Genomic DNA, 71,536 nt, shown 5'->3' with positions numbered 1-71,536 from the left:
AGCAAGGGGACAGGAAAAGATAAAATACATTTCCTACCTCAGAAGCATCACTGTCTTTTTTCAATATCTTTAAAGGCACATTTGAATGACCAAGCCAGGTGAACCTGTGGCCAGACTGGGAATAAATACAGCGGCAACCAGTGATCCTATGGGAGAAGAAAAGGGAAGGAAGGAAGAAAAGCAGCAGAACAGTGTTCCTTCTGGCCCAGAGGCAGGGGTAAAAGGTCTGCCTTTCTTAATACGGCCTGTGTCAAAAAAATGCAGATTTAAATGAGAGGAAGTGCAATAATAAGTTTCCCTTTGATGCTGACTCAGGTGGGTCTGAGCCGCTTCCAGCACCTTCAGAAATCTCCAGGTGTGCAGCTGTGTTGTGCCTGTTCAATACCACAGCTAGAAAATCACTACAGAACCAACCAGTGAATCTCTCTTACTGGACAGATTATGAACTTCCAGAGGTGCAACAGAGGAGCAGAGATGTCATCTGAGAGGTGACCAAAAGAGCATAAGATGACCAAAATAAAACGTTGTTCTCCCCATAACATCAAGAATCTTTCTTACTTCCAACAACATGAATCAGCATGTGCAGCCCAGATGGTTCAATATGGAGGGCTGCAATGCCTGAGAACAAATGAGAAAGGGAAGGAGGTATTTATCAGGAAGGAGGAAACCACAGCCTAGAAGATCCAAGGCTTGTTCTTGGTAAAAGAGCCATCCAACTCCCTGGCTAATGAGAACGGTCTTTCCCACTTCCTGGGAAGGTGCAGTTATTTTGGATTCTTAACAGAGCAAAATAAAACCACACAGCCACAAAATATTGCAAACAGAAATGTCTTTTCTGCATCAGGGTTTACTGATTTTTTACATTCCTACTAACTTAATAATTCCCAAGGGAAAAAAAAAAATGGAATCAAAGCAAAGCAAACTCTTCCTTTCCCAAAATAGGAGCTCTGTCTGGTGATGCAGTAGCTCATCTGCACGTTATTACTGCTAACAGCAAAATTAATGAGCAGATATGATGTACGAGAGACAAGTTAAACCAGCAAAAGCAGGAACGTTCATTCTACTTTACCCTGGTACTGAGAAGTAGAATGAGATTATGTCTAGCAGAAAAAAAAATGGTAGGAAAGAAATGGAAGAAAAGTTTTAATAAAGACTTTTTTGGGTCCTGTCCATTTTTTCAAGCTTGCCTGTGGTGAAAAGCATATTTTTCAAAGCTTCATGACACAATACTGCAAAGTGTGCCTGCTTTGCACTCTGTCTACAAGGCACCATCCTAGCCTCCAATGCTCTCACAGCAGGATAGGGTAAACCAGTGCCTCAGCCACTCAGGCATTTGAAATAATACTCAGGTCATCACAGAGCACATCTCCCTGTAGAGCTTTGCAATCACTTGAAGATCTTAGGAAAAAATAAAATAATAACATAAACCAGCTGGCCTGTTTCTGGGTCAGCACATATTCCTTGCTCCACCTTTTACCTGAACATCCTGTGCCCCTTCTGAAAGTTCCTTAATCGACCCTTACTTTATCTTACAACTATCAAATGTAACTTATAGTCATGTGGGGTCATCTTTCCAAGGTTACACTGCATGGCATCCACCTGCTCCTGCCTGTCAGAATTAAATCTGGAGAGTGCTGAGTTGCTCCATAATCTGTGTCATTTGAAGATACAGCTTTTCACCTATACTGCAAAGTGCAACCTTAATTTGGGCTTTATGATGGGAGCAACGAAGTCCCAGGAGGGAAATACTCTCTTTACAAATTTTTTTTTTTAATTTAGGGTGGAAAATAGGATGAATATCCATTTTGCTGGTTTATAGCCTTTCTTAACTCGCCTTTTTTTTACACATGGTGGGTTTATTTTAAAACAGCTTTCAATAATAAGGAACAGGATTCCCTTAGCTGACCTTAGACATATGCAGCCTCACAGATGGGAAGGAAGGGTGCTTTAGGCTAAATAAGCAAGTGATGTATAGGGTATAAACCGAGGAGAATTCTTCTCCTGTTCTCCGGTAGCTCAGCTGTGAGTGGTAGCAGAGAGCGAGTTACCAGCACACAGCAGCATCGCTGCTCTGGGAGGGAGGTTTGATCCCCCTGGAATCACTGCACACAGCAGACACAGCCATCCACATGTAAAGCATTTTCAAACCCATTAGAATTAGGCTGCTGATTCCATTGGAATAGATATGCCTTCTGTTTGCTTGGGAAAACTCCGAGGGCTAAATTTGCTGTTTGGAAATAGTGAAATTTGAGGCAGCGGCAAGTTTTTATTAACTGACTTCTTAGCCAGGAACCATTAAACAGATTCAGTGTTTTTACACAATGGTAGATGGAGTAAACTGTATTTACACCGTCACCCCAACAGTAATCACCGTCAACAATTGAGGAAAATAAATACTTTAGAGTGAATAATTTTAGTAAATATGACATTTCCCAGTATAAAATTTTACCCTTTGGGTCTGCAAAAAAATATATTTACAATGAAATTGCTTTATATCTTCTCTTTCACCCTATTCAAGTTTTTAAACTTCTTTTTTATCAACTATAAAATATAAAAGAAGGAACAAGAAAGAGAAAACAAAAAACAGTGGAAAAGGCTTAAAAGAAATCCCGTAATTTCAAAGATCTTATAATTGTATTTTGTTTTCTACTTCCAGAACAACTTCTCTGTTAAAAAACAAGTACCCAATATCTTGTAAACTGTCTTGCAGTATTCCCATAAGACACGTCCCTACATATAACAATTTTATAAGCTGCAACACTAACACAGAGTTTTTAAGACTTCAAGAATCATCCAGTAAATCTGTGCCAATGGGCTACATAAATCAATGTTTCCCAAAGTCCTCGATGCCATCTATCTTAGAATCCTAGAATGTTTTGGGTTGGAAGGGACCTTAAATGTCATGTAGTTCCAATCCCTCTGCCATGGCAGGGACACTTTCCACAACACCAGGTTGTTCAGAGCCCCTTCCAACCTGGCCTTATCTTGTACATGTGATCTATATTAATCTGAATAATAATTATTCATCCTAACCTGTAAAATCAGCTATTTTAGCCTATTAGCTCATTATAATATTCAATATTAAAGGTATTTTGATTACTTCTTCCAGGTGACATTCTTAATGAAGGTGAAGTTGCTTAAACTTTTTCTATCAAAATAAAAAGGTAAGAAGAATATATTGAGGAGAGTACTTGTAAGAACTACTTGAAGTCATGCCAGTCAAACCTCAAAACGACCCAAAATAGTGCAATTTCTACACCATAATAACTTCCCTGGTCCTTCCAACACACATCCACATAGCAAGTATGTACTCCTTCAGTCACACTGGTAACACTTCATTTGACCTCAGGAAAACTGAGCAATATTGGAACAGGTACTAGTTTCTGCTGCTCCCTAACAGCTCCTGATTGGAATGGAAGTTGTTTTTAGTAGGTAGATTAATACACTTGTTGGCCAGAAATGAGGCATTCAGTGAATCCACCGAGGCAAAAGACATCTGAGTGTATGGCATTTTTACTTTTCCATTGTTTTTTTAAGACTGCTTATCTGGCTGAATTCAGCTACTGGTATATGTTCATATAACTAGTTACCAGTAAATACTTTGTAAATAAAACAAAATTGTTAAAAAGGCCAGTATGCACACACACACACACACACTCAGATGCATACACAAAAATAAAGGATAATACATTTTTGTACTTTGGGTTACACCAACACCACATGTAACAGGATCTGGAGAAGATAAACTTCCTTAAATCGGGGTACAACAAGAGTTATTTTAAGAAAGACAGGATGTCTAGAGGGGTCAGGCCTTGGACATGACAAAGAGATCCTTTCTGCTTCTTTTCTTAGTGAAGAGGAGACAAATTGGCTAGATTAAAAAAACTATGTCCTGTTGCAAGCTTGAAGATGGCTCATAGCTCATGCCTCAGTTTCCAGCAAGGCGCTACTGATAACACTTCTGTGGGGCATGGTGTGCTGTGTCTTTCCACCAAGGCCCTTTGCTGAGCAGAATCACACTCATTATGCTCCATGTCCTGGGCATTACACCACTAATAGGTGTTACTAGCTCATTTGAGTGAGTGTAGGTTGATCAACTCATTGGAAATGTGACCATTTACATCATTTGGGGATGTAATTGGGTGCTGCAATCAAGTTATTGGCATATTAATATTACTCCTGTCCCCATTCTCACCACAAAAATTGAAAATCCTGTAGATTGCAGTATTGGGAAGGGCACCCTTCTTAGACCTCTCTGACACTTCCCATCTGGGTGGTATTTCACTGATAAAAGCAGTCATGAACTGTCAGGGCAGCTGTTGCAGTAGAACTGTAATGAAATAATGTTTGGTATTTCATGACTAAATCTTTATTCTGTGCATCTTGGACAGCTTCTAAACAATTGCAGCTCTGCCCATCTTTATCAAACACTGGTATTGAGGAGGAAGGGGTAGGAATTTAGGCCCTACTACTCTGACTAGAAGATCCAAATCTTCATTTCTCTGTTAGGAACTTCTTTCTGTTTTACTATGCATTTAGTGCAATGATGGCATTGTTCTTTAGTTTAAGTATTTCCTTCCCTCCCTGGCCTCTGTACACTTGAGACATTACTAGAAAGCAATTCATTTTGCTGGGCAAAGTAATGTATTTTTAATATGTTCTAAAACATCATTGATGTCATGGCAATTGTCTTTTCTGCAAGTATTATAGTGTGAGTTCATAAGACTTGATTATGTGTGGCCATGACAACAACTCTTCTGGAGAGGTCTCACCAGTGCCTTGCGGAGGGGTGTGTAGAGTGGAATGTACCCCTGTGGAGCTAATCCCTGTATGTAAATCTCTGCTGGAAGTGAACTATTTGATGTATTTTGGTGTCCTAAGTGACTTCTTTTCTCCATTATGACTATAGATCCTTCTGACTATTTTTTTTAATCTGTAATTTTCAACAGATGAACTCCTGTCATATTGCGAGAAAGTGGTGTTATTCTTCCCTAAACACAAGTTAGCACTTCATAGTGTTAAATCTAATCCTATTTCTATTATTTATTTATCACAGTCATCCCTTTTTCTTCTCGTAGGAACCCTCTCTGTCCTAAAAAACATGTTATCAGCAAATTCCATTAGCAAACAAGTACTCTCTGTGACAAGGTCATTAACAAACACATAAAAGAGGACTGGCACCAGAGCTACAATCACGACCTCTTCCTAGTCTGACAGGGACCCTTCCAATACCATCCAGAGTTGTCTCCCTGTAGCTGGTCCTTCAGCCCTTTTCTCCAGCTCAAACAACTTCTCCTGTGGTCCTGTTCCAAAGGCATCAGTGCAGGCAGTAGAACCCTATTTAGCCAAGGTTATCAAAGGTAGATATCTGGCTAAATTTCTCCATGCCTCTCATACTGAATTTTAAACCTTTAGAATTTGCTTTCCTCTCTTTATTTAAAGGCTCCCTTCAAAATGTCTTTTAAATCCTTGCATATTCTGAAGTCAGAGTAGCATGCCCAGAGCAATCTAGGAGAGATTTATGAAAGAAAAAGTGTGGGGTTTCTGCTGGACTGGGGCTGCAGCCCCTTTGCAGCCCCATTTCAAAGAGACCTTTTACCTAGAGTAAAGGCTTCAGCTGTTTTCCAGTGACTTGGTGGAAAAACTGCCTGGACAGATTTATCAAACCTGCCTCATGGCTGCAACTACCATCTCAAGCATCTTGTGACTAGAAAAGTCACTTCCTGCCCTGGGGCAGGGAGCTCAGTGGTGCTCCTTGTGCCCTTTCTCCCTACGCTTCAGAAGGGCTAACATGGCACAGGTCCTCCCAAAGCTTCTTCTCAAGTCCACTGTTGCTGTAATGAAATTCCAAGTCTCCTCCATGCTAAAGTCTCTGAGTTCCTTTCCCCAGCTGATATCAAGGCTTGTTGGCTCTGTCATGTCCTCATTACTCACTGAAAACAAATACAAAAACAGCATTCGTTTTTTTAGATCAAAGTCATATTGGTGAATAACACTGACATTCCATAAAAACTAAACCTTGTCATTGCTAGTAATGTGTCCTCTGGTCCATAGCACAGAAGTTAAAGCTTTCAATCATGATTCCCAAAAAATCTGTATCTGCTATCATATTAGACAGCTCCTCATAAACACCAAGGTCAGAGTAACCGCTCTGTAGTTACCCAGATTTTTTCTGTGTTCCTCCAACTGCCCCCAGGACTACAGCAACTACTTCTCACATCCCTTCTATAGTCCTTCATCTTCTGTCATTTAGATTGGTGCAGTATTCCCAAACTTAAAGAGCCAACATTTATCAAATTGTGGTTCAACTATGTGTACAGTACACCAAGCTGCAAGCACTGCCTGAAGAGCTGAATGCCTCTTCTAGTACATCATAAAGGAAAACATTGGAGCTGCTGCTGTTGTCACCATCACTACTCCCAACAGCAGAAACCCAAAGTAAGTCTAAGAGGAACTGTGCTTAGGGAGCTACATAAATGCAGGTTTGAGGTCTTTAAAGAAAAGAAACAAATATGTAAAGGCACTGCAAACTGCCTGCATTTACAGCATATTACATTAACAATAATGGAACTGCTTTAAAAGCTAAGCTAGTTTTCATCATTCATGTCATTTGTTTCCTTTTTATGTTTCACTCAACTTGAACAGTGACAGCTCCATTTGTACTTCAATCCGTTCTGTTGTCAGGCAGCAAACCTATGTTGCAGTTCTTGTGATGGAAATACTTAGAGGGAACAATTTGAAATAAACTATTTAAACAAAAATTGAAAGAAAATCTTGAAAACCCCTTATCTTGAGGATTTTACAGACTAAGTATCTAAACTTTTCCTCAAAAACTGACATGATATAACTTCTCTTGGATATTTAACAGATCTATAATGCTTGGATGCCTTTCTGCCTTTGCATAAAATACAAGCATGTAACTAAATTAACTCTTAATTTTTATTTGTATTCTACCCTACACACAACAGCCAATTCTAAAAGTAAAAACTGTGAAAGGTTATTTGTCTGGAGAACAGCTAGATTTTATTTTCTTCTCAAAACTGGAAGACAATGCACAGAAAGTAACACAAGCTGTTAACCCCTGATTTTTTTGCTGTGCTGCAGCTCCACAGTAAAAACAACAGCCAGGAAATAAGCCATGTTGCTTCCCAAAATTCAGTGATATCACAAGTGAACTTCAATGATCTGCATTTTCTGCCACTCCAAGCATTAACATCCCCAAAACCACCTTTGAAGAGAATAAGCATTGTCATCAAATTGCAAGTCATCTTATTAATGATCAAAAACACAACATGGAGATTAAATATCTCTGGACCTTTGAACTAAGGACTTCTTGGAACAGCTCAGGACTCAGAATTTTAGGTATAATAATCCAGAATTTCTGCTCTTAAAAAGACAAAAAGGAAAGGAGAAGGCTAACACACCATTCTGCTCCTTGTCCTTTGCAAGAGCAGAGCTGGCAGATTGTTTTAGAAAGGGGGGAAATACTGTGGTCCCCCCAAAAACCACTCAAACTCTTTCTTCTAGTGCAATAGAAGAACTGTATGAGAGCTTTTGCCTCAGCTAAATATCTCATTATTTCCCTTAAAAAAAAATAGAAGATGTAAACATAAGGAAGTAGTCAGAGCTTCTGTACTCTTTGCTCAAGAAATGTCTACAGCTGCAGTGGAGCTGATTCAGGATATCTCAACAAGAACCATTACCAAAAAACCTGACTGCCAGGGAAGGGCACTCAGAACTCTTGCCTCTTGGTGACCTTTGTGACTGAGATTGTGGAAATGGTAATACAAATGCTTGTTATGTCAGCATTGTGTTCCCTGGGAATTCATCATGGTATTAATTATATAGAGCAGAAATGGGTCCAAAACATAGGATTCAGAGTCAAAATTTAAGTCTCTCACAGTTTGAAGAAGTTTAAATTAATAAATCTGAATTTCCCATCTCCATAGGATTACAGAAATAATTGCTGCCTAATGTCAGCAAGGAAGTTAAAAAATGTATGGGTGTCAGATCAAAATATATGTACCTTAAGTTTAATGCAAGTCTTCTTTTTGCCATGCTATATAATCAGACCGTACAAATGGCAACAGAGCACATTTATCTCTGAATGTGTCCTCACCTTCAGTCAAGTTTCAGTACAATGTCTTCCCAAAGCTGCAGCTTTGGAGAGAAGATATCTGGAGCAGCATGCTTTGTATGGCTCAAGAATTAAGTTGCAGATCCAAGTTCCTGTGATTATTAAATCCAGTCTCCATAATGTAGGGTAGTCAGTTTGTACTGTAGTTTGAACTCTTTTTTTCTGACAATTCAAGAACACCTGTCTAAGTGAATATTTCTACTTTCAAACACAAAGTGTGCCGTAATACTACAGCAGTATTCAAGATGAGAAAGCACAAAAGGGAACCCAAACTGGACAACAGAAAAATTTACAATTTTTAAAATGATGACAAATCTCCATTAAGATTAGCTGTGCTACTCCCTTTAAACTTCATTTACATTTCAATTTTAAAAATGGCAATAAAATTGTTGCAGTAATAAAACCAACTTCATCCTTGCAATAAAACCAGAAGGTTTTTTCCAAAGTTGGCTGTGATCTACCCTAAAAAGAGATTTTCACCATCAACCCCAGAATGGACATTTGACTCCTATGAAAAGCTGGGGAAGTATAATCAGAGCACCTTTGCAAGGCATAGGTGCAGGATGCCACACATCAGATGTTTACTCAGTTAATCGGCAGTGTAAAACTAGAAAGAGGAGGAGGAAGACAGAGGAGCCGTGACACAGCATTGTCAGCTCTTGTTTCTGCAATCCCTTTCCTCTTTCATTTCCTCAGAGCTGTAGGCCATGTCTACATGCAGAAGTCACATCAGCTTTACTGAGACTGAGATACTTAAGCCAACAACTTGCATGTGTGCAATCACGTTTCACTGGCTCAACCCAAAGTTATATAAGTCAGTCTTAAAACCCACAGAAAGCTCTTCCTATCTTAATTGACGCAAGATTACAGCATTATTTAAACACCAAAATATTTCAAGACCTCAATCCCGCTATCTCTGAGAGACAGGACAGGTAAGCTTAGCTCTGGGTGGGCTCTTTGCTCGGGTCAGGCAGTGCAAATCCAAAGGCATAAAGCACAGGTGGGAGGGGTCAGAGAAGTTGGGTGTACTAAGCCAGTGGACCTAGAACAGCAGACACTTATTTATAACACAGTAGTAGCGCACATGCATTCCCTGAAATACAAATCCAGCTTGCATGAAGCAGGCATGTTTCCAAAGGTCTTTGGAAGAACGACAGACATGCTACAGTTGGAGTTTAGCTGCTGTTCCCCTATTTGTCCTTTTCCATAACATATTTCCTAGCTTCGTATTCATTTTTTTCTCAAGAACTAGCTTCCTACTTGTTTGAGCTTGGAGAAGGAGGGGACCTGGGGAAACAAAGGTTTTCCTGGCTGAAGGTTTGTGCAAATAACACAACCATTTTCCCTAGATGATGAAAATAACTGTACTGTGTGAACTGGCACAGAGGTACTAGCATGGAAGCTGCTTTCCTTAATTAAGCATGTAGCAAAGTAGATCAAATTTAAATTGGGGTAGGTGCCCTCAGACAGGCTGGCTTTGGGGTTGCCAGTGTCAGCTGCTCCCTCCAGGCTGGGATCAGCCTGCATACTGCCAGTGGCAGGAGGTCACAGCCCCTGCTGCAACCATGGCTGCTTTGCTGTCTGTCTCTCTCCTTTGCAGGTCTCTTGTCTGCATATTGAGACATTTTTATACTTAATGGCACTGACTCCGTGTGATATTGGACCAGGACAAACAGTGTGAATGCCTTGCAAATCTGCAGCAGACTGTGGGTGGGTGCTAGCCAAGGAGTGAGAATGGGGAGGGTACAAATTCCCGATGATTAGCTGTGTCATTTGGACACACTGGGAACTGGCTGCTGGTCCCACAGACAAAAGTTCATGTCCTAATTTGCCGCCTGCCTTTTGTCCTTCATCTGGACTATTTATGCACTTGGGGCAGCGGATGCTGTTACCCTGCACTCCCAGCTCTCCCACATTGTCCCACAAACAAAGCTCTCAGAAAGACATGTGGGATCTTGCCAAAAGCCTTTAAGCAGAGAACTGTGTGGGCCAGCCCTGAAGATTTACACAGATCAGCAGGTGCCTAAAGAGAGCACGGCACTGGCTGAAATCAATGGTGGTAAGGGTAGCAGGCACCTCACTGCCACTGGGTCCTGCCAGCCCCAGACAAGGGGTCACCAGTAACTCACCTGAAATCTGTGTAGCATTTCCTTCCCTCACGTTTTAGGAGGCAGACAGTGGTTTCACAAGACATCATCTCACTAACTAATTTTCTGGTTAATGCTTAGGCACCCTTTAGATGCAAAATAATGAATGTAAAAGATCAATGGGTGAGTTCTTGATCCTGTCAAAACTCTTTATAGCTAATGATAGCACTGAATGCTAACTGAAGTAGCTACTGGCTACCTACCAGTCAAAATAAGGTCACTAGTACGTTTACAAAAAACTCCCAAACAACTTTAAATCTAGAACTGTTACAGTATTCCACCTCATTTATTCCAAAGAAAATTCATACCACCTGAATTTCTTGGGACAAGACAATGCCTAAGTACAAGGTCCTGCACCTGGGTGGGGAGGATCCCAAGCACAAGTACAAGCTGGGTGGAGAATGGATTGAGAGCAGCTCTGAGAAGGATTTGGGGGTGTTGGTTGATGAGAAGCTCAACATGACTCAATGATGTGTGCTGCAGCCCAGGAAGCCAACCAAAAGCAGAGCAACCAGCAGGTCAAGGGAGGTGATTCTGCCTCTCTACTCTGCCTTTATGAGACCCCGCCCGGAATGTTGCATCCAGCTCTGGGGTCTTCAATGTAATAAGGATGTGGGCCTGCTGGAGGGAGTCCAGAGGAGGCCACATAAATGATCAAAGGGCTGGGGCACCTCTCCTATGAAGACAGACTGAGAGACTTGAGCCTGTTCAGCCTGCAGAGGAGAAGACTTCAGGGAGACCCTACAGAAGCCTTCCAGTACCTAATGGGGGCCTTCAAGAAAGCCAGAGAGGGGCTTTGGACAAGGGCATGTAATGACAGGAGAACGGGGAATAGATCCAAACCAAACTAAAAGAGAGTAGGTTTAAATTAGATAATAGGAAGAAATTCTTTCCTGTGAGGTGGTGAGCCACTGAAACAGGCTGTCCAGAAAAGCTGTGGATGCCCCATCCCTGGAAGTGTTCAAGGCCAGGCTGTGTGGAACTCTGAGCAAACTGATCTAGTGTAAAGTGTCCCTGCCCAAGGCAAGGGCGTTGGAACAAGATGATCTTGAAGATCTCTTCCAACTCAAACCAATCTATGATTTTATGAAATACAAACTGTTGTCCCTGTGCTCTCTAGCAACAGAAAGTATTTCCAGCATTTGTGTGCATCTCCAGCTAGGCAGGAACTCACTGCAAAACTCTGTGTGTGTTAGATACAGAACATGTTCCCACCTTGGAAAATAGAAAAGCTTTGAAATACTTTCAGAGTGTCCCCTTTACTTTTCCAGGGCCATTTCTCTTGCATTCAGTAAGACTTTCTGAGAAACAATTGAGCAACATGGGTTTTCTGCAGTAAGGAAAGTAACAGTAGAAACTGTGTTTCACCTATAACTGAACCTATGTGGACCCTATAAAATTTTATTTTAAATCTGGATTTTTAAAAAGCAATTGGTTTATATAAGTCAAAGTTAAAACCATACCATTTATCTCTCTTGCATTAATAATAATGAAGTGCGTTTAAATTTGTTAGTCTCTCTCCTGAGGTCTCCTGGACAGGAACAGTTTTCTCTTTCATATTTTTACAGGAAACAGTTGTACTCATTTCAGGTAAAAATTATGCTGACTCCTCCTGAAGTTTTCTGCAAAACGCAAGACATTTCCCTTTTTCACTCTCAATAGAGTGGATTCTTCTTGCGTGGGAGAGCTAAGTTCAGCCTCCAGATCTAACTAGAGGTCTTCCAGGACATGAACCAGGGCTACTCCTAGTAGCTGACCAAGCTCACTTTATCTCTCAGCATCACAAAGCAAAAAGCTCCACTGGGAAAATTTGTTTGGTACCACTATGCTCCCACCAGTCCTTTTTACTTCTGTGAACTGTCTTTTTCTACTAACAGACATTAATTCAAAAATCCCAACCAGCTGCACTGTCATCCCGTTTATCAACACCCAATACGCTGAGATTTAACAACAGAACTCACCTTGTTGTTTGTTGGACACCTGCAGTTTAGGAGGCTGCTGTACTGCTGGGTACTATTCAAGAGGTATTCTGCTGTCTGCACCTGCAGGTAGGATGAGAGAGAAAATTGAGAAAACATAATGGTGCTTTGGGGAAAAGGAGGAATTTGAGTACAAAACTGAGAATCTGTCACAGGCAATGTAAAAAGAAAAGCTGAGAAGGCAGGATTTGGATGCCTTGTGGCTATCCAGACTACCTGAGCTAACCTTTTTAAACTGATGCATACTTCCATGCTGGGATTCATTTCCCCTAACTTTACAGTAGATGTCCAAAGACATCTCTACTGTCAAGGGAAAGAAGAAAGCACTCCTCAAGCACAAATCACCTTTGATTACATGGATATCCAAAACATTTTAGAAGTAGCAGTCTCAAGCAGTTGTTTATTTCTCTCCATTGATTATTGTAGGGTGGGCTAAGAGATAGTCCAGATGAAGACGTTGCAAATACCTGCAGTTTGACAAGAGGAATCTCATTCTGCTTGTGGCTGAATCACACACCATGTACCCATGAAAGAGTCTTTCAAATATAGGACAATCCAGAAAGCTCTATTTCAAAGATATTTCATGGATGAGTATGATTTTGGCTTCCTTACACTTTCTCTCCACTGAATTGGTCAGCAATCTGAAAGAGGACAAGAAAGTACTTCCAAAGAATCAGACCCTTGATATGAAAAGAGAACATCCTGGCAGGACACAGAGTGCCTAATATTCATGAACTGCTTTTTTTTTTTTTTTTATTTAAATAGAGATTTCCTTGTAACTTGCTCAGATGGCATACTCAATGCCTCAGGCAAGCCTGTGCAGCTGCCTCTACAGCTTGCAAAGGACTTGGCTACATTACAAGTGTCATATTTTCTCACAGATAAATTGTTCTTGAACAACACTGCCCAAGTAACAGGGTTTCCATCAGTATCAGCTTTGCATACCTCCTTCCTTCTTTTCACCCTCCTGTTATTGTACAGACACAATGACTCTGACCACTGCAAAGAAGCTCTTTTTACCCTTTAGTTCCTCCCCAGTCCCTCTTGCTGTCTCCAAGGGAATGGATGGCATATGGGATCATGTTCCGTATTCCACCCTGGTGCCTTCTTTTAGCACCTGCTTTAAAAATCCAGGCCCACAGTGCAATGGACAAAGTTTAGTTAGAGCCCACTGCAGTTGTTATACAGTAGGCAAGTGACTGAAAGGAACTGTCCTCACCCAGCTTTACCACTTCCAGGAACCATTCTTGCAACTCCCAGGTCTTGTGAGGACTCGCCGAAGGCAAGGGGGTGGATTTTGTGCATGTGTGAGTTGGAGAAGTGTGGGTTTGCACATTCTAGGAAAGGAACTGACTTCAATGTACCAACAGAAATGCACCTATTTTTGTTTACCTAAATAAAATCTCTTATTTCACATTAAATATTTAGTTTATATCCTCTCTTTTGCAGAATTGAGAAGGGACAATATATAGCCATTTTTATCCTGAAGGAATTCTATTCTCCTAATTAAACTCTTTCCTCTGTCCAAACAATTCCCCTGATGACACAAATTACAGGTTATGAATGGCAGGAGATCAGACAGTGTAACCTCCTGAAGACCATGGGAGCAGCACAGAGGAGGTTGTTACTACACTGACAGACCAGGCACCCAGCTCCCTGTCCTTGAAACTGGTTAAACAAAATATTTCAAACTTGCATTATGAAAACAAGACTTAAAATCCGCCACATCCTTTTCCACAGGTTGGCAGCTCTTCTCTGTCTCTGCAGCTGTTCCCCACCCCACATGCACCCAACCTGAGCTACCCTGCTCAGAGCTGCACCAGCAAAAGCTGCATCTTTTATTAAACCAGAAGCATCACAATCTTCCTCACTGGCTCTCAAAACTGAGCACTGAAAACCCTAAGGAACCCAGACGTTATGTTTGATCTCTTTTTTAAGATAAATTTTGAATAAATGGAAGTTGTCAGCTGCTGGACGGGAGCAGAAGGGTTTGTTGTCCTACCCACCACTACTAGAAAAATGAACCTAAGCTTTGCCAGAAGAACCAACAGGGAGAGCAACACAAGCTCAGGATAATATTTACAATATTTACAGCACCATGTCATCCATCTGAAGACAGCAAAATAACAGAGTGGATAAAATGCCAACATCTTCTGTAGACTTTTCTGTGTTACTGCCGCTAACATTGCTCCCACTGATGGGGGATAAAGTGAGGGCAACAACCAGGGGAAATTTTAGCCAATATTTAGTAACATGGCTGCAGCCCAAGTCACCATCCAGAATGTAATTCCACTCCTCTGAAGACTCAGCAGAGCTCATTGCAGCAGATAAACAAGTCACTCTGTTATCCTGAGGCATGACAAATACCACTGTGAAGCTGCCTGGATGGAGAAGAAGGGATCCAGTGCGAGATCCAAGCCCAAATTCCTACCTGGGAAGGCTGAAGAAAAAAAAAACTATCTCAGCTTTCTACTAGATGCTGTCTTATCACAACCAGAGCATATATCCCATATCTGACCCCAGCACACCAAGGCAGGACTTGAAACTGAATTCACTGTCACCAGTGATGTCTTTCTCTCTTCTTGCCTAGGCAGAATATGTTGAGGGTGCAAGCAGGGTGCTTTGGGGTCACTTCTCTGCGGTGCCATGGAAATTTTAGACAAATCGTTTTGGGTATGTCTGTATTAAGAGGCTAGAGACACACCAACCCTTTCCACGTTCTCTGGGGCCTCTCAAGGCCAGGAAGGAAAATCAATGGAGAAGCAAAGCATCTGCCCTGCTGAAGTCCACAAATAGATATCCTATCTGCACAGTTCTGCATCAGTACTTTCATATTTTTTCTAGCCCCAGGCTGTCATATCCCTGCAGTACCATTCAAATTTGCCTATTTGGGAGAAAAACAAAAAAAAAGCAAGACCACACCCAGCTAGTCAAAAAAAATAAACCCTTTGAAGTGCTTTAGGTGTTTTGGTAGGAACAATATTAAAGCCCCAGAGAAATATCTTGTATGGCATGATAACCAGTGAACTCTGCCTGAGCCTGTGACATATGCCTCCCCTTAATGCTTTTAGAAAAACCAATGAAACTTGTGCTCCCTAGCAACTTAAGGCCTTTATTTTTTTTCCACAAAGCGGAGAGACAAAACTCCCAAAAGGTATCAGCAGCATCTCAGCACAGAAGAAATGTAATTTGTCAGACCACAGCATTTTGAAATACTTCACAGCTGAAACTATATGGATGTGACAGAATCTGTGGCCAGTTAAAACCTCATATTAGAATTTTACTCAAGAATAACTAATTGGCAGGATGTCCTTAGCCCCAAAAAAGCATATTTAACATTTCCTGAACCATCATAAATTTCACCATCTGCCATCTTGCCTTAACATGGTCCCTGCCTCTTGAGAAGACACAAAACCATGAGTGAAGATTTGAGTGTCTCTCTGACTACCAGAGTTCAAAGCATCTGTCAGTTACACCATGTACCAGAACACAACACACATGGACTGCTTGAAGTCATACACTCAGTAGTCAATGCTTCTCTCAAACTGTGTATAATTCCATCTCTTGGGGAGAGAAAACAACATATAAATTAATGCAGGGTCAGATTCTGACAGAAATCTTCTGTCATGCCCCTAGTTTGTTCCTAAGTTAAGGCCCTACTTGATTCAGATTCAATAACAAATAATGTAGATAAAGCTGCATATTACTTGTAAGAAGCTCATGACCTGAAGAAGCAGCTAGATTCACAGCAAATCTCAACCTGCATGAATTACTCATTCAGCTTGGTTGCTCTATGTGATGGTCATCAGAAGAATTCTAATGGCCATTACATGTTCTCTCCAAACAGTTACTTGCTGAAAAATCAAGCCTGTATACTCAGTTAAGATATGGTTGATTCGTGTTTGGGGACTCCTCTGCAGACTTTGGTCAGCCAATTGGCCTCAGTGAGTGCTTTGTGGAGGAGATACTAAAGTTCAGACTCAAATGCTTTCTCTCCTTACCAAGACCATCACATCAGCCTGTGTGTCCTGACTTCTGTCTGCTTCTGCCCAGGGTGTGCCACCCCCTGAAGCACCATACACATGTGCATAGCAAGTCCATCACCTGTGGGATGAAGGGGACCCGCTGCCTCAGGCTTGCTCACAGTCAGACATGTCTGCAGTGGTACAAACATGAAATGGGAAGTGATACTCAATAACTTGTCTAGGATTTCTGTGTGTAAAAGAGCTCAGGTGTAGCTACTCTTACAGCTCTGTACACACCAAAGGAAATCTGCTCCTCCTGAGCCCTGGGAAGATGCCTCAAAATGAGTCTATCTCTCCTGAGGATAATGAATTGCACTTTTGTACTTCCCACTTGATCCCTGATGATCATTATGCAAACTATTTGTGACACTAGCAACGGGACAAAACCTAAAAGTATTGTCACTTAAACCTGTGACAAACCACAGCCACAGTTCTGAACAGCCTCAGGTCACCCCAGTCCACAGGGAAGGTTTTGCAGAGATGGCTTGCAGCAACACAAACCAGATGTCAGAACAGATCTCCCCCAGACCTTCTGTTATTCCTTGCTGAGACCACAAGGAGTACTTCCCCATTTCTTCTTTGCAAGCAGCTGAGAGCTGTTGTACCCACATATCACTTTTCCCTTTTCAGGCTGCTAATTGAAACTTAAAGACCTTCATTAGCCACTTCCTGTGGACCTGCATGGGGGATTCATGCCATAGAAAGGCAAGGTCATTGACTAATGAAACCTGACAAGTCTCCCTGAGAAATCCTCCAGAATTTCTGACCTCAGCAGCTTGCTCTGTCAGAGATAACCATCCCATGGCAGAGTCAGGAAGAGATGTGGCTCAGCTTCTGCAGGGCTGTCAAGCCTCAAACAGACAGACCTTTAAGACCTCCACACAGCAAGTTTTGCTGCTATTCCTTTGCCACCTCCCTGCAGAATTGCTTTTACTTCTTTATCTACTTGTTTGCTCTTAAAATTGCCATTTTCTCACTGGACTGTGTATTGCTGCTTCTTTGTATGCTGTTTACTCATGTGCAAGGAAACCAAACGTAATGGCCAACTTTCAGTATATTGTCTGGTTTTGCTACCAGGCTCTCTGCCAAATAATTACTGAATTTCTAAAGGAGCAGGCAATAAAACATGACAGGAAAATGCAGGTGACTTCTGCAATCACTTCCCTTCAACAGTGAAATTATTAAGAGCAAGACAAAGCTGTCAGACACGAAAGAGGTGTGGGCTCAACAGGCCTTTGAATTAAATCTGCAGTCTCGTGTAACAGGGCTACTAATCTGATGCCTTTTCCTGGTCTTAAAATCAAGAGTCATACACGGTTAGAAGGGGAAAAGGGATTTTACCTTGGTATTTATTTTAAGGATCCTTAGGTGTACACGTCCAGGTCATATGCATCGAGATGCACCCCGCCGAGTGTGTGCCCCCCCCCCCCATCGGGTATAACATTATAGGTTTTACTAATTAGCATATCTATCAAAGATTCCCCAATGAGAGGTTCAAGTGAGCCCCTCTCCCCAAGGAACCTTCCCCTGGATGGTTCTATCTTAGTTTACAGAATGTGTTCTGGAGAGGACCTTGGGGTCTGGGGCACACTGATCCCTAGCTACGAAGCTTCTAAAATGTTTAGTCTCTTAGCTTGACAAACAAGTCCAAGAATGTAGGCAAAAAGCACTAGGAGTACAGAAGTTGTAAAAGGTATAACAGGGGTATAAAAGAAAAGGCAAAAAATCTTCATGGCGTCAATCCCTTTTGCAACTTAGGTTCCCTGAGCTCCCCCTCACACCACACTTTAACCCTTTGCTGGGGTAGTTGTCACACAAACCCAGGGGAGGGAGGACGACTGCCCATACGTCCCGACACACCGAAGCGAACTGCTCTTCTTCTCCAGGAGTGGCACTTGGCCTCACACACAGAAGACAAGAGGCTGTCACAGCAAGGTGTAATGTTTGGGTAATTGCTGGTTTTCTCAGCCACTTCAGGTGAGGGGAAACATTTGCCTCTTCTTTGAGAAATCCCCAGCAATCAAAGCCGCTGACTGACAGCGCTCAAGGGACTGCAGCGGAGTCACTGCTCGCCAGTGACTCCTACTAACGAGCAAACAATGACGGTAAGATTGCTGGGAAGCAGCTTTTCCAGAACATTTTTAGACAGTCTGCTTTTTTATCAAACACCAAATAATTGTAGAGCTTCCTTTTAAGAAAGGAAAGGAAGTTTTCCACTGAAATTCGCTTAGTGGCTTTAGAGTTAGTGTATTGGCTCAGTAACTAGCTAGTGGTGTAGCCTTTTCCTTTGAAAACCCAGCTCCTTCATCTTCCCTTTTGCTCATATAAAGCAAGCAAAGTCAGGCAAGGCAGCCAGGACTCATGTTGTGATTCGTAATTGTAGGACTGAGAATCTATTTTCATTGACTGGACAACAGACAGAAATGGTGACTCTGCAGCTGACTCCCAGGACAGCATGTAAGATATGCATGGCATGCTGTAAGCTTTGTAGTCTCCTTTGCAGAGGAAAATTCCCTAGATAAGGACAACGGTAGGGAAGCAAAGGAGAAACAGGCTGACAAATCTTACAGCAGCAGAAGTCCTCAGAAAAAGCTAAGATCTTCTCTTTTATGGATAGAAATAATTACCATAAGCTAAAACAAGAAAAAGAACAAACATTTAAACATCTGAACTTGAATAATTTGTTTAAAGTAAACCCTCGCAAAGCACAAATGCAAACAACCTTACTTCACCCCAGTCTTCCTGGATCAAGACATGTCTCAGAGCAGATCTCCTAACACCTACAGAAACAGTGACAGATGAAGAAAAGGGAGAAACTTTAACTCTTATCTAGCTTAGGTGCCTTGGCAAAGATTTTTCTTATCCTTGAAGGCCAGAACAGAGCTGGCTTCCTTTAAAAATAAATAGAATTGTTTACTAAGAATTGTCTGAATCCCCAGTGATTTACAGGTAACTTATGGTGTATTAATCTCACATCTAAAGTGAATAATTCTTAGTAATCAGAGAGACTCATAAGTTGAAGGAAAGAAAAGGACAGTTTTCTCTTCCTCTTACAGTTTTTTACTCCTACCACACACCAAAATGTCATGTACTATTTGGATATCTCAGTTTATAGGATGACATACTCAACAAATTCAACTTTATATCAGGACCTCATTAAATTTAAAGCAAAATGAAGTGGGGCTCAATGCTCTTTATTCATACAACATAAATTCTCTAATTCACCACTTTCTTAATTCACAAGTTCTCCAGCTTCCAAGCCCTCTAGCTCGTATGTTGCTCTTGCTGTGCCTCAATGGCTGTTCCAGAACATGTTGAGGAGTGGCATCAGCTGTATGTTGGGCCAAAACCAGAGCTGAGTGGACAGTCTTCCTTGCCCCTTGCCACAGGCCAAACTGAGAAAAAACAGTGCCTAGGCAAGGGGTGGAACTGTTAGTCCTCTTGCCTCGCTGAGGGGAAGATTTGGGCACTCACTCAAGCCTGAATCAGGTAACAACTGGTGATTCATTTTTTCAACACAGGGAGATATGTGATCAACATAGATATAAAAATATATCACTAGCAAAACTAATAAAATACAGCACGATAGTACAGTAATCATAGGATGTAATATAACATGCAATATGCCACTTGCAGATGATGCATATCTTGCAAAAACACCATACCAAAGATGTTCAGCAGTTTGTTCTACTTCTGTTGCAATTCTGACAATGCAGCCAGTATCACATTTGATAGCAGTGGTCACCTGTTCTGGGCAAATAATGGCCATTTCGTATTTGGTGATAAAAGTTGTCAGCTGCTCAGTTTGAGAGCACACTGTGTCCTGTGTTGGCCCTAAGGGACCAATGGGGTCCATGCTGTAGGCCAGTCTGACACCAGAACGGGTGTAAAGTTTGCATTATGGTCTCTGTCAAGCTGTCCATGGGTCTCTAATGACATTAGGTGTTTTAAGATTGTTTTTGCTTCTCACTACCCAATTCCAATTTGATTGCCAGTAAATTAAATTAATTTAGCCCAAGTTGTCTGTTTTGCCTATTACTGTAATTGCTGAGTGATTTCTTCCTGCCCTTATCTCAGCTCATGAGCTTTTCATTTTCTTTTCTCTAACTGAGGAGGGTAGTGATAGAGTGGCTTTGGTGAGCACCTGGAGTCCAGCCAGGGTCAACCCTTCACAGCTGTATAGCAAGGAATTAGTTTAATTCTGCCACAGGATTAAACCAGCCCTGGACACGGTGTGTGTAGGGTAAGTATTACCCAAATTGTTCACTATTTCAACCCCGATCACAGGGAATTTCCACCCTTCAGAGGCACATGCCATGGGTTTGACAGAGTACACTTGCTGAGTAGCCCAAAAAAACTTTTCCTTCCCTAAGACCTGTTTGAATATGGACAATGCAGTCCTTTATTTCATTACAAAATCTACAGGTGACCACTCTCTGTACTCCTGCATGACAAATAAAGTCCTTAAAGCACCAATGATATTTCTTACAGAAGTAGCTTGGTGTCTTCTGAGTGAGCTGCAAAACTACTCCAGTGGGTAACAGCTGGGCAGGGAAATCTGGATTTGAGTTCACCCCCAGGCTGTAGATTTTACTACATTCTCCTATCTTCCTTAAGCTTTCCTCAGTCATCAAATACTCTATTCAAGTGAAAACCCTTCTCTGATCTGTGTATAAACCTAAATAAATCTTTTTATCCATAAGTGATGATAGAATATTATTGTGTGGAACCTCATTCTTCAGGTTAGACTTAAATTCACATTTCATGGAGTGGCCAGAAAAAGGTAAAACATTTCAGTAAGTTATAAAATCAGGATTCTAATTACTGTCTGCTATTAAATAGGACAATGTTCTGTAAATGAAGTGCTAACCTGGTAAGTCTAATAAACCATCTCTTCATTTTATTTTGCTGGCATCAACACTTCCATAATCAAACACTTAAATTTTTGTCAATAAGACTGCTGTACAGTATTTTTTGAATGCAGTGTAAAATCAGCCTTACATTTTGTGGACTATGGATTTCCTATTTGCTGAACAGTCTACAAATTTGAAGACACATACAACCCATAAACACAGAATTCTTTATTTCTTGGCACATAAGTTAGACTAAATATTGTGTTCAGTATTAACACTGACCCATGGAGAAGTAAAAACTCAGTTAAAAGAAACCTGTTCAGGGATTCCTTTAGAGAAGATACACATACAAAAGTCTGAGAGGACTACAAGCTACTGAAGCCTCTATGTTTAAATAAACATCCAGTCCTGTTGGGTTACCTCATAGTCTGCTGTTATGAGGAGCCTCAACCATGCATCCTTTTATCTAACTATTTGGGGGCAGAATTTAGTTTCTGTGCCTGGTCTAGTGTGGTCAGGACACTCTCCCAGCTTTCTGGTCTGCCAAACATGCTTGAGACTGGTGTTTCCCCAGTTCAGCCAGCTGGGCAATGAAATTAGGATCTCCAGGCTCTGTCTCACTCTCTCTACAACATGGCCAGGATTCCAGTGAAAACCCCTTCAGGACAACATGATTGGAGACTCAGCAGCATAATTCTGCATTAATGGACACTTCAGCTCCAGCAAGAGCATCACCTTTCTGTTCTCGTGCCACCTCCTAAAGCAGGCTCACACTTGGTTGCCCCATTCTCCCAGCAATGCAGGGTGCAAATCTGAAGGACCACTCACATCCATAACTGACAGCAGCAGCAGAAAGTCATCACCTTTAGAAAACTGCTGTTTGAGTTTTGTGGATCTTCTTTTTCACATTCTTTTAATGAAAATCTAGCTATTCTTTGAATTTCTGTGAAAATATGGGAGTGTTTTCTCCTCATTGCATGGAGCATAACAGACACTCTACAGCTCTAATAGGAGTATTCTTGAGGTCCCATATCCACTCATTAGCAATTACATAGCCTATTAGCAAGCAGGTGAGTGTCACATTTCAAAGCTAGGCAACGAAAGGTCTTAATGCCATGGAACTGCTATTGGAATAATTTCTGCAGAAACCTAACTTTAGACTAATTTTCAATACTTGTAAAGACCTGTCCAAACTGTATTGTGTCACATGGTCTCACCATAACCATTGCAAAGACTTTCTGGCTCTGAATAAAATTAATGTGTTTGTATCAACTTTCATCATGTGCAATTTGTCCAACAGTTGTAAAACAACACAAAAAGGTATGCTTTCTTCAGTTTTGAACAGGCCATGACTGATAAAACCAGAAACAGGAGCCAATTCTTAGAACATCTAGCATGTAGGTTTAAATGAAATGTCTCACATTACCACTGGATTTTTCAGCTCTCTGAATGTTGTAATACTCTAGGCTGTGGCTGCTTAACACCTCTTAACACAAGGTACATCTTGCAAGGAGAAACAGCTTGCATATATTTTCCACAGGTCAGTAGTGTTTTGTTGGTCAGTTGGTTTGGGGTTTTTTTATTTTTTGTTAATTTGTGGGAGGGTTTTGTATCTGCTTTTTATGAAGTTCAGAAAATACTCAGATGACCTTTTATCTTTATGGATGAGGTCTGTATCTGTACAGAAAGGACATGGAAAGACCTAATGAAGGTCATTAGTACAGAAATGGCTTCCACCCCAATAAATTCAACATATCCATGCTGTAAGGGTATTTCCAGCCCTGACCCGAATGGGGAGAGTGAAGGGAGCACCTGCATCAGGCTGAGTAGGAGCTTGGACTGCATCAGCCAGTGCTAAAAGAAGCTCCAGACCCTTTTCTATATCTGCTGCTAAAGCTTTTATATACACATGGATATAGTCATACACACACACACATTCATTATTTCTTTAATCAGCTATTGTCTTTATTTCTGTATTTCATTATGAATAAACATTTTTAGCATCTGTTGATAAAAAAAAATTATCATTTTGTGGCCATATGTATAATATAGAAAAGCTGTATGAAGAATAAATTTAGTTTAGTAGTCAAATAAATTTTAAAAGATATATTTATATAGAATAGCTGGAACTTGTCTTGAAAAGAAAAACTGAAAGAATGCAGAAGAGCATGGGGCTGATATGGGGGTGGTAACTGAAGATAACAACAGAAATAAGAAAAAATGTTTTAAATAAATACTATGCCTGTAAAAAAGAATGGCAAAGCTGCATCTAAAAATAATATTCATGAACATGTCATTGCAGGATTTGGTCAGAGTAGTATTCCAGACATTAACAACACTACCAGAAAAAAACCCCACAACACAATTTAAAAAAAAATTAAAGAAAATGTGCAGAAGACATGTTTTCTGTTTTCACCGGAACAGTAGCTTTCTGCCAAATGCCAACACAGGAGGCACTTTGCACTATGAAATACCTTTGTTGCAGCAGCCACCATACAACTTAATAAAACTGCTCACTTTTGCGAGACAGGATTGTTTTCTATTATCTCTTGCTTTCTCACAGCATAAGAAAACTAGGCTGGTACATAACACTAATCACAGTTTTTAACTTGGATCACTATTAGTTTCTTTAATATTCAAAGCAGCCCTGCTAGAGAGAAAAACAATAGCTCCAAGGCAACAGAAGCTGTTCACTTCTCTGGATAATATTTCCCAGCCTTACTTTCAGGCTGATGCCGAATTACAGAGCTAGATCTAGCTGCTTGCTAGATCCAGATCACTCTCAGTTTCTCTTCTTTCTCCTTCAGTGCACACAGGGACACGGGGAGAAGGGGGGAGGTGGAACCCAGGCTGGAGCTGGTGGCTGCAGGAGCAGCCCAGGTGTGCCAGGGGGACACCAGCACAGGAGGTCTCTGACCTCGGGCCAGGACACACCACTGCAGCCTACTCCTCTTCCCAGATGCTCGAGCACTCAGGGGCAGTTTTAGCCAGAATTACCATACAAACCAAGGACCCCTCAGTGGACCAGGAATCCTTGACTGCACTCTGCTATGTGCTTCCTCAGTGGCTCAGCATTTCTTACAACTGTACTTGAGTGATGTCAATCACTCTCCGATTAATTAGTCTGGTTTCAATTACTAGGATAATTAACACCTCATTTAAAGCAGAAAATAGTTCTCTTAATTTCAGTACTCTATGACTAAATCTGAGTTTGCCTCCAGCCCAACAGCTCCCAAAAGCCTTGACCTGATAGTGCTGATTGGGAGCATTAGCCCAAAAAAATTACAGTACTACAAAGACTTTCCAGCTCTGTCTATTCCAAGATTTGCGGGATTTTTCAGGACTTTCAACACATATGTTCCTCAAAGAATACCCAGGACATTGCAGAAGATTCCTTAAACAACCACACAGAGAAAAACTCTGCTGGCTGCAACAGTAGCAATGCAAGTGATGGCCACATGAGATACCATCTTCATTTAGTTATTTTTTATTTTCATAAGGAGCATAGAAAGGTGCTGATTCAGCCAGTGATCAATCCTTCAACAAAACCCTATTCAAAACTTAACTTGTACATGGAGAAGGGTGAACCTGAGTCACTTGACTAACCAAAACCCCTCTGTTTTGTGGGAGATTTTTGTGCAGCAGGTGTTAAAGTAAGGGGGGGTGGGGAAGTTTGCTACTGTGTGGAGAGATCTGCAGGAAACAGAAGACCTTCAAAAGTGTATTTTCTTCAAGAAATCAAGGTAACAGAACCTGCATTTACGAGAGATTCTTACTCAGTTTTAAAGCTGAAAGGAGTCAGATTTTCCTCTGGAAAGGCTAAACAAGCATTTTGGTCTCTTGCATTTCATTTGATGAAAGCAAACACCCCAGGAGGCAAAAGCTATTTAATCTATTACTAGCAATCACCAATATTCCTGATTATGTAAGAGACTCATTTTCACATACTTAAAACAAGTATTTCTCCTTTCTGCTTTGGCGTTTTAACTCAATCGATTTTCAGGAAAGACATTTTCATTACACCTAAACTTTGATCATGACAGTGACTGTGAGGTACAGTGTCACTCAAACATGGGCTTGTGTTCCTTCACTTAGACTGGGATAAGCTTACGGGGTGCTCAGAAGCTGAATAAAGATTTTTGTTCATCAAAGCAAATATTTCTGCAGATTTGGGGAAAATGCCTGTACCACACTGCTTGAAATGTCCTATGTGATTGGGTTATTAAAGATGGAATCATCAGGCCGGAGCCGAAAGGGGGACGTTAAAAATGAATGACAGTGCTGCCTGAAATGAGTATGTAACTATACATGCAGCCTTAATATTCTTCTAGCATTGCTTGGAGTTTTTGCATAAAATTTCTTGCAGCAGGAACCTTTGGTTTTTTGACAGATTCAGACTGACAGTCTACAGGTGAAAAGCTTTCTGCCACGTTACAACTTGTTTGAGTCATTTGGGACCATAGTGACAAGGACAGATTATGTGTACGCACTTACCTTATCGGGGCCAAGCTGCAAAAATCCTCCTTAAAAGTGGCTTCATTGACTTAAGCAAGTTTGTGTCATGCTTAAGGATGTGTAGAATCTGATTCCATGCACAGGGCTTCCTTTCAGGTTTGATTGCTCATTTTTATTCAGCAAGAAAATAGCCTGTCAGTCGTCAGCAAGGATAAGCTCTCCAGCACTGTAATTCTCAAAGCAGTTGTTGATTTTACAAAGAAAGGCACTAACTTGCAGCGAACCTCCTCCTTTTATTCTGGGCTTGATACAACTATGGAAATGTTATTAAGAACGTAAAGCCTAAACAGAGTGTATTCCATTTCTTTCCTGAACGTTTAGGTATTTATCTTACCTGTTTGAAGTCAAAGACTGCCTCTTTTTCCCCCCCAACAGAAATGAACAGAGCAAAACTAATATAAAGCATGCAGGCAACATTGTGCAGCTTGCTTTTATGTGCATCAAGGAAAACCATCCAGTCCCAGCAAGAGACAACAGACAGAAAGATTTCCATCTGACTACAGTGCACACTAGGGCAATGCACCTCAAAATATATTGCTTTTTTCTTAGTTTCTCAGCCTCCAGATAGAACCTAAAAATAGAGAATATCACTGAAAGACTCAGTGATTTGGTCTAAAGATTGCACCAACGTACTTCTTGTGTTAGGACCTTTTTGATAACACAGCCACATTCTTTATTGTGGTGAAAAATGAGATGGTTTAGTTTGCTTACCATCTCGTATTTCCCAGAACTGTGATCATTGTGATATCCCTTGGAAACATGCTAGACCATTGCAAAAAAAGGCTGAATTTTGTGGCAAACACACATGACATCAATTTAAACATCCAAACAAGGCATATGGTCAAGACCCATCAGAGTTAGGAATCTGGCTGTTTCTAGTTTAGTAGTCCAGCAAAATCCTTGGGTTATGATATCTGCTCTACTGTGTCATGCTATATGCTTTTCAGATTGTTAATTCTTTAAAATACAAATTACAGTGGAAATTGCACTGGAAAGTAAGAATTACTCCAGTCTGCCATGCTCTGCAGAAAATTATCTTGCATAGCACAGAACGAGTCCCCCATTGTGTAGGATTTATGGGCTGCTCTTTGGAGATGTCAATCAATCTTCACTGCAGAATTAAGGGATTCCAGGTCCCTCTCTTGGTGTTAGATCCTTAGTAGGTACTCTGCGGCTGGCTATGATTCACATTTCAAAGAACCCTTAAAATATTATTTTACTAATTTCATAAATATTTATATGGTATGCAGTAGGGAAGCAACAGTCCTGATTACAAGCTACTCACAGGAGGCACCACTGCAATCCAAGTGCTAAAAAAACAGATTGTTATAATCGTAATTACTGAATACCTCGAGCTTATGTGACAAGTTTTAGCACTTGTCACAGAATTATGGTGTCTTAGTCATCCTTGTTGTATTGACAGAATGTTTGGAAAATCACCTCTTTCAAATAAAACTAATATTAATATTTGACTCATGGATATTGCAGTGTTTGTCGATCAATATTTCAAATACCTTGCCTTTGAATGTATATTTTAGGTAACTGTTTACACCATGTATATTTTCTTCCTTATTTACTTCCATGTTTTCAAAACTGAAATTATATTTATCATTCGATTCTGTATTTTCTCCCAGAACACTGTGATTTTTGGGTGAAGAAGTGGACTATCACAGCAATTGGTGGTACCTGTCAAAGAAGCAACAGTAAAACACTGAGCAGCCGTGTTTCCACTCCCATCACAGCAGTGACAGTGACTGTGGGCTCTGCAGAGTGTTGTCCCTCCAGCAAGGCCAGAAGAAGACACTTCCTCCTGTGTTACTCCCCATTCTGCTCACACTCAGGCTTGGCATCTTGAACAAAGTAACTTTTGTATAAAATATTTGCTGTAGAACCAATACCAGTCTGGAAGGAAATACCACTTCTTTATCTTATCACAGACTTCTCATCTACACTTAAATACTACAGTTTGCATAATGACTGTGCTCAGATTGGGATATACAAAATTACATGTTGCTGAATATTACTGTCTCTGTCCAGCTCTGTAGTTCACATGCATGCATGCGCAAACACGGCTAGCTTCAGTAGGAAGTCAGTGACAAAGAGATGGGAAGGGTCTTTGCGTGTGTTCCAACAGGACCATTTATTGCTTCCACACTGTCGAAGGTCACACAGGCAAAGGTGAAAACAATACGGAATTCAGGGGTTTTATCCGGGGGCGGAAAAAAGGCGGGACTAGGGAACGGGAGCAATGGGGAAGCTCTGGGGGAGTGACAAGGGGTAGAGGCTGACAGCCAGCCGGGGGAGACAAACGGGAGCGTATTGACATAGCAGAAGAAGCGTCCTGGGAGAAGCCTCTTTCTCTCACCATGACTGCTAAGTCTCTGGCACCAGAGACTGTCTTACCAAGAGCTCTCTCTGTCCCTTGTGCCACAGGCCAATCGGCCGTCACAGCTGAGTATGTCCAGCTTGCAGCTTCAACGAGATTTGGAGACACTCAACACCTCTAGCAGTGTTTATCGGAAGTTGGCACATACGGTCCAGGATGCCATAAAAATATGCTTTAGCTTTTGATCAACACTGAATGGTCAGACAGTTGGATGAGATTATCACTGAATTATTTTATTCTAAATTTTGGGTACCTATCCATATACTCTTAAAGGTGCATAAGGAGGAGGCATATGAGTCTGTCTATTTGTTCTATTTGCTAGAGCATGTACTTTTGATAAAACCAGAAGTACTTAAAAAAAATTATAATTTACAAAGTTGAAATACATGGTTTGATCTGCTCTCCCCGACAATTTGCTTCCTGTTGTACTCTTCACACAGTTGTAATGTTGCCCTTTGCTCATCAATTCCAAAAAAAGGCATATAAAGTCATTTAGAACTGGGCTGTGCACCTGTACCCAAAAGGACAGCTCAGTTGTCAAGTAGATGCTAGTATGAGTACAACCATCACAGCTTGAGTCCTGGTTTGTCAGCAAAATTACAGTGATTTTGTGGCATAATGATCTTTGCTTGAATAATACCTATTTGTCATAAACAAAAGTAGAAAAATATTTATTTGCTGAAGCATCTCAAATTTAAATGAATTGAAGCCTCCTTTTTTAAAAGTTATTTTGTCAAAATAAATACGCAACATTCTGAAGTTATCAACATTATTTATTTCCCACAACCACTTTTTTCCTTTTTACTCATCTGACAGTACTGTTTCTTTGTTTTAATATTTTGGATTGTTCTAGATAAGATATTACTTTAGATTTTTTTTTTCTAACGATCCCTTTTCCTCCTTAATTAGAATATTAAAATTACCAAAACTTTTACAGGTTAGAGAAACTGTATAAGTAGCAGTCAGAATCACTGGAAGGTAGCTTGGGGAATCAGAAAGGAATACTCCTGCTGACAGTCATCTGTGAAACTTTCATTAACGATGTTCATTGTTCTGTCTACATTACATCAGTGTCATGAAAGTATCTTTAATGCTTTATAGATATAAGGAAAATTCCACTACATGCAATATCCACTGACATGGAGCACATCACTTCAGTGTGATATAGGATTAGAAAAGATAACTACCAGTCTGTTCAGCTGATATTCAGATGTGAAATAAAGTCATGTCATTCTTAAACAGGGTCAAATTACTTCAGGGTCAAAGTGAAAAACAGTTCACTCTCATATGCACTATGTTTTTATTATTGCCTCCTTTAGACATCTTGTAAATGAAGGACAGATACTGCAGTTCTATTGCTTTCAGAGAAATATTTCTAAAATTTTGTTTTCTGTGTTTATCTTTATTTATTGCATGGCATTTGGTTTTGTTGTTGTTTTTTTTTAAAGTTGTATTACTGAAATTGTTAAACTGCACTGCTATGCTAAAACACAAAAATTATGGGTAATATAGTGAAAAGTCTGAATGGAATGTGGCTGAACAGAATGTATTCAAGAATTAAACCAACTTCATAATCAGTATGGAGGTACTTCTTCAGTAGAGATGCCAAACCTCTCAGAGAACAAAACTCTCAGTGGATGTGTGCAGTAGGCAGAAGTTACAAGTTAAGAAAAAACTACCATCTACTCTGTAGTTCTCGAAGGTTTTGTGCGGCACAGGGAAATGGGCAGACAGGAATCTTAATACTTAGAATGAGTGACTGTTCCCTCCTGTGAGCAAACAGCCAGGCTTGCTATTAAAAGTTTTGCTTTCTTAGTTATGTCAGTAAGAAATTATTTTAGCAAGAACTTTGAATTTAAAAACACAATACTTGTAGCTAAGGCAGCTGTTTAAGCTAAAGCTCAAGGGGAAAAAAATATAAATATTGTGGGTTTTTTCTTTCCATCCAGAATCTTCAGGAAGCTGTCATAATTGGCCAAACACAAGTATACACATATATATATATATATGCATATATATTAAATATATGTATTTTATATACATATATTTAAGTTCTCTTTTTGCCAGTAGCAAAACGTATCTTGAAGAAAAGAGGTTATGGACATACCCATCTACAGCAGCCAAGGGATCTACAAGGATGCCTGGGATCCACAAAACAATACTTGTGCACAGTGACTATCATCCAGGATTTCCAAAGTCCAGGCATTCCTATCACCAGCTAGAAGACTTTCCAAATTTCTTTTCTCCTGTCCTCTCTCCCCTAAGCTCTGCAGGCAGGAACGCCCTCTCTTCCCTCCCTCCCTCCTATCCCTTCCCATTCGAAATGTCACTACCCCATCTGCTGCCCCCAAACTCACTCGTGCTGGCAGGGACTCACAGGCAGAACGAAGGCGCTGAAGTCATTCAGCATAATGTGCTACACAGACCCTTCCAAGGCAATTGCTAGCATTTTCCACCAAGAAAAAAATTGTGCAGAAGGGATTAATGCTGCTATGGTTCTCTTTTGATGCCTGTAACACAGATCAGGACACATCTGCATCATTAAATCCAACTCCTTCTTGCTGCAGGCACCATGTAGTTTATTTGTTCCATATGAGTGTGTGTGCTTTTTGCCATCCAAGCTAAGTAGTGACCGAGGGATTGTTTCCCTGGACACAAGAGATGCTATTGTAATATCTGAATTGCATGGAAGTATCTTTGTGCGTCTATCTCAAATGATGTAACAATTTAGCCAGCAAATGTACATGTTATTGTGGTCAGTAGGACTTCTCTCACTTGAAATTATGTATGCTTTATTGCTTTTATCAAATAGAACTGTAATAACACAGCTCAAAAAGTGTGCACTCTTATTGGAAACCACATTGTACAGGAACTGCTGCTTCTTATAATTACATATTTGGCGACAGAGGGTGAGGGGGTGAAGAAAAGCTATTTTCCCATCTGCAGAAAATCCTGACAGCCTCTTAAAAACAACAGTAATGAGGGAGAGAAAAAGAGATATTTGTGAAGGCTTTAGATATTAATTTCACATAAATATGCCAAACACAAACCTTCCTTGAATTACTTTTGTGAATTACGGGAGGAGGTTTTGCATAGTTCACTGGAACTCCTGGCAAAATACAAGGATCTCAGGGCATGTAGCTCTCATAGAATATTTAAAGAAAGAAATTCTTAGTTGATGTTTTGTTTCACAGTATTCACATCATTCCAACTCTAGACAGAGGGAGAAAATGAAGAAGTAAAAAAATGGATCGAAGTTTACTGAACCAATAAAGTGAAGAAAAGGGAAACATTCAGATCAGTCTTTACAGAGCCCAGGTAGCTCACTTCATCCTAAGTAGACTCCTACTTGCTGTGGAGCCCCAAATATGGGCTCAGGGAAATTTGGAAAGGAAATAAATGTCAGCTCTGGACAACAGCAGAAGGAAGGAAGGAAAGCCTTTTAAGAGCTCTGTCCCAGCAACCAGACATGCAGAGCAAAGCTCTGCCTTCAGCTCAGCCCTTCACCCTACAGCATCACAGCAATTTCAGGGTAAGTTGTTAGCATGATCTGACACTTTACAAAATCTGTCTCCTCTAGACCAGGGGAGAGCATGGTGTGGCAGTCACCAGCACTGGAATAAGTGGAAACTTCCAGTCATAGAAGGAGAAAGCTTGAGGCCTTTGAAGTCTTTGCTTTATAAAGTGTGGCTCCTGCGCCCTGCCTTGCAGTCCTATCAGCTGGTATGTAAAATTATAACCCTTCAATTGAAGATCTATATTATAAGTCTGCAAGGAAAGATACTGAGTGTATATGTTCATCTGTAAATGTCTCTATTCAGAGACAGAAATTCTATTTAGGCCTTTACAAGTACTGTAAATTTTCTGCAACATCCATAAAGCATTAAAACATGCTTATCTGAAATAGAGCACGTGAATGTCTTTGATCTCCAGGAGCTGTTAATCTCTCCTACTTGTGTTACTTGCTGCTTAATAAACAAAACATTTCTTCTAACACCCCAAATAATCCAGGCCAGCAAAAATCTCAGGACGCCTTGTCACTAAAGATGGTTTTGAGACTTGTGGTTGCTAGATGCCGGCAAATGTACACACAGGGACATCATAAGGTAACATTGTTCCTTAGGCCAGTAATTTGAAACAGACACTATTTGAAATAAGCTAAACAGAGGAAGAAAGGTAGATATTGCTTATCATGCCCTCTGACTGCTTTTTGATTGATATTTCAGATCAGGAATAAATTGATCACAACTGTAGTAAATAATCTCAAACATAAACAGAAAGTGCTGCAATACTCCATCCTGGACTACTCCTGGAATGATCTGCAGTCTGAATGCAAGCACAGATGTTTTGCCACCATCACTTAGATGTAATCATGGCTTCTTGTTTCCAATCATTATGCAGTTCTACTTCTGTTTTTATTGACTCTCAATGATTTTGCTTTATGTAGCCAAACTACCCATATTAAACCCAAGTTTTAAATGGAGTATCTACAAACTCGGGTATGGGCGTTTTTGTTGAGTTTTCTGATACCGAGTTTGAAAAACATCTTTCGTTACGTGTAAAGTGAGATTAAAATCTTCATGTCTCCTAATTTTCATGCTTGGTATTTAGCAGTCTGAAAGAGGATTGGTTTGTTCTGGCTTCTAATTTTTTCCAGGCATTTGTAAGCAATCTGCTAGACACAGCACAAACTAGTAGCCAGCACAAAGTGCAGCATCAACAGTGTCCTGTTATTTGGGGAAAAGTCTCTGAACTTGTTAAGTTCACCAGCCCCGCTGTCTGGGGGCTGAGGATGAAAACAGGACAGCAAGGACAGCACTTTTCCTAAGGACCAAATCTCATACTCCACCAAAGTCTTATTGAAGATCCTGGGTGTGGAGGAGCAGCAGAGAGGGCAGGTGGGTACTCAGTGTCAGCTGTCCAGGGGGCAAAAGCGACAGGAAATCTTTAGACATGCTTCAGAGGAATAACTGAGAATAGATCAAATTGTTGGGTGACAACCATCCTCCTGCTTCTGAAGAACATGGCTTGTGTAGCCTCTGCTCCTCGGACTCTGAGCAAGAGCTAAAAACATTCTAAGAGGCTGCAGTTGCATCTCTGGATGGCTAAATTCAGCTGTACCATATCAGTGTAACTGGAAACGTGTTCCACTTTGAGTTTTATCCACATCAGCGACTACCACATAACGAATTGTTACTCCTCTGTTTCAGCTTGGTGTAAACAGAGCAGAAGAATATGATACATCTGAAGAAATATCAGAAAATACCAGGAGAATAAAAAACGTCTCTTCAATTGACTGTACAAACAAGTTTTATTGTTACAAGAGAAGAAAAAAAAAAAAAACAAGCAAACAAAAAAAAATCCCCACCTCCACCTCACAACAGGGTTCCCAAATTCAATTGCTGTGTTATTTTGAGTACTGATGAACTTCTGATTCTTGCACTCCAAAACTTCAAAACTTCTTGATTACTTTAGCTCAGCCTGAAGGACTCAACTTTATTGTAACTCAAGTCACAGCACCAAAATGCAGTACCAGCCTGACATCCAGTCAGGGTCATTCTGTGGATTAATCAGGATGCCTGATTCCCAGAGATTTTGCGTTCATTGGCTGAGCAACTGATTACGGCTGTGCTACAAATGAGTAAGACTATATATCATATAGCTTTCCAGACAGCACATGATGTATTCTACCTCAGGAAATTTAGTGTGCTTATTACTTCACGGCTTGGCTTCCAGTTGCTCACAGAAGTGACCTCCGTGTTCTGGAATTATTTGGATTTTGTTGCACTCAGAAAGCATCTTGTTTTACTATCATGGTGAAATTCAAGCATATGACCATATTATTCTCAGAATCATCAGAGAATCCTTGCACAACAACACTATAATTGCCCTAAAACGAGCAAGAGAAAAAAAAGATAATTAGTGCACAATGCTGCCTGCTCTTGTCTAAGTAGCTGATTGGAACGGTTTTGGTGATTTCCATTAGAACTGAAAAAGACAGATTCCCATCAGGGATTGTTATCATGGGTATAGTCAGATACATGAGTGCATAAAAAAAAATAGTGCTCAACTTTCTTCTCATGACCAGAGTACTCAGGAAGAGCATTTCGTGGTCTAGCAGAGTCCCATCAGGAAGTGTCAGGTCTGCTGTAAGTTCCTCATCTATAGGAGGACTGCTCATGGCAGAGGATGCTCCTGTCCATTACCAGCTCTGGGCCTACAAGAGGTGTTGGACTGGATGGAGTCCACTGTTGGAGGCCCATGAGCTGAAGGGAGTGCTGGAGATTTTGGACCAGTAGGAGCTCCTTAGTGACATTTTTAGGGATTAATAGGGGTGATAAGGGCCTTCGAAAAGCTCAGGCAGCTGATGAGGCAGTTGTTGGATGAGAATGGCTTAATCTGAGGACTGATGCTGCTCCTGGTTTAACAGTGGAGCACTGCTTTTACTTTTTGGATATTGTTACCCCTCTTCAAATGGTTTCATGGAATAAGAGAGCAGCAAGTGAAGAGAATGTAAAATAAAGAATGAAATGGGCAGAAGGAATATTAATGGATTTACTCAAACAGGTAAAAGGAAAGACAATAATTTACCAAACAAAATGGAATTAGTAAAATGACTAACTAATTTCTTTGGTCTTTCCTTTCATAAAATAAAGGAGAAATGATAGAGGAATAATAACCTTAGAACATCTACCATTTCAGAGATGCTACCATTTTAGTGTCATCACTTCTTTTACAAAAAAGTTTTCTGACATTTCCTCTTCTGTTTTCTACAGTTTAGGTGAACATCTCCCTTCAGAAAAAAATATACCAGTAAGTATGTGATTTTACTATTATTATTTCTTGATATAAAATGTTGAAAAGTACCTTTGGAAACGTTATTCTTGAACCTTTAATGTCAAATGCTGCTACAAGTGTTTCTGTAAAACAGAGATAATTATAATACAAAAGGTTACTTAACCATAAAGCCATCAATCAGACTGCCTAAATAACTTCAAAGCAATATGGCATATCTCTCAGCAGCAGTTGCCAATGCCATTTACACTTTCACTGATAAAGCCCTCACCTGGTTCTTCTCTCAGAGCTCTGACTATTTGTTGAAACCACATTAGAAAATAGAAATTTAACCACAGTGCTCCTGCAACATCTCCTCCAGACACATCCTACTGTGATAACTCCAGTAATTTAACTTGAAATAGTAGTTCCCTCGAATGGTAACCAAAGAGAGCTGATACTGATTTTTAAAGAAAGGAAAACACAGACTTACAGGTCTTTTTGGCCTTTAGTCTGACATCCTGCCTGAATTCTCTGCATCTGAGCCTGTGTCATATTAATGTGTGTTAGCCCCTACCAAAGGATCGACTCTTCTCTATTAAAAACAAAAACAAAGCATCATACCTGGGTGTACAGAATCTCTTAAAAAACCCATCCAGATACTTATCTAAATAAACTTTGTCCTGGATATTTGTAGTGCCTACATCACCTCTCAAGTTTCCTGTTCAGTCCAGTCAAATGCAGTCTTCCCATGTCATTTTAGAGATGTTAAAAATAAGTGTCATAATGAGATGAAGGATATTAGTAATCCTCATTTATGGAGATGAAAACTGCAGTACAAGGATGTTAAAACATAGAATTTGGACTTTTTCTACTTTAATGGGGTTCTGGCACTGGAGAGCTGCCTGTTCTGAGGTCTGCTGCCTGCCAAGCAAGGTCTAGATTGTGGAGGCAAAAATCTGTTTGCATGGGTTGATTGCACCACGTATTTTTACACCAACCTCCTTTCAGCGTTCCGCACACTGAGTATTCATCGTCAATTCCGCTGCAAAGGAGTTCTTTCCAGATGAGTGCTTTGGCATCATCATACCAGACATGGAAGACCATCTTCAAAAACTGGATGTCACTTCCTAATTAAAACATTGCAAGTGAGAAAATGGTAAAAGATGGGGAGAAAAAAATGTATATGGAGACCTGCTACTTAGATAAAAACTAGATTTTGCTGAAATACAGTATTTTTGTAAGACTCCCCCCAAAACTAAAAGAGTATAAATCTTGAAAACTGCTACTTCCAGAAAAAAATCAAAAAGCAATTGTTGTTTTCAACAACAACAAAAAAAATTATTCTTAAAAAATATTTGGGAGAACAATTTCAAAATCTGTTTTCACTTCTTCAGTAAAGAAAACAGAGTTTACTCAGCTCCACAGCTAACCTAAACGTGCTCAAATGAAGACCTTAGTTTTAAGCAGGTGTTGCAAACAATTGATCGTGAATGCCAGTAGCCATCCTAAAGATCTTTCCAGGGAAGGAAACCTAGTCCAGAAGGTGAAGTTTATGATACAGCCATTTCCTGGACATTTCATTAGCTGAGCTTGCCAGCTTAATTAACACTGGGTCTAAAGATTACAGCCAGGTTTGCACACAAAATCCAGTACCACTTCCAGCTTCTGGAACATGCGTATTCTTCATAGAAGTCCTGCCATAGTTGGATGGCCTGATGACACTCTCTCTCCTTTGAAAGACCTGGATCTTCCTGGATCTTCTCCAGGCCAGAAGAGCAAAATGCACATACACCTAAACTGTCTCAGATTTGCTCGTACAGTGACAGTCTGTGTGCAGGGCTCTGGTAACTGCTCCAAGTGAAACTCAAACACATTTTCGCAAATCATCATTTCTGTCCATCGCTACAGTTTATCCATTCCATTTTTAATTCGAGAAACTGATTTCCTAAATCATTTGGCATTTAGGATAAAGTGTCAGTTTTTCAGTTGTATTTCATTTTCAGCATTTTCAGAATATAATTGTCTAGTTAAGAGAGACTCACTTGGAATCCAGGTAAGAGAAGCCTTCCAGACAGGTTTGTTCATCATGCTGCAAGGTGTCAGATGAAATGTGAAAGCATGAGGTGTAGAATCTACAGAAAAAAAGCATTTCACATTGATAGTGTGAAAAGGCTTCTCCATAAAAATAATAAGAATATACAGTTATACACACGTGCATATTTTTAAATGTATTTAATATAAGGTATATGCTATAAAATGAACCAATATATGTATTAAATATTAAATATGTATTTTAAATTATATTATTATTTTTACATTCAAAGGGCAAAACCAATATCATATTTCTTTAAGTAACAAGAGAAGTCAATGTTTGGTTGATGATCTTTTGCACACAAAAACCAGAGACAAAAGTACCTTTATTTCTCTTTTGAAGACATAAAAACTTTTTACTAGCATTAAGTCAGCATGGTCTTCTGCCGAAAATATCCCTACTTACACTAATCATGCTGACAACAGCTAAAAATGTTTTTAAGATATCAGCATATTTTCCAGGATAATGTAAATGAACCTTTGAGTAGATTTGCTCTGTGAGTGACCCACATAGAATTTTTAAAACACACAAAATATCAGCCCATGACACAGATATGGCAAGAAAGGACACACTGTGCTGTCCCAGAGCCTGACTGGCTTCCCAGCCTGACAAAAATCTCACATTCCCTCTTTTTTTTCCACATACTTGAAGCTTTTCATTGTAACATACTGGTTAATTCAATAGGCATAATTTATACAGCAGAGTTTAAATCCAAGTTTAAATCCATTGTCTTCTAATATTTCCTGAACCAAAACATGTCTACTTCACTTGAGAATAAAATTCTCTCTCTCCTAGCTGCTGGAACCAGCATTGTGGTAATATTTATGTCTATGAAGTAAAATTCTTATAACAGGGTAATTAATAACAGAAGTATATTTCTTCTCACTTTTCTGTATTCATCAAAGAAACAAATTTGAAAGAAAATTCACAATCTCTCAGAGTAAAGTAATTATCATGCATATTTAACAAAAGTCTTACCTATTTTTTACTTACCACAAAAAGTATATGACATTTCAAGATCGGATGATGTACAGAGGAACTCACTGACTCCAGGGGCAAATAAAATTAAAAAAAGGAGTCCAAACATAGTTACTTCTTTTTGCTCAGTACTCAGTGGTATAAAACTTAGTTTAGGAGAAAGAGGAACCAAATTCAGCACAGTCATCGTCAGTCACATGTCTTCAGGGAAAGTTCTGTTATTTATCAAATTCTCTGCAATCTTAGTTAATCCAACTGCATCACCGTCAGTTGTCATCACACTAAATTTTGTTAAGAAAAAGAATTCCTGCTTTTGTTGTTACATTTTCCCCAGACAATGCAGCTCAAACCACAAGTGAAAAACGAAAGGGAAAACTGTGTGAAATGGGGAAGTGAAATGACAGTATGAGTACCAGAAGCACGTAAAGAGCAAGTTTAGTTGACTCATCAGGTTTAACATTTTTAAAGGCACAATTTCAAACACAGTTTCCTGTACATATTAAAGAAGAGAAAAAACCATAATTGATGAAAACAAAGTCCATTCTTTTATTTTTACAGTAGTCAATATCTCTCACAAGTTTCCATAATAAATTTCTTACAAAGCTCACTGTGCTTTACGAATACACCTGAAATCTGGAGGAATGTAATTAGAGGATGTGTTTCAAATGGAGCTGAATGCAACCATCTGACATTATTGAGTAGAACCACTGATGTCCTGCATGATGTCAGATACCACCTTCAAAGTTGTATCTATCACAGTTATACTTCTTAGTGGGAACAAAATTAAAAATCAATAAAATTACAGCTGATAATTCCCACATCTGTCTCCCAGAGTCTCTCTGCCATCTTCTCCCACACTCTTCCCCACAGTCTCTGCTGGAGAAGCAGCACTGCATGGTTTGCCCAGAGCACAGAGCCATGCCCAGGCCTGGGGCCAGGGGGACACCAAACATGAGTCAATTACTAACACAGGCTGTCCAGTTTTGACTGGCATGTTTCTGTAAGAACACACAATCTGTCACAGCTGAAGGTAACTTACAACCTGATTTTATTCTGCGACGCTGACAACACCCCAGGTCACAGACTTTGATACTCAAGTTTGAAACAACAAAACAAAACCCTCTTAAAGCACTTTTGGTATTAGATACATGCCATTATTTCTGTCTGTTAGTGAATTACACTAAGAATTACATATTTGCCTGTACTGCTGGTCCCAGTTACGGGAACAGATCAAATTAAGCCTAATGCCTCATTCCAGAGAGCAGAACCCGCAGCTAACTGACAGGAAACACAACTAAATTTTTTTTCTCACAATAATGAAATACGGAAATCTACCAAATTTAATGGAAGAATGACTTACAGAGATTAAGCACATTATTTTCTCACAAGTTACCTTATTGGTTCACATATATGTCCGCTGACTTCTCTTAGATCAGAAACTGTTTGGGTTTTTTTTAAGAAAAATAAGCAGTATGTAAAATAGACAGGTATTTGAGTTTGTGCTAAGCTAGAAACTCAATAAAAATTACAACAAAAACAAGTTAATTGTTGTAACTCTCCCCATTCCCCATCACAGCGCCTAAAAGATTTTATTCTCACAACTTCTGTGCATACCAGGGTTATATTTTACATATTATAAAGATAAAGTAGCAGAAGATTAAAAAATTGTTTTATAGAAGTCTAAACATGTAACACAAAAGATAATTTAGGAATAACGATGTGCACAAAACCATGACTGATTGTGCCCAGGGATGGGGGTAGTTCCCAGATTAGTTAAGGAAGGTGAAAATTCAATTAAAAGTGCCTGAAAGTACCAACTAATGAGCTACTACATGTAATAATTCACAAAATGAGATAAAAATTTGAAAATTTAATGCCGCTAGAGAATTCTCTTCTGTATTTCCAAACCCTTCTATAGACCACAAGAAGAGTCCCCCTGGTCTGATAGAGTTAAGATTTTTAAGAAATTTCTAGCATTTGGCTTTTAAGTGGGAATACAAAATTGTTTAACTTTCCTGACAGATCTCCAGAGTACATATATCACACAGAGATTTTTGCTGTTAACAGGATGCTATAAAACATATACGCCCTTTGTGATCATAGCAATAACACAGTTCTGTTTCAAGATGGACAATTTTTTCTTAAAAATAGTAAGACATGCAGTGGAATTGAAATAAATCAGGAAGGCAGTAATAGCTGGAAAAAAGAAATGGAGTAGTGAGACAGCCGCAAAGGAGCAATGAAGCAGCTACTAAAGAAGAGCTACTTTTTGCATGTACAGCCAAAAAAAAAATTCCTTTCAACCACAAAGCCATGACCAGTGGTGTGAAGGAGTTTAATCAGTGAGAAGACAAGCCAGGCTCTCTGCTGAGTCTTCTGTCAGTCCAAGAGGTTTAGCACACATCCCAGGTCAGTCTGCAGCGGGCAGGAGGCGGCACTGACCGTACCCCACTGATATACAGGACTTCCCAGCTGAACACGCATCCCTCTGTGGCCAGACTTGGTCTGGCGTTGCTGCCCAGTGCTTTGGGTGGCTGATGCACTCACGGGCAGAGTGGAAAGAGCACTGCAGATTGACAAGATTTTACATAAAAGTTCTCTTAATATAAACGAAGACCAGCTCTCTGCTGAACTGACTTTCTAGACCTGGTCCAAGCATTGGTGTTGTTTTCAGATACTTGCTGCAGTAAAGTTATAGATGAGGAATGAGTCCCCCCTGGTGGTTCGGACCGACAGACACATGCAGAAACCTCCTGCTGCTTCCTGAGCGGGCTTCTATGGTACAAGTCAAGACTATTCCAGTGCTCTAAAAACTCAGAATAAGAAAACTCAGTTTAAAAGGATCTGGCTGGCTAAATGGGAAAACAGGCATCACAGCTAAAATATCCTTTATGACCGTGATAATAAAGCCTACAACCTTGACTGCTGTGTTTGGTCAAATTGCCATTAAATCAAAATAACCTAAATTATTTTAAAATATTTTCAGCAAATTCAGTTTTAGATGCTTGTGGCTTTTGATGCCAATATTGATGCATTTCATAGAAGTGACCTCTTGTGATGATCAGTCAAATCCCAGACTAGTGCACTAGTGGTGTGAAGAGTCTGTTCTGTTCCTTTCAAGTCAGCATGAAGATCACTGCAGAAGATTATAAAGTTTTTTATACTTTAATTTTACTAAATCCTCTTTCTTCACTATAATCTTTTTCTCATATATTCTGATCCAGAAGGAAGGTGAAAAGGAAAGAGAAGTGGAAAGAGCTACACATTAATGTTACTTCACTGAGGTTTTGTCACTATTTACTTCATTTATTTCAAAATTCTTTGCAAGTACATTCAGTAGGAACCAACTCTCATATCCAATTAACAGCACCTAAATTTAAGTCTAAAAAATTTAGAACTTCATACCTAAGATTTTTAATTTATTTACATCTGAGATGCTGAGAATAGAAGTTTATTCCAAGCTTCCTTACTGATTTGTGGTTAAAATCCTTAAAATAATTCATATTTTTATCTTCTTTCTCAGTGCATCCAAAAAGTGCTTAACTTACTTGTGATTGCTTTCCAAAATAATCACTTTGTATTTGGATTTTTGGCTGCAGATGAGTACGTTGATCAGATAAGCACTTTTAAGTCACTAAAATCTCCCTCGGGAAAGATTTATAATATATGTGATCATAATATTCCATCACAGAAAAATAAATAACAGTACACCAGTATAGCAGGGGAAAGTACTCCATTTCAAAGTGTTAGTCAGACAGAATTAAAGATTATGTCCTAGTTCTCAGCATGTAACATAATTTCACTTTAATGGAAAACTCTTCTAAGATGTTAACCACATTTAGTCAATAAAGAAAGAGGCAATAATAATTTTCATTGCAGGACCATTTGTGAGTTTTTGAAGTAGATAGTTTTGCATCTGGACACAGACATGTTTATCCCTTCTGATTCTGGGTGTAGGGTTGATGCTGAAGGCACTTCAACAAAAGGGGGTTCTATATAAGGCATAAGACTGCATTCACAAAATAAAAACGCACTCAACTCTCAGCATGAAGAATAGGAAACTGTAGACTCTTCTCAAATCCCCTCACCCTATCTTTGACAATGTTTATAGTTCAAGTAGAAAGTCATGCCCAGGGATACAAGAAAGAGGTAGAGGATTCATTTCCTCTACATGCAACTGATAAAGTGCTTGAGTGTGCCATGGCAGCCCAACCCAAGAGCAGCGCACTGGCACATATCCAGCAGTGAACTGGTAGCATTTGAGTAAGAAACCAAAGAGCTGATGGAATATAGAAAAAGTGCTGTGCATTATTCTGAATATATTTTGTTAAATGCTGTACGAACTTTGGCTTAGTGGTTTGATTTGAATATATCACATTAAACCACTGGAGACTATTAGAATGGAGCAAATACATACCAGGTGGTATGGTTTTCCTGTGGAAACAATTATGTTGGAAATAACTCCCTGCCTCTTGCCAGTAGCCTTATGATTTATTCTTTGCAAGCCAAGTTTAGGACTAAAACATACAGTTATACTCTAAAGTATTCATTAAACTATTAAAATTGTCCAAAAAAAGAGAAAGCAGTGGGTGAAGGGAGAAGAAAGGGATTTGTCCTACCTGAGGCTCATGGTAAGCACACCACAGCAACACTGTCCACCCTGGAATTCTAGAACTGGAGACAGCTGGACATGTTTTGTGGCTGTTTGCTCTTGCTCTGTGTTATTCCCTGCTTAAAATAGCTGCTTGCTGAGGTCTGTATAGCTTTGGGATAATCTTACTATAGTGGATCCAACTCCTAGCTAAGCACACTTGTCCCATTTCTCAGGCAGGCTGCAGCAGGCTATGCTGTACATGGGGCATGAAGAAATCCATGGTATGAGGCATGAAGAAATTTGTGGTATGGCCACAGGACTCTAGAGCAACCAAATTACAGAAGCTTACTGAGTTTCCATCCTATTAAGTTATACTGAGCAACTGTAATAATTCATGTCTGCTCTTAATTTTTACAACGCAAAGAGATTTTCATGAAGTTTCCATCACCTAAATTAGGCCCTCATGGTACCATGCAAAAATTTACAGATTTTATTCATCTTTGCCAATGTGATGACTTTGGTTTGTAATAAAGCAAGCTCCAGTCAAATTAGTTACCTCTTAATTCTACAGTGTGGTTAGGAGTGTGAAGTACCTCAGAGCTTTAAAGATTTCTCTTTGAAGTATCAAAAGGGGATAATTTTCTCATCAAAAAATTTTACATTTGCAAGAAAAGGATAACGGTTGTGTGATAATTTAATTTAAAAAATAACTTTAAAGAATGACAAGGAGCTTTGTACTTTATAATTAAGAACAGATAGGGACTAATGAATAATAATGTGGACAAAGCCAAAAACTTGAGAAAACAGAGAGGGTCACCAGCAAGAAAATAGCATGTAGTAAAAGACTAAAGCAAAAAATTGCACATATCCTGACTATTCTTCAAAGGGAAAAAAAAAAAGAAGAAAAAAACCCAGTCTTCTATGATGTTTTGTGGAAGCTTTTAGGGCTGGAAGGGGATAGGAAGAATGTGTCTAGGAAGGAGGCTACAGTCGTTTCATATGGAATCACAGAATTAACTAGGTTGGAAAAGACCTCTGAAATCACTGAGTCCAACCTATGACCAAACACCACTACATCAACTAGACCAGGGCACTGAGTGCCACGTCCAGTCTTTCTTTCAACACCTCCAGGGACAGTGACTCCACCACTTCCCTGGGCAGCCTGTTCCAATGTCTAAACACCCCTTCTGTGAAGGAATTTCACCTGATGTCCAACATGAACCTCCTCTGGCACAGCTTGAGGCCATTTCCTCTCATCCTGTCGCTGGTTGCCTGGGAGATCAGCAACCCCCATCTGGTTACAACCTCCTCTCAGGTAGCTGTAGAGAGTGATAAGGTACCCCCTGAGCCTCCTTTTCTTAAGGCTAAACAACCCCAGCTCCCTCAGCTGCTCCTCCCAGGACTTACCCTCTAGACCCTTCACCATCTCCACTGCTCTTCTCTGGACGCACTCCAGCACCTCAATGTTGTCCCTGAATTAAGGGGCCCAGAACTGAACACGAGGTGTGGGCTCACCAGTGCCAAGTAAAGGGGGGCAATCACTACCCTGGTCCTGCTGACCACACTATTCCTGATACACACTGATATGTTCCTGCTCTTCACACCAGACCAAGGGAAACTGGTACCAGGGTAAGATATGCGACCCAGCTGCTATGGAAAAGTGATAGGTTGGTCCTGAAAAAGCTGCAGGAGCTGTCAGCCTTCATGGTAGGCATTGCCTTGCAAATAAGACAGTTTGTACATCACTTATTTCAGAAAACTGGGCTTCTACATCAGTATTTCCTTCAGAACCTCCATGTGTACAAGCACATTCTCTAGATCTCCTAAATTGTTTCTTCCACATCGTATACAAGCTACCTACACCCAAAGAAATATCAACAACTTCCAGGGACAAAAATGTTAGCAAGTAGTAATATTTCTGCAATTAGTACTGGTTTTCAACAAGTGTATAAAACTGAAGAAAAATACACTAGAAGAAAATAGCAGTTCACAAAATTAATAGGATTGTTAAACAGACATGGAGCTAACAGCCTTGGAGAATTACCTGGTAGTAATTTGTTTATTGAAACACACCACAGTTGATTCTCTTGCAGGATTTGTTAGCCGCAGGAGGGCCTGTTCTGGTTTTACACACATTTTCTACCTTAGGACACCAAGCATTTCAGAGCTTCCCACTTGGAAATGCACACAATGCACTACAAAATATCTTTATTAAGACACACTGCTCAGAACCCAGAGCAAAGCAGAAGCACATCTTGTCATTTTAATTCTAATGTGAATAACTGCTCTCAACAATTCCAGGGATCTACACCAGTCACGTATGTGCAAGTATACTCAAATTCTGTGTTCATTTTTGGGCCCTTCACTACACAAAGGACATTGAGGTGTTGAGTGTGTCCAGAAAAGGGCAGTGAAGCTGGTGAAGGGTCTGGAACACAAGTCTTAGGAGGAACAGCTCAGGGAACTGGGGTTGTTTAGCCTGGAGGAAAGGAGGTTGAGGGTTGACCTTACCACTCTCTACAACCTGAAAGCAGGTTGTAGCAAAGTGGGGATCAGTCTCTTCTCCCAAGTAATAAGCAATAGGACAAGAGGAAACAGCCTCAAGTTGCACGAGGGGATGTATAGCTGGGTATTAGGGAAGATTTCATCAGTGAAAGGGTTGTCAAGCATTGGCACAGGCTCCCTGGGGAAGTGGTTGAGTCACCATGCCAGGAGATATTTAAAATATGTATAAAGGCACTTAAGGACATGATTTAGTGGTGGACTTAGCAGTGCTGGGTTAATGGTTGGAGTTGATGATCCTGGAAGTGTTTTCCAACCTAAATGGTCCTACAGTTCCAAGTACACAATCTAAGTGTAGCAGCAAACAAAGCAGAAGCAGGTAGAATATTGAGTATCTTCAGTAAGTCTGGTCTTCTCTTTTCCTAACATGAAAGTACTATCCTATTAAGTTGCAGATTGGAATTTTTAAATATTTTTTCTGAGACTACATCACAGCCAGAATCATCACCTATCTTCTGGCAGAATTCTGGACTCTTTTAATATTATTTTTAATCATCTGTGTGTCAGAAAGCCACCTACTAGCTTAACTTTCTTTTCACTACCAGAACACGAGCAGAAGAAATAATATTTATCTTCCATAGACAGAAACTTAGCCACTGGCGTTGAGATATCTTACTCACGCTGCTTAATTCTGAATTGGCCAAATCTCAAATTTAGAAATGAAAACGTTTTGCAGTCAGAAGAAAAAGGTGAGGATTTTGACATTGCCTATGGAGTAAATAAATATAATTTTGGAGTCTTTCCTTCACCTTCTCCTGCAAACTCTACTTCTGATTCTCCCTGTATTTGGCATTGGAAGATCAAGTCAACCTCATCTTTCAATGCAAGCACCAAAAGAAGTGAGTGAATGCATCAGACATGGAAAGATTACTTTTAACTATGTGTAAAACATCATTTCAATGAGGACAAGTAGTACAACCAGGTGATCAGAATTGCTTGTTCAATATAATTTGAACCTCACACGTTCAATATAATTGATGAAAATTTTATTCAGATATTATTGCTACCCATGAAATGATACTGGCTTAATGAAATACAATAAGGCTTTTTAAATTATAGCTGTGCCAACACAAAAGAACTGCCTCAAAAATATTGGGATGGGACGATTTGCTTTTTGATTACTCAGCAAGTTCATTGAGGGCAATCAGAAAAGCAACATTCAAAACCACTGGTTTAATATCATCTGTAGTGTCATCCTACAAAAAGAAATTGAAATAATAGTACTGGAAGACATTTAGACTTATATAGTTTTTCAGCTATAACTTAGGAAACATCTTGAAAGCTAGCTATAATAATTTTTTCTTTATTTGGAGGATCAGGATGACTAGTAGCAAGCATTATATTTTCTTAATACTGCTAACATAGAAGGATTAATTTCACTTTTGGGGGTTTTTTTCAATTCAGTAGTTTTTATGACTCAAAATATTTAGGCCCTTCAGTCTTTGAAAACAAGTATCTGTCAGTTTATGTGCTTTGGGCTAAAAAATATAAATCCAAACTCTACACACTCAAGGGAGAAGAACCAGTCTAGTACCACAAAAAGACCTGATCCCCTTTTAAGTTCAGTGAAAGGTGGCTTTCTTTGCAGTGCTGAAAATCAAGAGGTATGTTTTTTAAAGGCACAGTTGCTTCCCCACCTTACACAAATTCTGACGGAATGCATTTTAACCACTAGCTGCTAGAATGTTCTTCAAGTTGATTCAAATACAGCACCTGTTGTCAGTGGGATGCTCACAGAGCAAATTTATGCCACGGTACTTTCCTGTGCCCAAGAAGAGCCTCTTGCTCTCCACCTCTGGGGACAGGGTTGCTCAGAGTGGGACTTTAAGAAACCTCAGAGTAGCTTCGAGTAGCTAGAGATCACAGCAACACAGCCATTCTTCTCATGTTTTCCCCTCCTTCAGGAGGAGGTTGTAGCAGGAATTCACAAGAATACCTGCCTGCTTTCTAGAGACTCCTTCTGGCTACTGATGGTCTCACAAAGGGAAGGGAAGGGAAAGCCACGTTCACTCCCTTTATAGCACCACCAGCAGTGACAAAAAGCCCGGTATTTTTGGATTAAGTACAATTGATATTTAAGGCTTAACAGCCTAACTACATACTTGATAGGTAATGAGTGTTGATGATTTGTCTATTACGAATGGCTTCTTTTGACATGGAGATGGTGAGACTGCCACACAGCTCAGGTGTTTTACAGGTGTCTGGAGAGCTAACAATAAAAATCAAACCAAGAATAAACAAGCACAAGACAGGTCTAAGCATCTCCTTTTTTTACTGTATTTTATGTCATTAAAGAAATCCTCACATTGTTTGTAATATTTTTTAAGAAGCGTCTCCTTTTATACATTCCAAAATGCATAAGGAAAACTCCAGCTACCTGATACTTAAGCAAGTGTAATAGATTTTTACATTCTTTCACATATATAGTACTGCAGTATGGACAATGATACTGACATTATCTTCAAATTATTTCCTTTCATCAGCTTCCTTTACCTCCTCTAATTCCTCAAATTTAAAAAATGAGGATTTGTCATAGCCCATGAGATGGTTATAATCCTGAGGATTTGGGAAAAGTGTAGGATTAACAAGCATTGATTTTGTCTTAGCATAAAATGTTGTAAACATCTTTGTGATGTCTGGAATCTTTACATCTTTCTGATGGAAAACAGTTGCTTTTTCTGCCAAGATGGCATTGTAGGTAATGGCTGTATAAGTGTCCACTTCATCTTTATAATAGAGTCGGATCACGTAACCTTTTGTAAGGATATGCAAAGTAACTGGTGTTACAAACGTAAAAACCCCAATCAACCCATAAAAGGCAGCTTGGACAAGCAGACTTTCCACTCCAATACCACTCTTGAGCATGATGTAGGGCATCATGAACAGGTTGAATATGCTGGTGGAGTAAGAGAAAAACTTCACACCTACATAAAAGAAAAAAACAGAGAAAATGAAGCAAAATTTTCTTATGAGCAAAACTTTCTCTCCAATTACATCTATTCTTCTTCCACATAACAATGCCATTACTTGAACTGATGAAGTTACTGAAAACCCTTTTCTCTTTTTTTTTAAGCTCACAGAGAAACTGTTGAAAGCTCGACCCTGTCTCATTGCTGCTGTTCTGATTTGTTTGTATGTTCATGTTGGGTTTATCAAAGCTTGTAGCTGGCTCTATTTCTGTGATGCAGTCAGTTATTAGCGGTTATGCACACATATGAAGTTTTTACTTCACAGGCAGGAAAACTGATTTCTAATGAGACTTGACTCCATTCATTGACACATGTAATGGTACTCATTGAAGATATGGCAGACAGGGAATTTCTCTCTTCATCAACAACTAATGCTGACATTCAGTGTGCATTACAAAGAAGTCAGCTTGGTCCCTCACCATGCATAAACCCTGAGTTACTCAATATTAACAAGTACTCCACACCCATCTTGCATGTGGTTTGAAAGACAGTAGCCAGTGCCGTGGACAATCCACAGTCCTTAAGCCACCGTGAGAACCAGGAGCCCAAGATGCTGTGACAAATAAGTGTGTTAGGACACATTTCAAAGACGTGTATCAGAAAACATCCAGTGGCTTTATTTTTCACTGGGTCTTTGTAACATTAACTGGCCAAAGAAAGATTAGAGAAGTCTTATTACGGATGAAGCATTTCATCATAATACCTGTCTGCCTGGGAAGCATTTCAGGAACACTTCCAAGCACACAGAATGTAAACAGCAGTTATAGCTCATCTTCACTGCTTACTGGATTGGGTAAGTCACCCCAAGGGCTGCAAGAGAAGCCAAAGAAGGCTGAAGGGTTAGAGGAATGAAAAGAACTCCCTGCAAACTCAAGCAGAGAAGCAGAAACCAAGCACCACCACTACCACCTTTTTTATTTGTTTTGCTGTACAGACAATCCAGATTTTGGCAAACTTGGAAAGGAGAATGCTCACTTTTAATGTTCCATTTTAAAGTTCCTAAACACTGTTGAAACAGCAACAACAAAAAAAGGCAATATAAACCACTTCAAGTCACATACCTAACACTGTCTTTGCCAAATTTCCTTTATAAACTAATCTTCCATGTTCTGGGTGATCATGAGGGGAGGATGTGCTGAGGCTGCGACCAGCCACTCCTTGAAAAGATGTAACCTGAAAGATAAAACCAGTACATGGCTAAGGAACACGAGTACTACAGCTTGTATCTACCATCCATATACACATACACACATACATGTACGTATACACACCCACAGAAAGTTTCTCCTTGCCCTGAACCCACCCCCAGCGTTTTAAACTACGGATTAAAGTTAGGTTACACTCCAAAGCATGCCACAAACTCCAACTAATATACTGCCTGTTTTAATAACTTTCCATGTAAATATAGCATGTTAGCATTAAATGTCTGCAACCCCCTTACTGAGAATTGAGGCAGCAATCGACTTACACACAGCTTTGCAGGGAGACATTTACGGCACCCGTGCTCATCACGTCTCTGTTTGATCACAGAATCATAGAATGGCCTGGGTTGAACTGGGCCTTAAAGATCATTCAGTTCCAGCATCCCTGCTGTGGGTAGGGACACCTGCCACTATACCAGTTTGCTCCAAGCTCGATCCAGGCCAGCCTTGAACACCTTGACGGTTGGGGAATCCTCTGTTTCTCTGGGCAACCTGTTCCAGTGCCTGACTACCCTCACAGCGAAGAATTTTTATCCTAATATCTTGGATTAGCTAAATAGCTTCCTTCAGAGTAGCTAAATCTACTCTCAGTTTTAATCCATTCCCCATCGTCCTGGCACTTCATGTCCTTATAAAAAGTCCCTTTTCCCTACACGACTTTCCTGTAGACTCCCTTCAGGTACTGGAAGAGCACAGTTAGGTCACCCCGAAGCCGCCTCTTCTCCAGGCTAAACAAACCCAATTCCCTCAATCTTTCATTGTAGGAGAGATGCTACATCCTCGCAATCATCTTGGTGGCCTCCTCTGCACTCGCTCCAACAGGTCGATGGGGGCCCCAGGGCTGGACTCAACACTCCAGGTGGGGTCTCACCTGGGCGTAACAGAGGAGGTACGCCCCGGGGAGCACCTCGCTTTCCTCCTCAAAATCCTCTAAGGGCAAAACCGCGAATCTCAGGGCCGCCGCCCTTTCCCCGAGCAGCGAGAACGCTCCTCCCGCTCCCACACACGGTCCCCACAGCCCCCACGCACAACCTGTTGGGGCCTCGCGGCGGCAGCGAGCAGAACGGCCCGGTGGCGGCAGGCGGGGTGCGCGGCGCCCCGCAGCCATGCGGAGGCGGAGGCGGAGGCGCGGCGGCAGGCGGCGGGGGCGGCGGGGGCGGCGGCGCCCCGGAGCAGCAGCAGCGGCAGCAGCATGGCGGAGCCGCGGCCGCACCGGGAACACCACGAGCGGTGCCACAGCGGCAGCGCCGCCGCGCCGCCGCCACGCCGCACTTCGGTTCCGCCCGCGGGAAGGGTCCGGCCGGCTCCGCGGCGCCCCCATGTCAGCGTCTCCCGTACCTATGACAGCCGCCCAGCCACAGAATCCTAGAATCAACTGAGCTGGAAAACACCTCTGAGGCCATCGAATCCAACCTGTGGCCCAACACCACCACGTCAACCAGACCAATTGCCTCATCCAATCTTTCCTTAAACACCCCCAGAGATGGTGACTCCACCACCTCTCTGGGCAGTCCATTCCAATATCTAATCACCCCTTCTGTGAAGAAATTCCTCCTGATGTCCAACCTGAACCTCCCCTGGCACAGCTTGAGGCCATTGCCTCGTGTCCTCTCGCCACCTTCCTGAGAGAAGAGGCCAACCCCATCTATTGAACCTTCCTACATGTAGTTGTAGAGAGCCATAAGGCCTTCACTGAGCCTTCTCCAGGCTAAACTACCCCAGCTCCCTCAGCTGCTCCTCATAAAACTCGTGCTCCAGAACCTTCACCAGCTCCGTTACCCTCCTCTGGACACCCCCCCAGCACCTCGGTGTCGTGCATTAATTGAGAGGCCCAGAAGTGAACACAAGACTTGAGGTGTCTGAACTGAACAGCGACCTCACCGGTGCTGACCACAGAGGATGATCACTGCCCTGGGCCTGCTGGCCACACTATTCTGGATACAAGCCAGGATGCCACTGGCCTGCCGGGCCACCGGGCACATGCTCGCTCATGTTATGCTGCTGTTGACCGACACCCCCGAGCCCTGACATGGCGGGCCTGCAGATGCCCCGGGAACTACGCGCCCCAGCATGCACCGCTCCGGACGCACGGCGTGCCGGGAGCACGGGCGCCGGACGGTCGGGGCAGGGGGGGCCGGAAGCGGCCCCTGACCCGGGCGGAAGCGCTCGGAGGCAGCTGGGCCGATACCGCGGCCCTGCGAACGGGGCGGAGGGAGCGGCGGCCACGGGTGAGGGGCGGCCGCGGGAGAGAGACCCCGCCGGGGCTGTGAGAGACACCCCGGGGGCGGGGCGCCCCGTCGAGCGGGAGCGAGGAGCCCCCGCAGCCGGCCCCGCGGAGGGCAGCGGGTCTCGCCCCGCTCCTGGCGGGGGGTGGGGGGGGTGGCTGAACGGGGGTCGGGCGGAGGGGCCGGAGCGGCGCCGGGGGCCGGCGGGGTGCGCGGGGCGCGGTGCCAGGCCGGGGTTCTCCTGCCGAGGTGGTGGCGAAAGACGCGTTCCTCCACCAAAACGTTCTCCTTGGAATCCCGGCGCCGCAGGAAAAGGGGCTTTCTGGAACAGTGCTGGATTTGAGCATCACCCCCAAACTCCTGCCATAAGAGACGTTTGCCCTTTTCCTACGCTAAGCCGTAGAGAGAGGGGAAAAGTTAAGGCCGAGAAAATTTATGATGCGCCCCCAGGGGTTGTTTTGCCAAGGTGAGAAGTGCTGGTTCAAGGGATTTGGCTGTAATGGTCGGCGAATGTAAGCAAAGCAAAGGGTGATACACCTACTTGTAGCAACAGAAATGAGCTTCTGAGTGCCGTGTGTTCCTCAGAGGGAGGTTCTGCTTTAATACAAGGGAACCTGAGCATTAGTAAGTTATTGAGGGCTTCACGTTTATGAGTGAAAAGGTGAGGGTGCAGCTAGCAGTTTGCTTTGACAGCCAATTTGGTTAACTTCTGTTAAATATTTCTAAGTATGTTTGGTACTGTAGATTGTAAGTTAAGCTTTGAGTTCTGAAGAGACCTAAATAGTCGCAGGCCATTTGTTTACTTGGCTTTGATGGCTTTTGGAAGCAAACCAGAAAAACAGATAAACAGGCAGGCAAGAGACCTTTACGATAAGAACCACTTTGTGCACTTATTTCTGAATAATCCCTTACATGCTCCAAATTTTCTGCTTTTATAATAAGGACCAAAATAATTGTTGGGGGAGAAATAATGTTTTATGAACTGAAGAGTTACTTTTAAGGGGAATAAGTGTTTATTAGTTTTCTTGTAGTATATTGGCCACATCTTTGCATATGTGGCACACAGCTTATGCCTTGAGATCAGTGTTTTAATGAGTTTAAGTTATATCAATAAAATGTTTATGTCAGTAAAATTTTTGCTAATATTTCCATTGGGAGCTTTAAGATAATTTTTAGAAACTTCTAGCACTTCAGCACTCAATTTTTCCTTGTGTCAGAGAAAAGCCATTTGAGATTTTTTTCTTCTTTTTTTTTTTCTGTACCAGAGCAGGTGATAAACAGATTTAGATGGTTCCACATAGTCTTAATGTGAAGACTTTTAATATTGTTAATTGTTTTAATATTATTGTAGTGAGATAAATTATCATCACACTCAAGGATACTCAGCTTCAGATGTTTTACTGTATTTTTACAATTCTCGTGTGTGTTACAAGAAATCCTTAAGTTATGTCATAAAAGTATGGAGTTTGTCAGATTAATTTAAGGAATTTTGGTGTATTTTTACAAGTCTCTTACCACCTAGAAAGGTTCAGGATTTAGTTATCTTCATTGTGGGGTAGTTTGCATAACAGTAGTTTTTGGTGAATGTCTATAACAAGAGGGCAAAAATACATGCCCTGTAAAATTTTGCATTATGCCAGCAGCCTTTTCCACCTGATGGCAAGAGCTGTACAGTACAGGGCTTTTAGTATGTTTGGAAGAAAACAGTAACACTCCCCTGCCCGTGTTTTTGGGGTTTTTTTGTTAAAACTTTCTGGGGGATTACTGAAAAGGAAAGTTTCCTTAGATAGGAAAAGAAATCTTAACTAAGGTCTTTGGTGCTCCACGCATGCTATCCTACCCCATCTCCTGTTTATCTCAGCTAGCATTTATGTGTAGTATACCTTCCTGTCACATTCCACTGTGTCCCAGAAAACTTGAATTTTAGAGCCTGAGAGTACTGGAGTAGTGAATCAGCTGATTTGGAAATCATGCTGTACCAGTTTCTCCTCATGTTTTTTCTAAATATGCTTTGGTCCTTTCATTAATTATTTTTTGATGCAGGCTGAGCAATGGATGCTGAACTTAAGAGCGGTGTTTTTAAACAAGTTATTATACAGGATAGGGTAGAATTTAGGATTGAACAGTAGGAGGCTGTAGTCGTAACACACAGCAGCCTTTGGTAATTGATGAACTCTTACTGATATATAAATGACACCAAAAAATGTCACGTTTGGCTTTTAAACAAACCTAGGAGTTGTGAAGGCCTTTGTATTATTTGCCACATGTTTTCTAGAAATGGATACAAGTCTCAGCAGCTGAAGCATACAAAAGTTGTGCAGCTAATTAGTTGGAAGACATTTGAATTTCCTTAAACCAGCATCTGAGTTTTTAAAGGGTTTTCCTGTGGGATCAAAGAATCTGAATGCTTGAAATGTTTGCATAGATTCAGTTTTCTTGTGCTAATGAGAACAGAGCAGTGGGGTTATGCAAGCCATGCAGTGGTCAAGTGTGTTCAGCTACATTACTGCCTATTCCTCTCACTGGCATACAAGGCATACAAAGAAATGATATTCTGTAAATTCTGGCAGATTTGAGAGATGAGCATGCAGCTTTGGGAGTGACCTGGGATGGTTGTGGACATGCTTCAGTTTTGTTCTTGCATTTGATGGTCCAGAGAAGCAGGAAAGAGATCAGACTAAACTCACTACACCATCCTATTTCTTCTTAGAGGTGTAAGAAAAAGAAGTTAAAGTAGGGAAACAAGAACATTTACCTTAAGTGGCTTAATTGCCATGGTTTAAAGGTTTATGATATTTCGCTATATTGTACCTGGTATGTGTAAATATTCTGGCAACTTGTGGCAATTTTTAGTTCCTAATATCTAATGACAATTTTGTGTTTTGTGCAGTAGGAAATCCTTTTTAGAGTGGTTGGAAAATTTAGTTTAGTTGTATTGTATCTTCCTCTGATTAAAATGTGGCATATCCCTTTTATGTAAACTTTCTCTTAATAAATGCAGTTTTTGCCCTTTTTTTAAGGAGGCAAAACAGGAAAACAGTAATACCTAATATATGTGCTTTTTTGAGATTAAAGTCAGGGACTTGAGCTACCTTATGGTAATGCCACATAAGCTTCTTGAAGGGCAGATGGAATTGTGAATGTACTTCAGCATAAATTAGTGGTTCTTTGCAGGAGTCTGAAATAGTCAAGTCAAAAATATATAAAAAGTACACGTTAACAAAACTTGGATTGTTCTCTTCCTGACTGCTGCATTGGTGTAGTCTTGGTGAAGTCAAACAGGCAATTATAAAATGTGGAAAAGTAATTAAAATATAGGTAGTTATCAGGCATGTTCAGAAATCTCAGTCTCTTTCTTCCTATTGTCTTGTCATTTATGCTGCTTTCATTATATGTAGAAGTAAAATATAGTGATACGTTTTGTAATAAACATTACACTGGAAATACACTGAGAGAAAATAATTTCTTGGAAGACAACATACAAGGTTGCTTGACTCTCCTTGACCTATTATTTAAAACCTAAGGCCATGCCACTGTCAGTTAAAAAAACTGTGCAGAAAATTTCCCTCCATATTCCTTTTTTACTCCCTGTGTGCGCAAGTGAGATTTTGTGGGAGGTATTTCTATGTCCTTTTGATTTCTCTTCTGTGTGCATTTTTTTCTGGCTTTGACAATGTTCTGATCTTCATACAATGTCATGACAGACTGAACACTTCCTGATCCAGAAGAGGAACCATTACTGGTTTTTTAGGTTTTTCAGGGTTCCTGAGTGTCATTGTTTTCCTTTCTCCTCATTTGTTGCATTGGCTCTCTGATTTTTCTGGGCTCTCTGCTGTTAGCTATTATGTCAGGAATAAATCTGTACTGCTAATAGTATTCAGAATTTTTTTTTTAATGACATCTTATTGCATCAGAATGGAAACTGAGTGAAACTCAGTGTGTCCCTTGCTAACCTGTCAAATGCATCATATATGGAAACATATCATTTTCTTAAAAGCAGGGTGGCTTTTCTGCAACTTTTACTTTTGGCAATAGAATGTTTGCTGTTTTCTATATTCAGAGCCAAACTTGGATTCTGGAATAGCACTATAAATTTTATCCCTTTTTGTGTTTGCGTTCATTTGTTGAACTTAAACTGAGGTATTATGTTGGCATAGTTTTCCCGACAGTGTTTATCCTTTTAATGAATTTTTATATTTATCTTCATTCCAGTTTTGCTAAGCTGAATAAGGAAGATTAATTTTTCTTTTATAAACAGGCTCTTTGGTCATATCAGTAGGTCCTCCCTGTAGTTCTTGTATTTCAAACTTCTTTTTCTTGAAAACAGGGCTTCAGAATTGTGTGTGGTATTCCAGACAAACTGTTGCTCATGTGTAACATTGCGAATATTCCCTGTCTCTCTTGCAAAGGAATCCTTAATGTGCATTTGCCTCTTTGTCCCTCACCCTTCTTTTTTCTTTTGCCCCCACAGAGCTGCATCAGTTTATAGTTGACCACAGAATGACTATACCCCCAAATAACAAGCCCTGACTACATGAAAGAAGATTGTAATGGTCCCTCCAAGGAATCTTGGATTTCATATGCCTTAATTTCACGTGGCTTGTAGTATGCAGTTTTTCAAGACTGGTCGCTTGTCTGTGTTACGCTTTGTTCCGCTTCTGTTGCAATGCTTTCCACTTCTGTCTCATCCAAATCTGCCTATGCTTTTCTGGCAGCATTGTTTAAAAAAAAGTTCGACTATTTTTTTTGAGGAACTAGTAGTTCTTTTCTAGTCCAGTTGCTCTATGTTTGCAACACCTTACTGTATTCTTGTAGTCTTGTAGAAAGGTTCTTTCTTATTTTAAGATTACCTCTCTTCACATATTTTTAACCCCAGATGGTACACTGAGCCCAGATTGCATCTTATTTGAGTTTCCTTTTTCCCAAGGAAAATGACTGATGAATTTTTTAGATATTAGATTAGTTCAGCGTGCCCTAAAACTACTAAGGCTTGCTGCATTTTTATCCTATTTTACTGTTTAGTACAATTGAATTCAGACCTCTGAGCCTGATAATTTTTTTCTTCTTTGTTAATTACTATATTTTTTCCCTCTCTAATCATATGACAGCACATTTGATTTATTAAAATGCTTATTGTATATTTTTGTGACAGCTAATTTTTTTTGTGTAGACTTTTTTTCAGTCTCAATTTTCAATCTTTCAGTGTATGAGCCTCCTGAAGTTATGCGTTTACCTTGCAAGGTCTTAGTATATCTTCATTCCCACTAACTAGCCTTTATTCCTGTGTTTAGTGGCATTATTTGTATTGTAAAGGCGTATTTTATCATCACCAACACTTTCAAAGAGTGGTATCACTTCTGTGTTGCTTTTTTTTTTTTCAAGTATTATTATTTGTAAATCATAGGCAGTTTCACTACTCTTTTGGAATGTAGCAAATGGTTTTGTGGCTAGAAAAAGAGGTAGTACAAGTGATCCTCTTCTGCAAAGTAGAAATACTAATGTGAGATATTTCTTCAGTTCCTGAGCAACAGATACTCTCCAATAAGATGCCTGATTTCCATTTACAAAAACTGCTGAAACAGGGTGAAAGATCCCATCAGTTTTGGGCCCTAACTGTTCCAGCACCTAAATGTAATTTTCTTAGATGAGTTCCTGGAATTAATGAAAATAATGAAGGCATTTAACACTCCATGCTAGGGAATCTGTATTACAGCGTACACAAATTAACTCTCAGAGAACATTCTTCTATGTGCCTTATATTCAGGAACTTTTCACCTGCAAGAGTACAGGTTAAGATGTTCCTTATACCAGTGGTAAGGAAAATATTTTTTAAAGATAATTCCATAAAGTCAGGATAATTTTCAAAGAAAGTAGCAATGTAAGTGGAGGATTATTTTTGCTCATTTCTCTTCAGACAACTAAAAGCTATTGGTTATGTGTGTGTAGTTTCATTAGGTGTATATAACAAAGGGCCTTCTTCTGAAAGCTTCAGGAAACATTTGGACTATTTGATATTTGCAGCTATGAAAAAAGAGAGATGGAATAAACTAGCATCAAAGTGCTGTGCAGAAGTGAAGCAATCAGCAGTAGCAAGAGGTATCTGTAGTACTTCTTCCAAATCTTGCAGCTTCCTCAGCTTGCTAACATTTTTTTGCTAAACTTTTACCGGAAACATAGGAGGGAGCAAATGTGGGCTGTGGTCTGATCTCTTGACTGCCCTCAACCCTGAGCTGGGAGATCACCCAGAATCACTGGTGCTATTTTCCTGAATCTGTGGGCACACAGCAGTATCATTGATTTGTACTGGGTAATGTTTGCAGAGTGGCTGTTGATATGAAAGGAATTTTAGGATAGCAGGTGGGTGGGTAGAATTTCTCTTCCAAAGTTTTCCTTTCCACAGCAGAGATGCAGTTTGGGGTAAAGAAATAAAAGTTGTATCTGAACATGCCAGATTTGTTTTGTAAATAAGTGCTTCCATTTTTCTAACTCTTTAATTTCCTTTCCATGGAGAAATACACATGCATCAAGCTGCATATCAGTATATAAGATATGAAAGCTCCTAGTTAACTTACCATGTGAATACCTGCATTATATGTCTGAAGTAGATTATCTAGGTGATATTGATGGTGGTATTGGGAACTGTCAATCTTCTGTGAAGGACAGGTTGAAGGCCAGGTATTTAGTGCGTACTGATTAGACTGATCCCTGAGCCTTCTCTTCTCTGGCCTAAACAACCCCAGTTTTCTCAGCCTGACCTTGTATGACAAGAGCTTCAATCCCTCGGTCATCTTTGTGACGCTTTGCGGGATTCTGTTCAGTGTGTCATACTGAACCCAGCACTCCAGGTGTGTGTCCCAGTAGTGCTGAGTGGAGGGGCAAGATCACCTGCCTCAACATTCTGGCAATGCTTTTAAATAAAGCCCAGGGTGCTGTTGGCCATCCTTGCTGCAAGGGCACGCTGCTGGGTCATGTTCAACTTGTCCACCAGCACCCCCAGGTCTGTTCATACAAAGCTGCTTTCCAGCAGGTCGGCCTCCAGACAGTACTGGAGGTGCCAAGGTCGAGGGTTTGCATTTCCCATTGATAACTTCATAGGCTTCCTGTTTTCAAAACATACTGCTCATCAACATTGCATGTTGTGTATCATCATATTCTTTTTGGAAGAGTGTTTATGGTAACATAAAGATTAATAAGTAAAGGGGGCTTTGAGAATTTTACTGCTGACTTGACATATTGCCACTTGTGTTTTTTCAGACTCTCCTATTGCAAAATCTGCAGTTGAAAAGAAACGATTTTTTTAATAAGAAGAGAATGGGTAAGTTCACAGTCTTAGAGTGTTTCTTGTTTTCCTATGATTTGAAGCATTTTCTCTCTCATATTGGTAGAGGAGGTGGATTCTAAGACTTTAAATGTTGATCTTGTCACTTTTTCTTGTAGTCTCAAATGTTAGTGGAACTTCCTGCAAATGTTTTGTAGGAGAATTTTCTCAAGTGACTGTTAATTTATTGGAAGACTTGTTCAGAGTGTATTTATTCTAACAAAAAATTTCACTTGCTTAATGTGCATAGTCCTGAAAATATACATGCTAAAATAGGAATAAATAAAATAGGAAAAGCCTACCTTTAGGCTTTTATAACACTAAACTTTTATATAGTGCACTACATACTTTTTAAAATAATTCTTTGCTTGTTTGTTAACTAAGGTCAGCCTATTGAATTCTGGCTCAGAGATCATAATAGGAACTGATTTCTGATAAATTACACTGTGTGGTATGACTACATGTCTGAAACTGTTGTTTCTGCCTCAACAAATGACTGGTTAATGAAACGGGATTGGACAGATTCTGATTTTATCTATACTTTTTCTGAATGTATTATAGCATGTTTGGCACTGCAATACTTTATTAAAATTGGCAATAACTGCATTATTCAATTTTAACTTGAATTCACAAAGCGACTTGCTTGGGGGAGTGTTTTATTTGCTACACTGGCAACAGTAATTCAGCTTTTAAAAGTAGCACTGTTGGGATACAAAAAGGGAAGGGGGATAAAGGCTTCAGGAGAAACAAAGTAGAGAGCAGGTATTTACTGAAACAGAAAAAGTACAGTCAAACTGCTGTGGGGAGAATTTTCAAATCTCTGTGGGTTTAGTGCTTTGGCACTTTCCATGCTTTCTACCAAAGGCCACAACCTGGGTGTGCAGTGATGCTGTATGGTTCTGGGTCTGGTTGGGCAGTAAGGGAGGATGAATCTTATTTCATGTCATTTCTTCAAAGCAGAAGTATTGACTGCTTTTATTCTTACCAGTGCTTCAGAAAGCACTTTTTTCCTCGCCATCTATATTTTTCAGTATCAGATATGTGTTTAGTTAACTTTTAGCAAGTGTTAATATGATAAATATGACTGTAGATTTAAATGAAGGAAGCAGTAGCATGTTCAATTCACTTGAGAATGTCTAAAGGAAAATTTCATTCCTGTGTAGATTTTAGAAATCATGTCACAATGTGATGATGGAGGGATGTTAATTTAAAAAATTCCAAGTTTTGCAAAAATACTTTAAACCAGATTGCTGGTTACTTCAGAAAAGTCATCTTCAAATATGTAAAATGCTTCTGTCTCATTTCTCATTGTATTTTCAGTCTGCAAACTTAGTCATAGGAAAGACTGCAACTTGCATTTTTAGTGATGTGAATCAGTATATTGTGTTCTGAAACTGTTATCTTTTTTTCCATTATAGATGGAGAAGAGAAAACATACGGTGGGTGTGAGGGCCCAGATGCTATGTATGTGAAGTTAATATCCTCTGATGGCCATGAGTTCATTGTAAAAAGAGAGCATGCATTAACATCAGGAACAATAAAAGCAATGTTGAGTGGACCGGGTAGGTACAGAAGACTTAGCACTTTTACATTCTTTGCTTTCACTTTTGGACAGTTTGAATTTTTATCATGCAGTAAGTGAAAGTTTGAGTAACTGATAACTTTTCCACGTCCTGCCTAATTCCTGTTTCCAGCAGAACAGCCCATCTCTGTTGGGGTATTGTGGTACCGGACTTAAAATGGGGCTCTGCTTTTGGGGAGTTAGTGATCTTACAGTGTCATTGCTACTAGTTCCCCATGGTATGAGAACTTGAGGGTATTATATGAAACATGGAGCTGGCAAGTTCAGAACGAACAAGAGCCAGTAGTTCTTTATTGCCATGTCCATGGCAGGACTTCTGGTATTCCATATGGAGTTAATTTTCTTCATAGCCGGTCACATGGTCCTGTGCTTTAGATTTGTGACTAAAACAGAGTCAGTAACACACTTCTGTTTTAGCTGTTGCTGAAAGGTGTTTGCACACTGTTCAGGCCTCCTCTGTTTCCCACTCTTTCCCCACCCAATGACCAGATGGGAGGGTGTGCAAGAGGCTGGGAGGAAACATGACCAGACACATGACCTGAACTACTGAAGGAGATACTACATGCCATATAATGTCTTGCTCCAAAGTAAAAAAGGGAGAGGTGTAAGAAAGGGAGGTAAGCCATCTTTTGCTTGGGAACTGTCTGGTCATCAGTCAGCCCATGGGAGGTGGTGATTACCTTTGCATCACTTGTTTTGTTTCCTTTCTCTTCTCTCAACCCACAGGTTTTCTTGCTTTTACTCTTCCTTTCCTCTTCCCTTGTCAGCAGCAGGGGTAAATGAGCAAGTGGCTGTGTGGTGCTTTGCTGCCTACTGGGGTTAATTCATGTGTTCACAACATCCTATGGCAAGGAGTTCCTGAGCTTAATGATGAAAGTTTAAGATTGAGACCAGGGTAGATACACTTACAGGAGGGAAGGACCTCACATGTTACTGAATATATGAGACTATATCTGGTTTAAGAAGCATCTGGACATTTTTGAAGACCAAAAGGGTGGGGAGAGAACAGGGAGAAGTTAGCACAAGTGCTTTCTCTCTTCTATACCTTTATTCTGTGCACTTACCTTTGTCCACTTGAGTGATGGACGGAAGCAACATGGAGCTTGGAACTGAATATGGTCATTCTTATGTTCTCTTCTAGATTCTGATGAGGGGAATTACTGGAGAGATCTATTGGCTTAATATATTTTTTAATTACTTCGTAATACTTGGGCAAACTGAGCAATTAAAATTCTCAGTGCAATGTTCTGCTGTCATTTTAATGGTTGCATTTGAAAATACGTAGTAAGTGTTCTGTGTCAGCCTCCCAGACATCTAAGAAGAAGAATAATTACAAGACCTGCTCTGAATTTATTCAGTGTGAAGGAATAAAAGGCAAAGTAGCCTGCTTAGAGGGCTAGAAACTGCCTCTGTAAAGGACTCAGCAGTCAAGAATATTTTGTATAAATACTAACAAGATAAATGGGTCACAAGGAAAAGTACTGTTGCTGTCTAGTTCAGTAGGTCATGATTTCACTGATGTGTAAGTCTTCAGTTTCAGTGCTGTGACATGGCCAATATGCTAACATTTCTTCTTTTGCTTCCAACTGTTCCTGTACTAAAATTCAAGCCAGATTGGCTTTAGTGCATGCAGATATTTCTACACAAATCTGTGTAGACATTAGTAAATTCTGCTTTGTAGCTAGGAGATGCCCTCAGAAATAGTGGGAACGAAACATTGCTAGTCTCCCGTAAATGTGGAGTTAATATTAGTATTTTTTATTGTCTTTCAGTTTAAGGAGTTGAAAGTCCAGAGATGTGAGGGAATGAAAGACAAAAATAAAAGAAATCCTGTGGGACTAACCGTAGGATCCTAACCTTCGCATCATCCAGGTTTCATGGTTATAGGCACTATAGAAAATTAATTTCAAATGTACTTGTGTTTTGAGATTTGAATTCTTAATAAATTCTTTAATATCTAATAGGGATAAACTTGTACTGCATGTAAACTTCTCTCCAGTACAGCTAGAATTTTCCTGTCCCTGCTGTCTGTTTTCACAGCTTATCAAGTTAATGCATCTTTGAGGTTTCAACCCTCTTGTCAAATCTGCCTGAAACTGAGGAATTCAAAGCTACTGAGTCATAGAAGGGACTACTGATAAGTGTGCATATGCAGATATGAAACATCTAGAAACCTTCTTTTTCCTTGGATAAGACAGCTAGAAATTTGGATTGATGCCTCTTAGAGCTAAGCACACTACAGTTTTAGAGCACCTATCAGCTGTATTGGAAGTAAACCTGAATTTCTGGTGTAATTGTTCAGAGTAATGTTGATAGGCTGCAGCCTAAATAAACATTTCACAATGGTGGGTGTTTTAGTATTCTTGAGGGCTCTGAATGTGGCACATCCTGCTTTACAATGAAGAGTCTAGTACCCTGGAATATGGGACTTAAGCAGGTCTATTGAGAATGCATTGTATGAATATGGTAAGTTACTTCATTTGGCAGTGAATTGAGATTTTGACTTGTGGTTTGGTGTTCTTTTATGTTGTCTTTTTCTTTCTACAGGTCAGTTTGCAGAAAATGAAACAAATGAGGTCAATTTTAGAGAGATCCCATCCCATGTCCTATCCAAAGTATGCATGTATTTCACCTACAAGGTCCGCTATACTAACAGCTCTACGGAGATTCCTGAATTCCCAATTGCACCTGAAATTGCACTGGAACTTCTGATGGCTGCAAACTTCTTAGATTGTTAAATAAAATAAATTATAATAAAAAATGTAAAACTTTTTTCAGTATTTAATATATGTAGTTCAGTTAGTAACTTTTTTCAGATAGCATGTTGCGTGTGTGCTGTTGAGAACTGTAAAGTTCACTGCAGAGGCAATTGCCTTCAATTCTTTTGCATATAGCAATCATTCAGTTGGAGTTTGTTTTGCTGCTTACACAAATAAGGACCTTTTCACAAACTGAGACAAATAAACAAATATGCCAATTAGTAGATGGCTATGCCTTATCCTTTAGGTGTGGTAGAACTTTCTTTTAATACAATGACCATAGCAAATACTGCAGTTTAGTCTAATAGTCTCTAAAAGATAATTATAGTTACATTCGAGTAGCTGTTTAGCGTTTCTAGCTTTCTCTTATTTTTAAAGTTTCTAAACATCTGAACTTAATCTCCTTTGTAAGATAGCTGTCCTGTAGCATAGTTACACTAACTAGATTAGAAGTGCCCTCTTTATATACTGTCAGTGATATTCCATTTAGGTTGAAAGTGGAGTGTGTAGGAGAATGCTTAAAGCTTTTAATTTAAGTCTAGTATAGACATGTGCAAAGGTGTACTTGATAACATTTTGCTTTTATAACCTCAATTTACCCCGTTAGTGATTTCAAATATTCCAGTCACTTGTCTGTACAGTAAGACTGTGATTCTACTGACAGTGACTTTTAAGGGGAAAAATAACTGTTAAAATCTGTGTATATTATCTTCTATATAACATATATGGTTGTTCTTAATATACCGTCACTTGACCTGATAAGGATTTTATATGGCTTCAGTTATGGTTTATTTCCATTGTTCTGATTGTTTATGTAAAGTCTGTATTTAATCTCTAGAGTAGTAGTCATTTAAATTTTGTAACATGACAACAGAAAAGATAGAAGTTGTCCTACCTTTTACCTCTTTCTCAGCCTCTCCCTTGCACCTATAGCAAAAGACCCTGAAATGTGGAGGTCTTTTATATTTGAAGGAAAGGACATTAAGCAGATGTTTTAGGAGCTGTTTTTTAAATTTCATAGATATTTCCAATGTTTTTACAAATATTTTAGGGGAAAAAGGATTGGCAAGCCACTGACATAATGCTAGAGTGGAACACATTATCTCTTGGTAGTTCTTGCTGGCAGTTGCCTGTACTATTAGTTCTTTGTTCAAAACAAGTTTCCATAAAGAAAACACACAACTTGAAACAAGAAGTTGCTTTTTTTTCAGCTGCTGCCTGAAGAACCCTTCTGCTAAAATCATCTGTAAATGAGAATAATGCATCACGAGAAATGATGCAAGAACAATGTAATTAGCATTTCCACCAGCCACCACTGCTTCAGCTTTGTTTTGATCAAGAAGTGATTGGGTCTATCATGGGAAAATCCCACCAACTGATGGTGGAACCTTTTCCTTGATGTTTTAACTCACAGCTAATTTAGAGGGCTGAAACTCTCTAAACCTGTTTGTCAACATAAATACGACTTGGAAGAGATTTTCCTGGATGAAAACTAGTTACTTAGATAGACTATGCAGTCTGCCCATGCAGGAGGTCAGTTCTGACAAATGAAATTTTATTTTGGGCTTAAACAATGCTGACATTTGTCAGTGTATTGATAGATTAGCTGACATTTATTCACATCACATACTTTGGCACAATTTAATGTGTTTGATGTGGGGATGTTTATGACTAGATTGGCTTTGCACGGTAAAGCTGAAGTGCATTGTAGGGTGATTGTCTGAAATTCCATGTGTAAGCACTCTGGCCAGTGCTGTTAGTAACTCATTTTCAAGAGCACTAGAATGATAAACCAGAGATATCCTGTTATGCTGCTTTTGTTAGAGCCGCTAGGAATACCCTAAAAGGACAAGGAATACCAACATGGATATTTTAGTCACAACTACATATCAGTCTGAGCGAGTCTTAAGTTCACTGGCCATTTTTAATAGGCTTGAGGCTAATGACTTGAGGCTAAAAATTATTTTGTTTTAAACTAAGGCAAAAAGGATGTCATTTTTTAAAATGGTGGTTTTTTTCTTTTTTTTTCTCTTTCTTCCCCTTTTTAAGCATTCTAAAACAATTGCCTTGAGTTTGTTAAAATACACTGCATTTTATGTTTCTGTACTTCAGCAGTAAGGTAAAATAGCTGGTTTAGCTCTGAATAATAATTTTGTTGGTTTTCTTTCAGCATAATGTATTATACAGTAGCTTTGAACACTCAGGAATTGCAGTAGTGTCCTAGAGTGCACTATTTGCAAAACCACCGTCTGTTAAAATGAACCAGATTTCTAAGGGGGAGGGGGGCAGGGGGAATTAGTGCAATTTCCATGCTAGTTAAATGGGTATGCTATTATTAGACAATTGGAAACTTACCACGCTTAACCCCTGAGTTCTAAATAAACTTCAAAGTTGAAAATTTTTAACCCTGTGTTTCTGTTGATTTATGACTTCTTAGAGGAAGTGTTCATATGCAGAATCATCATTTTCATGGCTATACTATATGGTGAGCAAAATGCTAATGTAATTAATATTTGGGTAATAGGTTGTGAAGCTGAATGTGTAAAATTAAAGGTGGTAGGTTTTTTCATAGTTCTGAAGAGTTTAGTAAAGTGTTTAGATATCTGTGCTGCTCTGAATTACAAGTATCCATAATACTCAGCACTGAGTACTAAAAAAGCATGGTCTTCCTGAACAGGCTTGAAGAGGATACTTCCAAGGGTACTTCAAGGATATCTTGCTGGGGATATTTTGAAAACTTCAAGTGTCCCATAGTACTCCTTTTACTTAGAAAGGTAGTTCTGTAATTGAGGTTCAAATTTTAAGCTGAACTGCTGATTTAAGCCATAAAAACTACCAGATTCTTTATTAACTGTAAGCAATGAGAAGAGTCATGCTGCATTATGGTTTGTCATCATTTACATATGTATAAGCTGCTGAAGGAGTCTCTGATGGTCCCCAACATGAAATAGTCTGTGCATCTACAATGATCAGAAGTCCCTTCCACAAGACATGAAATTCCTTTTTGGTTTTGAACTTGAAGAAAGGAGGATTCACCATCAGGATTCACTGTGCCATTATAGTCAACAGATGTTGAACACGATATCCAAAAGGCATTTCTCAATTAACGGTAGGAAGTCTGGAAAACGGGTTGCTTCTGTGTGTGTTTTATCACTGTGTATTTTATTTCACAGGCCTAAATTGCAGTAGTGACTGTTTGGTTTGTTTTCCCTTTCTTCTTTTTACTTTGCCCATTGAAAGGGTGATCCCAACACTTGCCTAAATCTGTTGGTTTGTGTAATGAAGTGGACAAGGAACATAGTGGGGCAGGAAAGGTAACTTTTTAGTCCATGTTTTGTATTCCTAGTTTTATTTTGTCAGGTCTCAAATGTTGCAGTGTAATTCAAGGGAGTAACTGCAGTTACTGCAGAGTCAACAAAAGCACAGTGAGAAGTAGCACTATTCCTACCTAAAAACTAAGGGTCGAAGCTGTGGTATAAACTTAATTTCAACAACTGAGTAAGACAAAAATAGCAGGAGTAAGAGAAAAATAGCAGGAACTCATTAAAAATTGAGTGGATTTGGAAATTAAACTAGGATGCTTGTTTTTAAAGACAGACTAAAGCTTTAGAAAAAAAGGCTTTAGGGATTTTTCCCCCTAGAAAAAGTTCCAACTTTTGAAGGATTTTGACAAATAATGAACTGGATTGGAGTTGGATTTCTTTTGAAATGTAATTTATTAAGTGGTAATTTTATGGGAAGATTCCAGTGCTGTGAACTGCATGTGTGGCTGAATGTTTGGATGAGCTAGGAAAGAGCACAAAGTAGATTCTGTGTTTATTATCAGTCACCTGTGAAGTTTGAGTGTCATCACTAGGGCAGCACAGAGAAAAGAACAGGGAGTTTTTACTGAGTTTTAACAAGTGTTATATGTCATGAAATAAAGCCTTGCATATGTTGCATCTGAAATGTAGATTGTGCAATTTCTCTTCTATGGGAGAAAGGTCACTGAGATTAAGAAAAAAAAAAAAACAACCAAAAAAAGAGATCTATCTCTCTGTCATTACTACGTTACTGGTTTATGTTTACAGAATACAGGATTTTCCTCCCACACTAAATGGGAGGAGATCAGAATTGCAAGATCATGATTGTTCTTTGACAAATTGAGTTCTTCAACATTTTATCCTTTTGAGCTTTTGTAATCAGACAGTTTTCAAGATGTTAGTCATGTAATGTTTTGTAGTCTAACTTGTTGAGGGTGGAATTGGAAAATTAACTTAAAATTGCCCCTAAAATATGTACTGCATTTTAGATCAGTGAAAGTAACAACATGAGAGCTTTTAGATAAATTAAAATCTACAGTTCAGTGCTGCAGTTACTAGTTATCAGGATAGTTTTGTGGGATTAGTTTTTTGGGATAACATGCATGGATTAATGCTATTCCTTATTTATTTGTTGTTAATTTCTTTCTTCAACCAGAAGTTACTTTTAAGTTATAAAACAAATACTGTTAATTCCATTAATGTTAATTCACGTTTAAAACTGCCCTTTCAGGTGAGAATTCATAGCAAAGGATTTTCTTCCCGTGAGAAAAAATACTACTGGTATCCTATTTACACTAATAGAAAACTTCTATCTACCAAATCACTACTACACAAAACCATAAATAATACATAACTCCTATCTTGTGTTGCTATAAATTCTTCTTACTCTGTCTAGCAAAACAATGGGATGCCTGTTGTGCAGAATAAAAAGTTCTCAGTTTTGGTTGGTATCACCAAGCCTGAAAAATACCTAGAATTTTAATGCATTTGGCACAAAGGATTTATTTTCTCTTTGTACACAGGGAAAAGCTTCCTGCATTACCATACTAAGCTGACATACAATGTTTTCCAGAAGTGAGACTCCATTTGAGTCAGAATTATTTGTAGTTTGCTACAAATGAAATATGAAAATGATATATCAATATTTAACATTTAAGCTGCTTTCATAATTGTCATAGATATTTGGCATGTAATAAACAACTATGCCTTAAGGAGAGAACTGTCTGAAAATACCCAGCTGAAGTAGCTGAAAATTCTGTTTTTATATCATGGCTCTGTTTCACGGTAATCATATGCCATATGAAGGCTTGCTTTTCCCAAGGAACATTAAATAAACCAAGAGGCTGGACCCCTGTCATCTTGGTGTACAGTCCTGTGAAATTAAATTCTGCAAGCTCCATAAGTAGTGTGCAGGGTCCAGTGAGGGCAGTGTGCAGTCTGATGTGCACAGTTGGAGGAATTGCTTCTCAGCCCTTGGGAACTGTGGTAGTTTGTCACATCTGTAGAGGTTACCCAAGATGCCTCTTCTCCAGTAGTTTTATCTTGCTTCTAGACTGGCAAAACCAAGCAGCTTCTTAATTTTGAAAATTCTTTATCAATATCTTTTTTGTTGGTTATGAAGTCAGAGTCACTTCTGTGCATTCCTAACCACAACATGAACTAGCTATTCAGGTAACTCTTGGAGTCACCTGAGAAGCCTCCAGTTCACAGATTTTAGAGGTAAAATAAATTACTAAATTATAATTAGATTTGAATGTTGGGGGCATTATCACTGAGCAGCTCCTGAACATTTGGATTTGACAGACACAGTAATCAACCTGCCCACATAGGTTGTGGATGCTTTTGATTTGGAAGAACTTTCAATAATTACATAACATTACATTTTAAATGCGTTCATCTACTTAAGTGAGTATAGGTCCTACACAGTCCTCAGTAAATTTTTACAGCTTTTGTCTTTATAAGTATTTATCTTTACAGCATTTAAAAGTGTTAGAGGACTACTGGTGCCTAAAACCATGGTTTGACAATTACTACAAATTAGTAATTACAGAACATGGTGTCAAACAATAGGACAAGAGGCAATGGACAGAAACTGATGCCAAGGAACTGATGACAGAAACAGAAAGTTCCACCTGAATATGAGGAAGAACTTCTTTACTGTGCAGGTGACCAGGCACTGGAACAGGCTGCCCAGAGAGGTTGTGGAGTCTCCCTCACTGGAGATATTCAAGAACCTCCTGGATGCAACCCTGAGCAACATGCTCTGGGATGTCCCGGCTTGAGCAGGGAGGTTGGACCAGGTGACCCACTGTGGTCTCTTCCAACCTGACCCATTCTGTGATTCTGCATATTAGTAAAGCAGCCAATTCCACTCCTTTCCCCAGCCCCATGTCTTCCTTCTTCCCCTGCAGTAATTACAACTGTATCTGCACATAGTAAGACAAATTCTCTTCTGATCTGATGGAAATTACTTTGGTAGTTTAGCCTTCCTGTGGGTAACATGAAAGCCACAGACAACCCAGTGGCTGCAAAATCATCAAACCCTATACAAGAGAAGAAATGGAAGCATATGTCATCTGAGAACAAGATTACCCTCTTCTGCAGGAACTGCACTTGTAGCAGATTAGGAATAAGGTGAGACTTTTCCTTAACCTCTTTTCATGCCTTTGAAAGTCCTGGGATGGAAATGACATTTTGCCTGTTAAGAACTAAGATGAAAATGGAATGCACTGTTGATGAAAAATCTATATAATCACTAAGGAATAAAACAACAATAAAATCTCAACAGCACAAAGTTATCTTGCAAATTTAGGCTATTTTAAATTTTAGCTATGTGTGCAATTAAGTACTTTTACATTCTTGATATAATGTTGTCTTGGTTTCATTCTCCATCTTTAGTTGATGGTTTCTGCAGGTGCACCAAGCTTGTTTATAAGAAGATCTTCATTCCACAGCGTTTTTAAACTCAGTGCCCTTCCTTAAATTGGCAGGTAGGAGCAGAAGAAGCAGTTGGCACAATTCCTCTGAGGGGCAGGGAGTCCTCCATCCTCAGGAGATGCAATGTCCTGGCTCTGCAGATTACGATTGTGATGCCACTTGAGTAACAAGGGCAGTTAACACGAACATACAGTTGACTTCTCTTTAAGGAGACAAGATGAAAAGCTAAAAAGTACAGTGGACATAGGAAAAAGAAATTGAGCTCTCATGTCATTTTAGTAGCAGGAATCATAGAGGAGCAGGTAGTGACAGCTCCTTTTTTACAGAAAAAAAAAAGTGAGAGCAGAGGGAAAAAATGTTCAGTGACATTTGAAAACATTATGGACAACACAGGGAATGGAATGTGAAATTACAGGAACCCTAATCAAGAATTATATTTGACCTTTGTAAAACTGTCTTGGTATATCAGAAAATTATCTAATAAATGTAGTTTGAACATTAGTTGCATTTTCCCTATAAGTATAAGGGTATGCAAAGTCTGAAGAAAAGTGGATTTTTTAGGTCGACTTCAAGAATATTTACCAAAACAATTTTAGTAGGAGGTACAATTTTCATTATTTGCTCCATATGTTTTTGATATGTGAGTCATAATCATGTCAGATCAGTGTAAGATAGCCTCTGAAATAATGAAGATAACAGATTCAATTTCTCTTCCCCTTAATCTTTGAATATTTGGGACCCAGGACTCTGATCCTCGAAGTCTCTGGCAAAACTTGGGTTGACTGGTGAAAGATCAGACTGCATTAGCTAAATACTAGTTTTCTTTTTTAGAAACTAAACAGCTATTGTGTTGTCCATCTCTATACCTGCAAGAGATTAGGAAGGGTTAATTGCAGAAGTGTGTTCTTCTATGTTTTGCATAGGTAAAGGTCAACAGTGAAATGAAAACCAAATTACAACAACCTACTCCTAGTGAAATTTACCCTCTCTGGGAATTAGGGCCTTTCCTTACTGGGATTACTGGATAACTTAAGAAGAAGATACTGATATTCATATATTCTTTCTGGGAGTCTGATAATTGTGTTTGTTTTCTTACTGTGCTTATGGGACTGATTCGCTAATCCCTGTAGCATTATGCACTGTACAAAAACATCTCTGCAAGATAGGTTACCAAGAAATGAGGAAAGGGAAAAAACCCAACAGAACACAGGGATAATTCTCCAGATGCCCCTATTCCCGTGATGATAAGGAGCTAAAAAATGTTTCACATATATATTAGGCATTGCATGACGCTTTAAAAAACAAAGATGTGACAACAGTGATAAGACACCTTTGGTAGTCCTGTAAGAATAAACTCAAAGTGAATTCAGGGATGGGGGATCCTGCCCACGAGTTTCAGCTGCAGTGTAATGCTTTAGTTACTTACATACCCAGTTAAGATTGAGTAGGTAGTAATTAACTCATGCTCTATTTATATGCAGGGCAAACTGCCCCTTGGTTTTCATGCCTGCTATCCTCAGGAATAGGATTTGCAGCATAGATGAAGTTATCTCAGTAAACAATACTTCAGTAAATAAATGTAGTAGGTGCCTTGTTTTTAATATTGAAAAGCTCTGTGTGATAGGTAAAAAAGACTTCTTGAACATAAGGGCAGTTAAAAGCTATGAATTTTTTTTGCAAAGTTGGCTTTTCATTC

General features: G+C 39.9%; 3 protein-coding genes and 1 long non-coding RNA gene across 7 annotated transcripts; 2 read left to right on the top strand and 2 right to left on the bottom strand.

Moving 5' to 3' along the window:
* The first annotated feature begins 20,404 nt into the window (after positions 1 to 20,404).
* Positions 20,405 to 30,869, top strand: LOC125317357. Its single transcript, XR_007200031.1, has 2 exons — positions 20,405 to 20,531; positions 27,291 to 30,869. It is a non-coding gene; the product is annotated as an uncharacterized LOC125317357 (long non-coding RNA).
* A 2,465-nt stretch (positions 30,870 to 33,334) lies between these two features.
* On the bottom strand, positions 33,335 to 43,032 carry LY96 (lymphocyte antigen 96). 3 transcript variants are annotated; one of them, XM_048287052.1, is made up of 7 exons: positions 42,509 to 43,032; positions 40,156 to 40,695; positions 37,905 to 37,958; positions 36,862 to 36,951; positions 35,818 to 35,946; positions 34,910 to 34,962; positions 33,335 to 33,932 (listed from the first exon to the last, which is right to left on the bottom strand). In XM_048287052.1, the coding sequence occupies exons 2-7, from the start codon at positions 40,202 to 40,204 to the stop codon at positions 33,831 to 33,833; spliced, it is 477 nt and encodes a 158-aa protein (XP_048143009.1). In that variant the 5' UTR covers positions 40,205 to 40,695; positions 42,509 to 43,032; the 3' UTR covers positions 33,335 to 33,830. The 3 variants fall into 3 exon arrangements, with proteins under 3 accessions (XP_048143009.1, XP_048143008.1, XP_048143007.1); XM_048287051.1 differs by having other exon boundaries at positions 37,905 to 40,702; positions 42,509 to 43,030; XM_048287050.1 differs by having other exon boundaries at positions 37,905 to 40,695; positions 42,509 to 43,030.
* Positions 43,033 to 47,300: 4,268 nt separating this feature from the next.
* TMEM70 (transmembrane protein 70) lies at positions 47,301 to 50,491 on the bottom strand. The gene is made up of 3 exons (XM_048287034.1): positions 50,249 to 50,491; positions 49,076 to 49,187; positions 47,301 to 47,969 (listed from the first exon to the last, which is right to left on the bottom strand). Exons 1-3 carry the CDS (start codon positions 50,408 to 50,410, stop codon positions 47,512 to 47,514), a joined length of 732 nt encoding a protein of 243 aa, XP_048142991.1. The 5' UTR covers positions 50,411 to 50,491; the 3' UTR covers positions 47,301 to 47,511.
* Positions 50,492 to 51,351: 860 nt separating this feature from the next.
* ELOC (elongin C) lies at positions 51,352 to 65,505 on the top strand. 2 transcript variants are annotated; one of them, XM_048286827.1, is made up of 4 exons: positions 51,352 to 51,444; positions 58,696 to 58,756; positions 60,178 to 60,321; positions 62,889 to 65,505. In XM_048286827.1, the coding sequence occupies exons 2-4, from the start codon at positions 58,753 to 58,755 to the stop codon at positions 63,077 to 63,079; spliced, it is 339 nt and encodes a 112-aa protein (XP_048142784.1). In that variant the 5' UTR covers positions 51,352 to 51,444; positions 58,696 to 58,752; the 3' UTR covers positions 63,080 to 65,505. The 2 variants fall into 2 exon arrangements, with proteins under 2 accessions (XP_048142784.1, XP_048142785.1); XM_048286828.1 differs by lacking the exon at positions 51,352 to 51,444 and adding an exon at positions 51,721 to 51,907.
* Positions 65,506 to 71,536: the final 6,031 nt, after the last annotated feature.

This window comes from Corvus hawaiiensis, chromosome 26, assembly GCF_020740725.1.
Source record: "Corvus hawaiiensis isolate bCorHaw1 chromosome 26, bCorHaw1.pri.cur, whole genome shotgun sequence".
NCBI classification, from domain to species: Eukaryota; Metazoa; Chordata; class Aves; order Passeriformes; family Corvidae; genus Corvus; species Corvus hawaiiensis.
The sequence above is the reverse complement of the archived record's forward strand: the minus strand, read 5'-3'. Positions and strand labels throughout refer to the sequence as shown.

Bases quoted from the DNA above. Each gene is read 5' to 3' on its own strand.
- LY96 (XM_048287051.1), bottom strand. From the start codon at position 38,076: ATGACTGTGCTGAATTTGGTTCCTCTTTCTCCTAAACTAAGTTTTATA. The intron at 36,952-37,904 runs GTAAGTAAAAAA...TTTTTTCTGTAG, and splicing joins AATGTCATATACTTTTTGTG to ATTCTACACCTCATGCTTTC. The intron at 35,947-36,861 runs GTGAGTCTCTCT...TGTTTTAATTAG, and splicing joins TTCTCTTACCTGGATTCCAA to GAAGTGACATCCAGTTTTTG.
- TMEM70 (XM_048287034.1), bottom strand. From the start codon at position 50,410: ATGCTGCTGCCGCTGCTGCTGCTCCGGGGCGCCGCCGCCCCCGCCGCC. The intron at 49,188-50,248 runs GTTGTGCGTGGG...TTTATCTTTCAG, and splicing joins CCGCCGCGAGGCCCCAACAG to GTTACATCTTTTCAAGGAGT. The intron at 47,970-49,075 runs GTATGTGACTTG...TCTTTTATGTAG, and splicing joins TTTGGCAAAGACAGTGTTAG to GTGTGAAGTTTTTCTCTTAC.
- ELOC (XM_048286827.1), top strand. The intron at 60,322-62,888 runs GTAGGTACAGAA...TTCTTTCTACAG, and splicing joins AGCAATGTTGAGTGGACCGG to GTCAGTTTGCAGAAAATGAA.